The sequence below is a fragment of the Pleurodeles waltl genome, chromosome 12 (assembly GCF_031143425.1).
Source record: "Pleurodeles waltl isolate 20211129_DDA chromosome 12, aPleWal1.hap1.20221129, whole genome shotgun sequence".
Lineage (NCBI taxonomy): Eukaryota > Metazoa > Chordata > Amphibia > Caudata > Salamandridae > Pleurodeles > Pleurodeles waltl.
In genome coordinates, this window is record NC_090451.1 from 110892660 (window position 1) to 110964748 (window position 72089).

Here is a 72089-nt window from a genome sequence, read left to right on the forward strand (position 1 = left end):
TCCGAGCCCCTCCTCGCCCTGGAGGAGTTTGGTCGGCCGTGGATTAAGTTTTTGCAGTGTTCACTTCCCCGACCCCAGCACTCATAGAACACTTGAGACTTGCAGGGCAGAGTGGTGGATCTTGTTAAGCAGTCTGGGCTTCTTGGTTTATGGGGAGTCTTGTCACTGAAAGCAGAGAGGTAAATATTCACTTTGAGCTGCTACCCAAAGAAAAGACCCTGATCTAACTTGAAAAGAATGGGTTTTAAACAAACACTAAGGGGGTCATTTTGACCCCGCGGAGGCCATTCTGGCTTTCCCGCTGGGCTGGCGGGCGACCGCCAGAAGGCCGCCCGCCAGCCCAGCGGGAAACCCCTCCCGACGAGGAAGCTGGCTCCGAATGGAGCCGGCGGAGTGGGCATGTGCGACGGGTGCAGTTTGCACCCGTCGCGTATTTCAGTGTCTGCTAGGCAGACACTGAAATACACAGTGGGGCCCTCTTACGGGGGCCCCTGCCGTGCCCATGCCATTGACATGGGCACGGCAGGGGCCCCCAGGGGCCCCGCAGCACCCCCTACCGCCATCCTGTTCCTGGCGGGCGAACCGCCAGGAACAGGATGGCGGTAGGGGGTGTCAGAATCCCCCATGGCGGCGCAGCAAGCTGCGCCGCCATGGGGGATTCCAAGGGCAGCGGTAAACCGGCGGGAGACCGCCGGTTTACCCTTTCTGGCCGCGGCAGAACCGCCGCGGTCAGAATGCCCTTCGGAGCACCGCCGGTCTGTCGGCGGTGCTCCCGTGGCCGGTGACCCTGGCGGTCACCGGCCGCCAGGGTCAGAATCAGGCCCTAAATCTAATTGTGGCCTCTTTGAAGCCTATCAGAGCCACACCAAGATTGTCTTTTCAGAGCCCAAGTAGCTCTCCGTGATCGTATAGTGGTTAGTACTCTGCGTTGTGGCCACAGCAATCTCGGTTCGAATCCGAGTCACGGCATTGCGGGTGGCAATGTCACGGCAGTTGGGCAGAATTTTTATTCTCACTTCTTAAAATTTACATGAGTTAAGAGCTTGAACCTAATTTCAACGGTGAAATTAAATGTCTTTGAAGAACTCGTTAACAATGTTATTATTTATTTCACCTTTCTGCGCTTTTACGTTTGTGGCGGTCCTGATGTGAAAAGTATGAGCTACAGTTTGGTTTCACGGGACCCGGTCACCAAGAGGGATGGATGTCTGTGTCACCTGTAACTGCAACGCCGAGGCTCCTGTACTGACGCGGAGTAGCTTTCAATGTTGAAAGGGATCCTGCTAGTCAAATATCAGTTTTTGCAGCAATTCAGGCCGCGAAGAAAAAAGGTCTAAAAATAAATATTTGTATAGAAAGTAAGACTGAGCTCCCAAGGGTCTGAAAGAAAGAGGCGACGGAGAAGGACACTGAGAGGCGCACTCACCCAATCAGCGTTTGGCTTCATCTCCCCGCACCCGACGGATCACCGGGCAGCTAGAGGGAAAGTTTTAAAACGTAAGCCAAGTTTATTACTTTGCCTAGTCTTGGTCGAATCGTGAATTACACAATTACGCTCCTTTGTGGGATTTGGAGTAATGTGGGGAAAGACATCTACCGAAGAGCAGAGTAAAAGAGCGCGAGCAGCGGCTGTTGTGCCTGTTCTGTGGCATGTAGAGCGATTTTCTTGTGCAAAGTGTATATCAGGTTATTTTTGGATCTGAGCGTGTATTTTGCACCAGGAAAATAGCCTTGTGTAATTCTGTACAACCTCGCATAATGTTGCTGTAATTTCGCGTAATTACACTGCAGTGAGTTACACTGGTTACGCCCATCCCTACATTTGACTCATGTTTAACAGAGAGGTCCGTCCATCCATTGATCCATTCATCTGTCCATCCATCTTTTTGCCTGTGTGCCTGCTGATCTATCTGCTCACCTACCTGTGCGTGACTGTGAACCTGTCTAACAGAGTGTTGATGCCTGGCTGTATGCTTTGTTAACACTATAACGCTCATAGGGACATTGAGGAGGACATCTTGGCGCTATGTTTTTTTTTGGTATGAAGCAACCGTTTCCAAATCCTGACAGTTCACACAAAGTTGATCATATGTGATCCCATTTTCGTACCAACAGCTGCTTCTCTATATACTCATCGGTCCACGTCTATTACTACATGTGCTTTCTATTTACCTTTCTATTTCAATCTGGGTATCTGCCTTACTGCCTATTTCTGCCCATCTCTGTTTATGTTAACACTTTAAAGCCTACATGCTGACTATCAAGGTCTTTGTGGCGTGGTTATTTCTAAAGCTTGTGATTTACAGCGGTTTCTGTGAAGCTGATTATATCTCATCCATGGTTTACTAACAGCTACATACCTGCCTTTCTGTCTACAAACCTGTACAGATGCATCGGAGCATGTGGCTTATTTATGACGATCTGTTTAACCTTCTATCTGTCCTTCTATCTGTGCAACTGTCTTACTGTTCCCCCCACTTTTATGTTGTTACAACACTATTTGTTAAACAAACCTTCACAGTCAGAAGAGCTTCCAGGCGCTGTTATTTATAAAACAAAAACTACAAAGAACACCAGTTTATGCAATGTGGATGACATTTACTTCAACCCTTTATTGTTGCATTAATGGGTTTTGAAGTCACAAAACGGGCCCCTGATGAAGCCTAAGTGGACTTCTGAGCTGCTGTAGCTCTGGAGGGTCTCCAAGTCTCCTAGGTCGTCAGATCTACCACTACAGCAGCAACCTTACCCTAAGTTGTGCAGTTGATTTATAGCACCGTGACCTACTTTTGTAGTGTTTTCCAGGCACTTCGCCCACTTCACATTTAGCCAAATGATTTAGCGCTGGGAGATCACGTGTCTGCTAAATGTCTGACCTCCACCTTTGGGGATATAAAAAGTGTACTTTAAATATGTTGTAAAGTACTGTATAGTGCTAAATGGGGTGGGTTTGTGAATTACTGTCAAGCTCCAAATCTCAGAATTCTCTAAGCAACACGTTGTTATGTCTTGTCTACAAAGTGAATGTGCTGTGCAGTGAGACGTATTGTTTACAATTCAGTGGGCTTACCACGAGCCCATAGTTTACACTTAATTGTTTTCAATGTCACTCACATTTGCAATATTTCGATTGCTTAGCTCCCATAGGATTATCTACTTTTCCTGTGTTAATTCCTCCCTGGAGCATGGACCAAGTACATGTATTATTCCTCGTCTTTCTAATGTACACTACTTTTTATATTTTATAAGTGCTTTAGTGTTATTCCTGGATGTGCAATGTGCTTTCCAACTTTTATGACAAGCATACAGCTACTTATTTATGTTAAGTTCACCTTAAATGCTTTCTCTATTGACACTTTAGTTACTTATACTCACAACTGTACTCTTCCACATGATTATACTCTATTCCCCTCAGTGCCACTCTTCTCTACACTATGCAACTCTATACCACTCCACTCTACTCTATGCCACTCCACTCTACTCTACACCATTCCACTCTGTGCCATTCTAATTTATGCCACTCCACTCTATGCCACTCCACTCTACTTTATGCTATTCCACTCTATGCCACTCCACTTTGTCACTCTCTGCTATGCCACTCTACTCTACGCCAATCCACTCTGCTCTATGCACTCCCCTCCATTCTACTCTATGCCACCATACACCATGGAATGGCACTCTATGGCAGTCTATGCCACTCTATTCTACATCACCCTAGACTACTCAACTGAACCCTAAACTATGCTGCTCCACTCTACTCTACGCTTCTCCACTCTATGCCTCTCTACTCCACGTAACCCTACTCCACTCTACTGTACTCAACTTTATTTTTCTGCCAATCCACTCTACCCACTCTACACCCCTCAACTCTATGCCACTCTACTCCACTCCACTCTTCGCTACTCTACTCCATTCCACCCCTCTCCACTCTACGCTACTCTACTCCACTCCATGCCACTCTACTCCACTCTAAGCCACTCTACTCTACACCACTCACCTCTACTCCACTCTACTGTATGTCACTCCATGCCACTCCACTCCACCCCACAGAATGCCACTCTGAGGCACTCTATACAACTCCATTCTACACTACTCTACACCACTTCACTCCACTTCACTCCACTCCACACCACTCTACTCTACACCACTTCATAATGCTCTGTGTCACTCTACTATATGGCACTCCACTCTACTCCATACCACTCCACTCTATGGCACTCTACCCCACTCTATGCCTCTCCACTCTATGTCACTCCACTCTATGCCACTCCATTCTAGCTTACTCAATGCCACTCCACTTTACTCTATGCCACTGTACTCTACACTACTTCACTCCATGCCACTCCACTGTACTCCACTCCACCTCACACAATCTCTTTCTATGGTACTAAGTGCACTCTACTCTATGCCACTCTACTGTACGCCACTCTATGCTATGCCACTCTACTCTACACTACTCTCTTGTAGGCCTCTGTACCCTATGCCGCTCTACTCTGCTACTCTCTACACCATGTCACTCCATGCCACTCAACTGTATGCTTCTCAGCTCCATAACACTCTGCTTCATGCAGCTGTAATCCACTCCAGCTCATTCTTTGCCACCCCACTCCATGCCATTCTGCTCTATGACACTCTATGCCATTCCATCTCACTTCACTCTACCCCACTCTATGCCACTCAAGCCACTCTACACCAATCTACTCCACTATATGCTACTCTATGCCATGCTATGCCATTTCACTCTTATCTACCCAACTCTGCTCTATGCCACTCCATTCCTGACAATGCTATTCAACAAAATGCCACTGCACACCACTTCACTGTATGCCGCTGTTATCTATGCCACTTTACGTCACTCTACTCTTTGCACTTCAATATACACCCCTCTTTGCCATTCCATTCGTTACCACTCCATTGTATGCTAGTCCAGTTTATGCCACTTCATTCCACACAGTGTGACTCTAAGGCAGTCTGCACCACTCAGGTGCACTCCAGTCTACTCTACGCCACTCTACACCACTTTACACTACTACACTCTACTCCATTCCATGTCACTCTACATCACCCCACTCCAAACCACTCTGCTCCTTGCCTCTCTACTCCACTCTACTTCAGTCTTTGCCACCCCACTCTACTCCACTGTACTCTATGCCACTCTGTACCAAACCATTCTATGCCACTCTACTCTACACCACACCACACCACTCCACTCTATGCTACTATTCTCCATGCCACTTCACACCTCCCTACGCTAATCTACTCCACTCTATACCACTCTGATCCACAGTATACCACTGTATGTAACTCTACTCTATTCTGTGCCCCTCTACTCTGTTACACTCTACTCCACCTCATTCCACACAATGCCACACTCTACACCACTGCACCCCACTGTACGACACACCACTGTAGTCTATACCACTTTACACCACTCCACTCTCTGCCACTCCACTTTAGGCCACTTCAATCAACGCTAGTCCACTTTAAAACTCTCCACTCCACACAATGGCACTTTATGCCACTGTACTCTACACCACTTTACTCTATGGCACTCTACTATTAGCCAATCTTCGCTATGCCTCTACTCAAAGCTGCTCTATCCTACATTACTCTACTCTACTCTATGCCATTCCACCTTATGCTGCTCCACACTACACTACTCCAGTCTACCCCACTCTATGCCACTCTACTCGATGTCACTCCTCTGTATGCCACTCTACTGTACACCACTCCACTCTATGCCACTCCACCCTACTCTATCACTATACTCTATGCCACTCTGCTCTATGCTGCTCTACACCATCACATGCCACTCCACTCTACACCACTCTACTCTCCTCAATGCCACTCTCCTTTCTGCCACTTTATTCTGTGGCACACAACCAACCTTTAGCTAAGATGAATAGCAGTCATGTTTCTGACCAGTATGGCTCAAAGACATTTGCAAAGCCAATAGCTCTAACATAGGTGTGACGTTTTGGCTCTGCCAGTACTAGTTTAACCTTGTGGTTCCCTTTTCTTTCCATTCTGAGACTCAGCCTGGTCTAGGCTTGCCTGTATGATCATAGCACGGTGGGACCCTATTTTAAACCAACAACGTCCGGTTACTTAAACATTTAAAATTTTGAAAGCGGTCTAGTTAACTTGTTTAATACATATATTTATATGGGTGCAGTATGGGCTTGTGAACTCTGCTTCATAAAGACTTGATTCACTGTGTGAACCCTAGAGAACAGCACAAATAAGACACATGTGCAGTTGATGTTACATTTGAAGGGCTGCAAGATGAAGAATTGCACATTTTCAGGTACCCTGAGTTTATCAAAGTGATGCTTCTCATAAGAGGTAGCACTGGGACTGACTCTAGGCAGGAATATCAATACTATGGGCACAATAAAGTGTGAGATCTCCACAGCTGATTATCATTAACCTTTCTAAAGAAGCAATTATGTACAGAAGGCATCTTTGAAGACAGACAGAGGGCAGGCCTGGCCTAAAACCTCCCTCATCTTGAGCAATAGAAAGTACAGTTGCTTCCTTCCATCTAGCAAATAGCAATGCTGGGAAGCACTAATCAGTGCCCCTTGCTAGCAAAGATAATGGAAATGTAAAATGTACCCATGTCTACATTCTCCTCACTTCATTGTCTGAGTCTCCACCCTCCAGCCATGGGATTTCAGAAATCTTGGCAATGCACTTCCACTGTCTGGAAAGTTACTCCCTTCTTGTTCCATACCACAACCAGAGGCATCAACAAATGCATTCCACATCTCTTACATATTTAATACTGTGGCTCAAATGTTAAGAGTGGACATCAGAAGACATCAGATCCAGCATTTGATGAATATCCTTTCTAATGTTTGCATTGTTTAAACGGTACACACCCTCATGTTACTCTGTTGCTCTGATCGTGAAGTCACTGCTTCCTTTGAGTGTAGCCTAAACTTCTCAATAGTTCCTTATATATGTGTCCAGCCATTATTTTATACTCTCAACCCTTGATCTGATCAGCTCTTCTTGTTCATATGGCCCAGCTGCAGCCTTTCAGGGGATAGATTGTTCAACTGATCCTAGTGCTTATCAAATTTATCTAGTAAAGCACTATCTCAATGCAAATAATGTGGTTTCTTCCTGCAGTTTTGCATCCTAAAATCTCATGCAATTTTAAAAGCCTCCTCTGTGTTCCTATGAAATATGACCTTTACTTAAAACTTCAGATTGTTGTGGCTTCTTTTTATGTTACAATGAACCTCACCTTACTTTCTCTCCTCTACATAACTCTTCTCTCTGAGCAGTCTACTTTAAGTTACATGCATGTTCTCCTTTACACCTAATATCGTATTTCTGGAAATGGATAACACCTCATCTAAAAAAATCACAACATGTCCTTTAAAAGTCATACACCTGCAAACTAAAAATATCTAATCTCCTGTAGCTCATTTAGTAATATCACCAACCATTTGCATGAATCTACACACCACCTCCAACAAAATATAACACTTAATCTATATTAGTTTAAGTGTACCATATAGAAGTTAACATAAATGCATGGATTGCATTTCATAGTTGCACAAGTCTTTTCCAAATAATCAACAATAACCATTAGAAAAACAATAACCATGGGTTTGTAAAGCACTTCATTGTCTCATCAGTGGTAGGAAGCATGATAGAAATTCAGCTACTATATAATATAGTATATAGCCCTCCTGGCCCACGATAATAATAATATGGCCTAACAGTCAAAAGCAGTTCATATACTGAGTGCATAATAATTTATTTGTACTGTTTTACACCCTCCCACTCACATGAGATAATTACTGGCTATGTCCATCATCCAGGGCTGTAAAAGTCCACGGCATTAACCACACATCACCAGCTGGACGGGCATGGAATAAATGAAGACATCTGTACATGATGCTCACCAATGGAGAACTTAACTTTATTCCACCACTGCATGTCCCTACAAACTAGATATTATGACCACATCTTGATATCTCGCAATGACATTCAGATTTGAAATGATATTACCAAACTCCATCACAGCAGAGCTCTTCACCGTGCCTTCCTCCAACCAGAGCCTGCTCAGGGGTGTACACTTTAAACAAACCTCCTCAGAATAGACACCCTGGTACAAGGCAACAGATTAAAGTGATTAAAAGTGCAGGAGACCTTACATTAGCTAGCAAATACTCTTTCAATGATTGTGTTCAGTGTAGTTTATTGTTATACATCCAGCACTAGAAGACGTGGTGGAAAGTATATATAAATACATTTATGACATTAAAGAGGCAAATACGAATGCCTTATACAAACACGTGACATGAACCTCTGGGACCTTCCTCTGAGCTCCCTCCACAGCCAATGGGATACTCATATTCAGTCCTTCTTCATACATAGCTGCCAGGTTTTCAGACTGCATATGTGTGACATTTCTATGGTTTCAGCTGATATACGAGTGACAGTCTACTGACAACTTTGTGAGACTTCTCCTAAGGAAATAATGGCAATGACTAGTGTTGGAGTGCTGCTCTGTGAGTCCTTTACTACTGCATCCAGCTATATCAGTGCCTTAACAAAGGCCCCCCACAACACCTGTGGTGCGGGGGGCCCTGAGCGCCAGAGGGCCCCATCAGCACACTACCCGAGCCTGAGAGCTCCTGCATAAATCCAGAGGGGGACCCAACCATGTACTTTGCAGGGGGCCCCCCTCAAGGCTCGTTATGCCACTGAACTAGCACAGAAAGAATATAAGCCTAAAACAAGCCAAAACTATTGATATTGCCAATGTTATGTTATGTTATGTTAAGGATATGTGTAAAACCACATGACATGTTCACCAGAAGGTTTCTTGGTGCTAGGTAACAGAACCTGCCAGTACAACGTCTTCAGCCTAGTCATATGCTTCTTAAAACAGCCACGTTTTCAGAAGCGCTCTGAATCTGGTGTAACGTGGGCTCAGCCGGATTTCTAGTGACAGGGAATTCTATATACAAGGGCCCAAAACAGAGAATCTGGAAACCCTGAGTCTCTGGTTTTTGAAGCGAGTAATGGCAAGAGGATTCAAGTGAGAAGATCCTAAGTTGCGACTTGTAAGTATTTTTTAAAGTGAACCGAAATGAATGCAGGACAGTTATCATATAGACCTTTAGAGATGATGCAGCCAGCCTTAAATACCATACGCTGTTCCACTGGTAGCAAATGCGCTTCCTCAGCAAAGAGTGATATGGCATCGCCGAGGTTTATACAGATTCAGCCTAGCGGCCTGGTTTTGTACCAATTGTAATCGGCAGTTAAGGCCCTCTGGGAGGCCCAAGTAAAGTAGAAATCACTAACAAAATAATTACCTGAGCAAGGGCATCAGGAGTCAGGAATCTACCTATTTTACTATTTGTCAATGTGTGTTACAGTATCAGATCCATGAGCAAGAACAAAGATTTTGTTGTGAATAAATACAATTAAAATGTCTAAATTCTGAGAATAGTAGACTGAGTTGAACATTACTAGATCTGTGTAAGGGATAGTGGCCTTCGGGGTGCCTCAATCACTCATTTTCTCACCTTCATCAGTAGTCTTTCATTCTGACACTTTTCTCCCGCATCTCTGGCATGTCATCTCCTTTCTCTTCAACACTGTTGTTTCAATATCTCTTTCTGCATGTACTTCGGTGCATCGCCGCTTCATGTTCTCTCTCTCTCCCTCTCTAACCCTTCTCTCCACACCAGTAAATACCGGCCCCTGAGTTCAGTGTTATCGTTATTATTTTTGTTATTTTTTGTGCACTTTAGTTTGTCACCTTAAGTGGAATGGGAGTTCCCAAACATGGGTCCCATGTAAACTATGTCACTGGAATTAAGCTATACCCGGCAGATGAGCCCATGGAAAGGGAAACACCTGCCCTGGATTGCTTGGGTTCTGATTCAGGGAGGACCTGGCTTTTTAGTTTAGGATGGACTGTTCCCATTGGAGCAAGGTCAAGACTAATTTCATATACCTGGGTCCAAACCGACGTTGCATGGTGTGCAATATAATGATGGATTTCGATGCTGCCCAAGTAACTACGAATGACTGTGATTAATTCAAGCATTCCATCCATGACTTTTTGCATACTTTATTATTTCCCCCTAAGTGGGACGGGTAAGCCCAGACATGGTCCCATGTACACCATGTCTCTGGAATGAAGATTTACTCAACTGATGAGCCCTTAACAAGGGCAAAAACAGGTCTGGGTTGCTTTTGTTCTGGTTCAGGGAGGACCTGCTTGGCAGTTCGGGCTGTTCAGTTGCCATGGGAGTAGGGTAAACACTAATTTGCAAAATAGCTGGGTTCAAACTGAGGTAGTATGGTGTGCAAAATAACAATAGAAGGAGACATGGCCTCCAGTAATTATCAGTGGCTGAGAATAACTTAAGTATATTATCCATCACTTTCTGTATACTTTAGTATGTTGTGAAGTGGGATGGATAAGCCAAGACATGGGTCTCGTGCATACTGTAACTGGAACCAAGCTTTACCCTGCTGATGAGCCTATAACAAGGGTGAAATCTGTCCTAGGTTGCTTGTGTTCCAGTTCAGAGAGGATCTGGCTTTTCAGTTCAGGCTGGACTGTTCCTATTGGAGTAGGGTCAAGACTGATTTCCATATAGCTCGGTCCAAACTGAGATGCCATGGTGTGCTATTAAAGATGGATTTGGATTCACCCTGAGCAGTTATCAGTGACTGAGATTAATTGAAGCAATCCATCCATCACTTTTTGTATACTTTAATATGTCGCCCTAATTGGGTCTGGTGTACCCAGGCTGCTTTACTCAGCTGATGAGCAGATTACAAAGGTAAAAACGACCCTGTGTTGCTTGTGTTTTGCTTCGGGGAGGACCTAGTTTTGCAGTTTGGGCCAGGCTGTTCCCATTAGAGTAGGGTCAAAACATATTTGCATATAGCTGAGTCCAAACTCAGGTGGCATGGTATGCAAAATAACAGTGGATTGGGATGTGGCCCCAAGTAATTACCAGTGGCTGATAATAATTCAAGCATTTCATCCACCACTTTTTGGATACTTTACTGTGTCATCCTAAGTGGGATGGGTATGCCCACATGTGGGTCCTGTGCACACCATGTCACTGCAACCAAGCTATACCTGTCTGCTGAGCCTATAATAAAGGCAAAACCGGTTCTGGGTTGCTTGTGTTCCTTTTCAGAGAGGACCTGGCTTAGCAGTTTCGCTGGACTGTTTCTATTTGAGCAGGGTGAAGACTGTTTCCATGTGGCTGGGTCCATACTGAGGGGGCATGGTGTGCAAAATAATGATGGATTGGGATGTGACCCTGATTAATTACCATTGGTTGGGATTAATTCAAGCATTGGAAACATCAATTGTTGTATACTTTAGTATGTCACCCTAAGTAGGACGGATATCCCCAGACATGGCTCCTATGCACACTAATTGCACTCTAATTTACTGTATCAAAGCTCTACCCGGGTGATAAGATAGTAAGGGCTAAACAGGTCCTGGGTTGCTTGTGTTATGGTTCAGGGAAGACCTGGCTTGGCATTTCGGGCTTGACTGTCTCCATTGAAGCAGGGTCAAGATTGATTTGCATATAGCTAGGACCAAACTGAATTGGCATGGTTTGGAAAATAGCAATGGATTGGGGATGAGGTACAGAGTAATTGCTAGTGGCTGATATTAATTCAAGCATTCCATCCACCACTTTTTGAATTCTTTACTGTGTCACCCTAAGTGGGATGGGTATGCCCACACGTGGGTCCTGTGCACACTAAGGTGGTCATTATGACCCTGGCGGTATTACTACCGCAGGGCCAAAACGACGGGAGCACCGCCAACAGGCTGGCGGTGCCTCCCGGCGTATTATGACCGCGACGGTTGCGCCGTGGTCGCACCGCCGGGGCCGGCGGTTTAACGGCACAATGGCCCCGGCGGATGTAACCCGCCAGGGCAGCGCTGCTTGCAGCGCTGCCCAGGGGATTACGACTCCCCGACCGCCAGCTTTTTTCTGGCGGTCTGAACCGCCAGGAAAAGGCAGGCGGTAAGGGGAGTCGTGGGGCCCCTGGGGCCCCCTGCACTGCCCATGCCACTGGCATGGGCAGTGCAGGGGCCCCCTGACAGGGCCCCATGCGGCTTTTTACCGTCTGCTGTGCAGACAGTGAAAAGTGCGACGGGTGCAACTGCACCTGTCGCACGGCCGCAACACCGCCGGCTCCATTTGGAGCCGGCTCCTATGTTGCGGCCGTGAGCCCCGCTGGGCCGGCGGGCGGAAACCAGGTTTCCGCCCGCCGGCCCAGCGGGGATCTCCAAATGGCCGCGGCGGGGGTGCGGCCGCATTGGCGGCTGCATGGCGGTCAGATCTTGGCAGGCGGCTGATGCCGCCCGCCAAGGTCGTAATGACCCCCTATGTCACTGCAACCAAACTAAACCTGACTGATGAGCCTATAATGAAGGCAAAACCGTTCCTGGGTTGCTTGTGTTTCGGTTCAGGGAGGACCTGGCATAGCAGTTTGGGCTGGACTGTTTCTATTTGAGCAGTGTCAATACTGTTTCCATATAGCTGGGTCCATACTGAGGGTGCATGTGTGAAACAAAATGATGGATTGGGATGTGGCCCTGAGTAATTACCAGTGGCTGAGATTAATTCAAGCATTGCAAACATCAATTGTTGTATACTTTCGTATGTTACCCTAAGTGGGATAAATATCCCCAGACATGGTTTACGTTTACGGTTTAAGGAAGACCTGGCTTGGCTTTTCGGGCTGGACTGTCTCCATTGAAGCAGGGTCAAGACTGATTTGCATATAGCTAGGACCAAACTGAATTAGCATGGTTTGAAAAATAACAATGGATTGGGGATGAGGTACCGAGTAATTGCCAGTGGCTGATATTAATTCATGCATTTTGTCCGTCACTTCTTGCATATTTTCGCAATTTTTCTGACAGCATGTACCTCCTTCACACATGATGATAATTGCAATTGGGACATGTGTGACTATTGTTCTATGCACTGTGCCAAGAGGCTACAATTTGAATGAACATGTAGGTAAACAACATTATGACCCACTGACATTTAATCTGAGAAACTACTACTGACTGCAGGGGGAGTAAAGCAAACTCTTTGATGTAGTCTTTTCTCAAATGTGAAACATGATCAGTATACCTCCTTCTTTTCAGTGTCATGAGACAATGTAAATGGAATGAGTCTAGTTGCACTGTCTGTTGCTAGATGTATTGTTTTACAGTGGGCTTAAATCCCAACCATTGCTTACCATTGGTTAGCTTTATCGTGACTGTCATTGCTCCCTTTTTATTTGTTAATTTGTGTGGGCTTTCCTTCCTCTTCTTTTGTTTGCCCTTCTTCTGGGACATGGATGTATAACCTGTGTTCTTCCACTGGTCAATTTTCTGGTGCTACTTTTTTCATGTTTAAGCACACCATGTGTGTGTGTGTTTTCCATCTGCCTCGGCCCTGGACTTCTTACCCTCAACCCTCTGTGTGCTCTAGATTTCCCCTCTTTTGCTTTTGTGGTTCTCAACAACTCCCCTGTGTTGCTTTCTTGTCGGTGTGTTTTTTCTCACCAACTCCACGTGGCTCTCTTTCACCCATTTGCTCCCCCTCGCTGCTCTTCTTTGCTTGCTTTCACCATTCTTCCCCTGATCTGAGCCCTCCATGTTTCTTTCCTCCACTCGCGCCCCTGCCCCTCTGTGTGATGCTCCCACCCCGGCCCGTTACCTCTGCATCCCCCAGAAATCCCAAGATGATTGCACCCCCTGTTATTTCACCCCAACCACTTAAAACAGATCTTTTGTACTTTTTTATTTGAGTTACTGATCCATCTTTGCTCTGTGGAGTTGCTGGGGGTAGCTGCGATATTGGAGAAATACAATCTTCACAAAGTTGGGGATTGGATGGTGAATGTGGTGCTGATTCCATGGGAAAACATTCACCTTCTTTCTCCAATAGTCTGGAGGCAGAATAAGTGGTATATTATCAGATTACGTCCATTTTAAAGAAACGCCAACCATTGCAAACTGGAAAAACTCAGGAGGTAGTTGGGGCTCTGTTTTTTAATCAAGTATAGGTTTATACAAAATAGACCCAATGGGTAAAATGAATGACTTTTGAGGGGGAGCCAACTTGCAGGCCCAGTTCTGAATAAAGCAAACCACATGGTCATGAGAGAATTTAACTCAGGCCGAGTAGCTGGAAGCTTTTGCCCCTAACTCCTACGTTTTATGTGGCCCTAATATTCATAAAATGCATTTATATGTCCTATGTATGGTATATGATACTCCAGCTTTGTTACATAAACAAAACATTAATATATTTGACCACTGTTACAGATGCCCTGAATCGGGCACACGGATGCATTTAATTTGGGAATGTAGTGATGTTCAATGGATGTGAGCGCTGCTTTGCTGGGCGGCTCAAAGCACTTGGGCATTTGCCCAGTTCCAGCTCGGTGTTGTAATATATTGCAATGTTGTTGGCAAGGTCGACTATTATGGCACTATGGAAATCTGCTGATCCACCTAGGTTACAAGCGTGGGTAGAAAAGATTAATAATGTGTATTTAAAGGAGTAGCTCTAAGTAAAACAAGTTAGGAAAGTTAGAAGCTTTGCAAGAATTTAGAAATACTCTTCCCTATTTATACAGACTTAAAGAACAATGTTAATAAGTGTAAAGGAGCTGGGAAAGGATTGGCTTCTGCTGCCCCCAGCATGGGTTAGTAAAAATGAGCACTTTGAGATGTATATGTAAGTTATTTTTGCACTTGGTGCTCTGCACTTTCGACCTATACATTGGGCGCTTTAGAGAAGGAATGTTGCACTTGACACTTTGAAATTGGATATTAGCTCTCTTAATATTGATAATGCTGGAACTGACTTTTGCACTTAGCACTCAGCCCTTTGGGCATGTGCCCTGGGCACTTTAAAGAAGGAATATTTGCACTTGACACTTTCTAATTGTATGCTAGCTCTGTTTATGAAATAATAACAGTGCTGAGATTGATTTATTTGTCAATTGAAAGTATATATGTGCCTATTTACACTTTCCCCTGTTTGCACTTCACACTTGCACTTTATGTTCTGAAGATTGTACTGATGGTGAACTGAATATTATGATATTAGAATGTATGTAGTAAGATGTATTCTTGAAAATGTGTGTCCCCACAAGAAACCAAAATGAAGAAAATTAAAAAATAAAACATGGATCAGAAACCTAAAAGAAATTAAAAAACAGTTGTCTCACTTGTAGGTGTGTGCACTCCATGCCTATAAAATTATATGTCTGCTTGAATGTTTTCAATTTGCCTGTTTTTATCGTGTTGTCTATTGCACATTGAGTTTTTAATTTTTGTGAGTAGTAATCAGGGATACCTTTCCTCATCATTCATAAAGTGACAGCTGTCCCGCCCTGGAAATGACGCCACATCCGTTACTGGGACTTCCAGTGACACCTGGGAGCCCGTCCCCGAAATTGACATAGGTGTAGGTGAGTAACATGTGTTTTGACACGGTGTGATGATGTGTTAGTCATGTGCCCTGTTGCTGTCCCTAGTGTTTAGGTGTGTGTGTTGTATAAAGTGGCGACTGTGCAGGTGTGCGCCGTGTTTCTGCCCCTGAAAGGACAAGTCTGGGTATGTTCATGCCGTCAGGCTGGTTGGGCTGCAGTGTGGCTCCTCAGAGGGAGATGTGGTGCAGATCCTCCACCCACCTTCCCCACGCCTTGCATAACCTAGAGGGAATGTATGATGGTGACCCTTTTGAAAAAAAATGAATCTTGAAGTCCACAGGCACAGAAAGGGCCCAGCATGGTGTATATGGACATAGAGCACGACCTTTAAAAAACACAAGTCATAGTTACTTAAGGAGGGTAGCTGTGTAAAGAGAAGATAAGTGAGGCCTTGTAAGCCACGTGGAGGGTGTTCAGGCCGTTACATATTTTCTAGAGGAACTGGTGCCCACCACCTCTATCATCTTATCCGGCCTTCTTGTTACTGTCTACGTAAAGCAATGAACTTTCAACCTATGTTTTTTGCTAGTCAGAGTGACCCGTACAAGCTTAGCAGATGTCCATGGAGAAAGAGGTAGCCCCCCAGATGAAGTGTTATGAAATTCTAACATAACCTTAAAACATATAATATTTCAGAGCCGCCCCCTTCACAATGCCTATGCATAATTAGCCTGGCGTAGCAAGTATAAAAGCACCCCTTAGGTATCATACATGCAGACATCTCACAAGACTGATTTTGTGAGCAGCAAATTGAATCTTTCGGAGAACAGGGCTACCCTAGACCATTAAGGAGAAAAATATGAAGGGCAGAGCGCAAACTGGTAATGCAAACCTGCTTCTATTGAAGGTAAATATCCAGGACCTGCTTGTATATTTTTTGTAATGTGATTCCAACTTGCTGTTGTCTCTAGCCCCTTTCCCTAGGACACACAGAGCATATGTGCCACGTACTTCTGTTTTAATTATGATAAAAGGGGCTAGGGGTACCCATCATGAATACTTGCACCCTCAGCAGCCCCAGGGGCTAGGCTTACAGTGGGTGGGCGCACAGAACCAGGGGCCAGATGTAGCAACCCTTTTGCGAGTCGCAAACGGCGAAAATCGCCGTTTGCGACTCGCAAACGTGGGTTTGCAATTCACAAATGCATATTGCGAGTCGTTACCGACTCGGAATATGCATTTGCGACTCGCAAATAGGAAGGGGTGTTCCCTTCCTATTTGCGAGTCGGAGTGGTATGCAACTCCATTTGCGACTGCGTACGCGGTCGCAAATGGAGTCGCAGTTACCATCCACTTGAAGTGGATGGTAACCCACTCGCAAACGGGAAGGGGTCCCCATGGGACCCCTTCCCCTTTGTGACTGGACCCCATATTATTTTTTCAGGGCAGGGAGTGGTCCAAGGGACCACTCCCTGCCCTGAAAAATCCGAAACTAAAGGTTTCGGTATTTTTTGTAGTGCAGCTCGTTTTCCCTTAGGGAAAACGGGCTACACTTCAAAAAAAAAAAAACCTGCTTTATTGAAAAGCAGGTCGCTAACATGGAGGCCTGCTGACGTCAGCAGGCCTCCATGTTAGCGAGTGCCTATACTCGCAATGGGGCCGCAATTTGCGACCCACCTCATGAATATTCATGAGGTGGGTCATTGCGACCCCATTGCGAGTTGCAGTCGGTGTCTGAGACACCGTACTGCATAGCAATTTGCGACTTGCAAATTGCGAGTCGCAGGGACTCGCAATTTGCAAGTCGCAAATTACATTTTTGCTACATCTGGCCCCAGGTGCTGTCACCCCAACTGATCATTACCTTTAAGGTGTGGTATAGGTGCGTCCTGCATTTTTGAGCGCTTTGGGGGTCACCACAGACCTCAGCACCCCAAAGGACTGGGGAAGCCTATGTGGTGGTTCGGGGGGCTAACTCAGGAAGTTTATTATTGAAAAGCACATGCTGAAAAGTTCCTTGTGCATGCAGCCTAATGGAAATAATAAAAATTCTCAAGATACCTCTTATAATTAATATGCCTACTGAGAGCTGAATTTTTGACTTTCCATAAAGTAGTGCAGAGGGTTAAGACGCTTGCTGCAAAGAACAGAACTATGTGCGAATAGCTGAGCGGATAGGTAAAGCCAGCCTTTACAAATGCTTTTTAAAATGATATTAATGTATGTGCAAGGAGGACTGTGGCGAGATATGGGTGTACAATGCTTTTATTGGTAGGGTGGGAGTGCCAAAAGGACTGTTGAACAGGCCCACAGGCTTTGAGCCCAGGGCCCCCTGATAGAACGCATGCAAAGTTACGTGATGGAGGATGGAGGCAATGCTTAGTTTGTGCTTGTTGGTTCCGGTGCTGAGCATCTGCACCTATTTTTTTAGGGTTGGCAGTTATTCTTCTGCCTCAAGAATTTGCTGTGCGCCAAAAGATACAATTGGGAAAGATTGTGGAAGAGAAAAAGGAAAAAAGCACCACAATGGGAGAAAGCAGCAACCTGTAGAGTGAGCTGAAAGGTCAGGGAGTGGCTTTAATGTAATGAAGAGACCTTAGATGGCCTCAGGATTACGATGCCTCAGTATCCTATGTTCCTACATTTAATTGCAGCAGCTGTGTGTTTAATAGAAGGGCTTTGGCCACTGAGATGTATTTTTATTTTATTTACAAATTAAGCACAGGGTGGCGAGCAGTTGAGGTTAGCCACCCTTCATTATTAATTAAGAAAAACTGCTCTCAGGGGGACGATGGCTGTGAGCCAATGCCCCCCTGAGAGCAGGTGTTGATAGTAAAAGTTGGTGTGTCCCTGAGCACTATGTGGCTCAGCAACCCCGTTATTAACTTACGAGCCCGGCTCTCAGAGACCACGTAGTCTCTGAGAGCAGGTCTGTTAAGTTAATAACAGAGATCCCCAAGCGTTTTGCAGCTCGGCTATCTCTGTTATTAACCTAACAGACTTCCTCTCAGAAGCCGCGTGGTGTACAGTGTGGCCTATGAGAGCAGGCTGTCTAAGTTAGTGGCAGGAGGCCTCGCAAAAAAAAAGTAATTACTGGGTGGCTACAGGGCAGAGGACACAGAGCACACTGTATTTGTGTCCTCGTGTTCTCTGCGTCCTCTGCCCTGTAGCCCACCAGCCCAACTACAGAACTTATCAATGGTGGGGGCATTGAGCAGCAGGCTCAAGCCCCACAAACCCCTATCCACTCACCTTAGGTCGGGGTCCTGTTGTCCTGGGGAGGTGTTGAGAAAGATGCAGGGACCACCATGCAGCCTGCAATTTTTCAAAAAGACTGTGTCTAGGGTGTTGAAGCTAGCTCTGCCTATCTGCTCCACCCTCTAGGCTGGAGTTTAGATTGAGCTCCGCCCCCACACATGGTTTAGAGCATTGGAGAGCTAGGGCGAAAACTTGGAGTGGATCCTAGAATTCGGCTTCTATTCTATTGTACATGTATATATTCAATGAACTGTAATGGTTTTAATTTGTGTTGAGTTATATATTTTTATAAATAGTGTAGTTATGTGACATTATAAAGACTAGACGTGGTATTGTATATGAGTAAAATAAAGCTGCAGAGCCCCTGGAACTATATAAATAATGCCTTATTGAGAGATTCCAAGATATTATGTTGCGCAGTAGCGCTGCCCTGTAGACTTTTTTAAATAAACAGTGTATGGTTTTTGAGAAATGTGAACAATAGGCTTTGTGTATTGTATCTTCAAAATAATGTAAGGGGATGATAGTGTACTTATTAGCTAACACTCTGAGTGAGCTAACTTAATTGTGTATCTAATTATTCGAGTAAATGTTTTTACAGGCTCATAGTATATTTATGGATGTGTTATGACATCCATCTACTTAGGATCCCTAAGAGCAAGCGTCAACCCATGAGGAAATGGATGCCTTTCAGCAAGGTACAGCTATCTGTAGTTTTATAGTGAGAGAACCGTGTCAACGACCTACTCTTATTACTTATTTTGCTTTTATTTCTAACAATGTTTTCTGATACTTTTCTTTCTTTATACAGGATATGACGACGAAGTACAGACGGCTGCCAAAGCTCTACAGCTGATCCTAGAGGCTTAAGACTTAAAGTCTTCAGCGAAACAAGATACAGCTCTTACAGGTAAATAACATTATCCTATGCCTCAGAGAACGGTAATAGTCATGGGTTTATATTGTAAGTGTGAAATTTATTTACTTTTTCCCTCTTCTATACAGAGCCCCTGGGGGCACGCACGAGCGCCGCGTCATCGGTGAAAAATGTGGGAGACGCCGTAAGAAAGGCCGTCAGGAAAAGGAAGTTTACATCGCCTAAACATGGTACATCTATAAAGAAACGCCCAAACCACAGGAGCACATTAGGTGTGTTTTAAAAATGCAGAGCCTAAAGAATCCTAACCTCCTTCTATCTTTCTCACTGTCTCTCTCTCTATTTTTTTTTCTCATTCTAGGATATAGCGGTTCCAGCAATACCTAAAACAAAATGTTTATCTTTCACATCACAGAACCATCAAAAAAGATCTCAGAAGGTGTCTGCGTAAAGCCAAGCAACCTGCGTCGCCTTTAAAGGATGTCACAGGAGTCTTACAAAACACAAAGTCATCAACAGCAGCGGAGTTCAGCGCAGGGCGTCAGACAAACAAGGACCAGGGTCTACAGATAATCGCCATTGCAAATAAACGCCACTACCGGTACTACGACCTCTTCTTCAGAAAGTACATTTCTGCAAGGGTTGGGACACACAGACGATGGAGGCATTACACCCGCAGACATACAACATGAAGTACTGTAAAACAGCTGAGGGGGATCCCAAACAGTGCAACAAGTCTAAAATAAACTGTCTTTCCTTAAAGAATCGTAAGAAGAAGCAACCTGTCCCAGAGCTACAAACGGAACCTCTAGATCGCTCAGTTAAAAACACAGTTACGCCTCTGATAGGACCCCATAGTCCACATAGGTCTAAGGTTTGAAATTGATCACCCTGTAGAGGACCCTTATGACGCCTGTACAGGACATCCCAGGGCAGTGGCGGGTAGGGTTGAGGGTTCTGAAACAATAGCAGCTAGTGAACGCAATGGACCTTCAAGCGTAGACCCACAGCCCCAGCAATCTTCAGGCCAGCAATTACCTGATCCTAGCCACTGCGCGTCCCACGCATCCGTGGCCCTAAGCTATTGCGATCACCATTTAAGTTCCCCATATCTAATGTCCCCAATCACACCACCGGGAGTGTACAATATCACCACTCCCCCATCCATTGTATACGTTCCCCAGTCTTCTCCCTCTTCAACATACTCTGATAGTAGTACTGGCGGTAGCGGGTCACAGAATCTAATTTCTGGAACCCTGTCTAGCGAGGAACAGTCCTCCGAAACACCTGGGTGTTCACACTGGGTCCCTGCTCTTTTGACCCATTCTGGTCTGTCCATCCAGAAAGGTGGTATTGCTGTTAACAAAGAAACTGCAGATGGTATGGCTCAGGGAAATATAAACCACACATCTAATGCCTCAAGTAATGACTCAGAACATGGCACATTGGATCGTACTAGAGTCCTGGACACATATATAAAAGAAATACAACAATCTGATAGACAGATAAATTCAGACTACGCCTGAAGACTTTAAAACTTGGGCAGGGGGTTACAATACTGCGTCCTCCAGAGCCAGTCTGAGGACTTTAAGCCAGAGTTTGGCGTTGTGTAGGAGGGAGGTGGTCCAACGTGTGAATCATAAGTAATATACAGACGTGACTAGGTGTGCGAAGTCGCCTAAGGAGCATAAGACACGCATTTATTAATACTAGTGTACACAGGTCTAAGTATATAAAAAGAGGACCCAGGATATACCCACTAAAGCTCTAAGGTTCTTACAAGCACTCAAAATAAAAAAAACACAAGAGCCACTCAACAAATGTGTAAAACCCCAAAAATCAACACCTGTCACATATAAAACGACCCCAACTAGACCTCACAACATAAAGTTTGGAGACAACATCACGAACATAGGGGTTTTTAAGTCCTCATGGGCCAGGGTCCAGAGCATGGTTAACCCCAAACAACCTGCAAAACCCCAGCCCGTGGTAGGTGGAATGGCAAGGACACAGCTCGTAAATACATCGACTATTGTTCAAACAGGCTTCGGTCGGTTACCTAAAAACAATTGGGCTTATAAGAAACAGAAGTGGGCCAGTAGCACTAGAAACTGTGAGCTCTTAATAAGGAAATAAGAAAAAGCCAAACTAAGGCCCTCATTATGAACTCAGCGGGATTTCCCGCCGAGTTCTGAGCTGGCGGTGTAAACACAGACCTCCAGCCCTTTGAGGACCCCACTAGGCCAATAAACAACATTTCTCTGGGCATGGACATTGCGGACGGACCACATGGAGCCGTCGGCAATGTAGCAGTGTGGCGGGTGCAGCAGCACCCGTCGGGCATATCACTGCCTGTAAATCGGGCAGTGACATGCGTGACAGGGCTGTGCACTGGGGCCCCTGCACTGCCCATTCTAACTGCATGGGCAATGCAGGGACCCCCAGGGGGGCCCCAGGGCACCCATTCCACCAGCCTTTCCCTTGCGGGGGAAACTGCCAGGGAAAGGCTGGGGGAACACAGGTTCTTTATCCAGCTGGCAGCGGTCCGGACCGCTTGTGTTCATAATGACCGCCCAAGTGTTACAGGGAGGTATAAAAATACAGCAGCACCGAGCCTTAGTCAGCTATCAGTGAATGATACATCCATGAACCCCCATCTTGTGACGATCCTCAACCTGAGGATTCAGAGCAGGTGTTTTTAGAAATTGTTAGACGGTACATTCGTACTGTACAGAGGTTTAACGCCACAGAGCATTATGAGGAATTCATTTTATTAACCTCGATCGTATAAATTCCTCTGATCACGGCATTATAGCTATCCATCAAGCCGTACACACGCTCATAAAAAGGCTGTTACAAGATGTGGGCCCCAACGATTTCTTTCAACTACGCTTCCAGGGGCAGGGCATTGATAGTCCCATGTTCACATGTCGAACACCCTGTGACGTATTTGACGCTGTAGAATTTCTAGAAAACCTCTCTACCTGCTACAGAGTAAGGCTGAAATAGTTGCCTATGGCACCTCTAGAGTCGTCGCCCTTGTTGTCGGGGATCACAAAGGTGGTGTTTCCAGACCTTTAAAGAGCATCTTGAATAGTAAGATTATTGGAATGAAACAAAGATGGTTGCTCAACTTTAATACACGGTCAACCAACATGTGTCTGGCTGCTAGCATAGCAGGGCTACTGATTGATCACTCTACACCCGATGCTCACTTTCTGTCTAAAGTTGCTGAATCCCATAGGGTGTTTGAAATGCTACATGACCGGATGGTCGGTTTTGGGGACATAGGTCTTTTTGAGAACTATTTTGCTGTTACGGTGAAACTTCTTTACCACAACAGTTCCTGGAACTACTTCATGACCAGGGAGCGGACGAAAAACAATACTGTGTATGTTCTCCATCATGAAGATCACTTTTACGGTATTTTGAACCTGAGGGGTTTTCTAGGAGCCAAGTACTTGTGCACCAATTCCGACCATATGTCCAACACACAAACCGCTCACCAATGTGAAGTGCACTGTAAAATGTGCCAGAGAGACTGGTGTATTGAGATCACGGGGCAGACGGTACGGTGCTGAATGTGTATTATGTTTTGTCGCTCACAAAACTGCTTGAGAATACATATCAGACTTGTTTGTTGTGTCTCTAAAGTATACTGCAGGAGATGCGGGTGCTATGTCGCATATGAGCATAAATGCAAAGGTCTGAAATGTCCTGATGTAAAGTATATTGTCACACTTTGGTAGAACACAAGTGTTACATGTTTAAAGGGTTCCCTCAGACCAAATCCGAAGACTACATAGTGTTTTATATAAAGTGTACACAGGAGACGGGTGTACATCAGCCTAATTATATTTATGCTCATCATCTAACTTGCGATGACAACTGGGAGTTTGAAGGGCATACGTGCGTGAACAATTTCCTCACCACTATCATGCAAACAAAATTCTGTGGTACACTATGCTGGCTCATAACTCGAAAGCGTACAACTCCTTCTTTATGATGCAGACTATGATTGGTAAAAAGATGGCTGTCGAATTCATCACCCAGGGCTCCAAACTGATGTTGTTCAAGGCAATGCCTTTTCAAATAAGGTTCATCGAGTAGCCCACAACATGTAACAATATAATTATTTTCATAGCCTGTTTCACAACGGCTTACGCTCGTTTAGAGCTTTACAGGTTGTTGGATAAACTTCAGGAGTGGTGGCTGTATCACAATACCAACTCTGTTATTTTTGTGAGTAAGGACGGTGATGAAAACCCACCCATAGGTGATTATCTTGGAGATTTGACCAGCGAATTAGATAAGGATGGCTACATAGTAGAATTCACTTCATTGAGACCCAAGGCCTATTCCTACAAAACTGCTAACAACGCTGTGCGTATCAAAGTGAAAGGTATCACCTTAAATGTTAATAACACAGTTAAAATCAATTTTGACAGTTTAAAGGATTTGGTGAACGAATACGCTATATCGAAGGATGGCGATAATAATAAAACCATTGTTGTACAACAGCCCGGCATAGTATGGTACAAAAAGCAGTGGGAAATTACAACCCAGCCTTTACATAAAACCTTACGGGTAGTGTTTGACAAAAGGGTCCTTACTGAAGACTACAAAACCCTGCCATACGGTTATTAAAGTTGCATTAAAATACCGAATCCCAATGACTATGGACACAAGATTGCCACATTCATTCTCCTGCGTTTTTAGCAGGCCCCTCAAATTGTGGTAAAAGTTATTTTATAAAGAAGTTGTGAGGAAATGCCCCGGGGGGGGGGGGGGAGTTTATCCTGCACCCTGAACAATAATGTATGGCTTTATTTATGCTGGCAAAATCTTTATACTGAAGTATCCCTAAGGTTCCCTCACATTAAATTTATAGAAGGCGTACCTGACACTCTCAACGACGATGCAAGTTACCTGAACACCGTATGAACATGGTGATTGTAGATGATCTTATGCACAAGGGCAGGGACCATCCATAAATAGAAAAAGCTTTTACCCAATATTCACACCATTGTAATCTAAGCATATGTTACATCGTGGAGAACTTGTTTTACAAGGGTAAGAGCAGTCGTTCTATAGCTCTAAACGCCTCATACCTCGACCTATTTAAAAAAAAACGTGATCATCGCTAAACAGATGTACCCCGGAAACACCCAGTTTTTCTTCAAAGCTTTTAACAACACTACCACTAAACCTCACAGCTATCTCCTGGTAGACTTGAAACCCAACACTCTAGAAGACTACAGACTAGGTGCTGATATTTTCCCACCCGACCTTTGCGTCGCTTACATACCTAACACACAACCTAAATCATATAAAAAGAATAATTAAAAAGACTTTTGCAACATTTACTCTCTAAGACGTTTCCCAATTTTCGACCCTTGGCTCCCTTGACCTATGGGCTGTGGGCAGTGACTCCCCATTATATTACTTTTTTTTCATGGGTGGTGGGATGTGAGCCCGGAAATAATTAGGATGAATCCGATGAAGAGATTATAATCATAGAATATGAGGCAGAGGCAATTTAAAGGGAATAGTCCTATTTTTGCTGCAAAAATAGGAAGCCCTCCCTCCTGAACCGGATCTATTGGCATGCATGGTTTGGGGAAGGTCAACAGCTGGCCCTTGACCTCCAGCTCAACGAGCCTACTGACCGCAAAATGCAGAGAAATACAAAATTTCATTTTACTAATGTCTAATATCAAACATCACTTTATGTTAGGTGAGTCGTAATCACAAAGGGCGAGATGTTCCAAACTTTCTTTTTCCTTTAAGGAAAACGGGCTGCATTACAAAAAAAAAAAACTGCTTTATTTAAAAGCAGTCACAGACATGGTGGTCTGCTGTCTCCAGCAGGCCACCATCCCTGTGAGTGCCGCCACTCGCAAGGGGGTCGCATATTGTGACCCACCCCATTATTATTAATGAGGTGGGCCTTTGCTACCCCCTTGCGAGTCGCAGATGGTGTCATGGACACCATCCTACATTCTGGATCGCGACTCGCAATTTGCGAGTCGCAATCCAGATTTTTACTGCATCTGGCCCAAGTGCTTACCACCTTCTGCTTCTCTATGCACCAGGCGTTGTACGTATGCATACTGGATATTTGTTTGTACTGTCATGTCTGTGTTAAATAGAGAACACTAATCACCTGATATAGCCTGCTCTATATGTTCCCACCAGCATCATAATTGCTTATGTACCGTCTTACTGTTAATATTTACAGCATTTCTTGTGCCTTCTTGTTGCAATAGTTGCAATAAATAGCTAAAAAAACCAAATACAAATAATCTTGGAAAAACGATTGATCTGAGTAGCAAACACGATGATATCATGACATACAGGTACCTGGTACTTTTCACCTTTTATCCTAGTGAAATCAGTCATATGACAGAACTGATGCCAGAATCGAATCATTGGAAAAATTACTGGTATTAAAGCCTCCTTCAAACCTCCTAGGCCGCTGAGGTGTTAAAATGACTTCCTAAAGCGCATTCAGGTTGAATATTTTTAATGACTAATATCAGCTGCTATAACTCAGTGGCATAGCTATCCAGCCTGCAGCGGGTTCAGGAGCCGCAGGGTTGTGAGGAACCCCCTCACTGGTAACAGTTTATTTAATTAAATTCTATCATGTTTTTACGAGTCCCTTTTTAGGGCTTCGTCTGTGTTTGCTTTCCCTGCTAAAGTGTTGTTGTGTGGAGCAGCGGAGAAAGAGAAACTGAGAGACATGGTGAAAGGCTAAAAGCTGGAGACTGCAGTTGCGTGTCCGTCTCTGATGGTGGAGGAGAGAGAAAAATATACAGCAGACATGGGGAGTGCAGAAAGAGAAGAGAGAGGTGGGCTACTGAGATGAAAGAAAGGGGGAAATAAGAAAAGAGGAGAAGAGTACAAGTGTGAAATAGAGAACAGAGAAGAAAGGGGGTAAACAAAAAGGAAAACATTGGCGGTAGCAGGGAAAGGAGCCATGAGAAGTCGATAAGATGGAAGCGAGAGAAAGGAGATATCAAGAATCTTCATGGCCAAGGGGATCATGAACGGGGGTAAGATAAGGATGTGAAAGAGAAGAAAAAAAGATGGCAGTAAGACCAAAAGAGAAAGGACAAGATATAAATGGAAGAATGGAATGCAGGGCATAGATGCGGCTATACATTGGCTCCCAAACTGTGTGCGGCGCCCCTGGCTAGTTTTGACTGCGCACCGGGGAGCACTGGTGCACCAATTGGGAACCACTGCTCTAAGCCTTACAATATAGGGTGCTGACCATGTCCGCGCGTCTACGCCGCAATTTAGCCCTTATCAAAATGTTGGTCACAGCTAGCCCCCAACAAAGAAAGGCCATCCTTTGCATGGCTTCGGACAACTTAGTGGCAGCTATTTCAGAAACTGCCCTAAACACCCTAAAAGGAAACGTCCCTATATCAGAGAGTCAGTTCCGTACGCTGAAGAAGAGACGTAACCTTATCAAAAAGCTTAGTAATAGAAGGGCTTCCCTCGTTTCTAAGAAAAAACATGTGAAACAGTTGGGCGGCTTTATAAGAGTGCTTCTAGGCAGAGCGAGTCTTTAATTACAAACCTCTTAGCTGGGAACTAATGGATTACGCCCAAAAGATGTACTTGGTACAGCGTCATCAGCTGGAACAGTTGGGCCCTTCTACGAAAGACGCTTGGGATATACAAAAAAATGAAACACTGCACCTAGATGCGGAAATTGAATTTTTTTTAAATTGTACTGATTTAAAACCTTACGACAAAGCCGATCTTTACTCCAAAGTCCTTCAAACCTTTCTACATTATTACAAGCAGTGGCAGTCAGAAACAAACGCACTGTCTGTATATACCCCCAACTCTGATATGTCATCACCAGCCCCCACCGTGCCTCAGGCTCAACAGCTCCAAATCCGGTGGCCACATCACCCCCGCCCCCAGACGTCTCTGTTGAAGAAAGTTTACAAACTATAAGTCCGAGGTACAGAGGTGCGGTGCAAATGTTACTAAGTAAAATAGCTGCTTCTAAAGATCTAACCTAGTGGAACGGTCGGGGTGAATTCCTCTATAAAGGACAGCCGATTGTTGGGTCTCAAATGTACGACCTCGTCAAAAGATTCACACACCCCAGAACCCTATCGCTTCAGAAAGGGCCTAGAGGCTGGGACGGGTTTCTACAGGCTGCTGCAGAACTCAACGTTTCTTTGACGATCATTGGTAATGCTGAACACAGACGGCTGTTTGAAAGTTTGAAAGGTCCTACTTACAGCCCTCCAAGTACTCCAATGCCTTTTGTTTCTGAATCCGGCCTAGAGTGCCCGCAGCCCCGCTTATCTCCCAGTTGTCCCCCTCATGGAGCACATCACCTCTGTCTTTGGAGCCTAAAAATACATTGTCCAAAAGGAACACATGGTTACACGTTTGATACTTCTACTTTTTTAACCTATGCACATGTTTTACACTGCCTTTGTATAGTTTTACACCTATTAATGTATTTATTGGTTTCTTTCAGCATTTACTTTCTTTAGTATGTTTGGTTCCTATATGCTTGTCCAAAAAGTATATGTAATAAACACTTTTTAATCGTTTCACCACTCTTCCGTCATCTTCTTTAGTGTATGGTCCCCGTCGTAATAATAAAATGTATAGTTTGATTTCGAGTTTAAATTCTTTTATTGTAGACAATTATAGTTGCATGTATATAAGCATGACACGGCCTTACACATTTGACGCACATCGTAATCTGTTTTAACAACAGTGGCTGTGGACCCCGCATTTTCTTTTACATACTTCACAGCCATACAGTAGTTATTTACTAGATCGCACTCATATAGATCTAGAAAATGTCTAAATGTCATACCCTCAGACATTTTACTAATAACATATATACAGTGTTCCCCGCAGGTAACTGATAAAGAACCCTGCACCCACATCTTGTTATACTCAACCCTACCAGCAGCTTTTTTTATATACTTAAAAATAGGGTTTTGTATAGATGGTATGCTAGGGGAACACCGCGGAAATGTCAAACACTGTAACCTTGTCAATATCCCAAAACATTCCCACCCAGTGTTTTCCACCCTTGTAATGCGGGTCTGTGTTAAAGACTAGCGATCATGGTCTTTCTACACCAACTTCCTGGGGTAGACTGTAGCTCAGAAAAACATCTAAAAAGAATTTCCTGGCATATTTATGCCTCCTCAAGAACTCACCTATCTGCACAGTGTCAATTGTACAATATTTGAAAGATAGTCAAACATGATTTGGTGGGCGTGGTTGACCTGTATGACGCTGTCGAACACCGCAAATACAATCATGTTCACATTGGTAGCCAAGGGTTGACTAAAACATATTTCAGCTTTTAGATTTCTGTTTTTTATCAGATTATATTGATCACTGTCTTCCATGTCTGGTGTCAAATCGAACGTGAACAGCATGTAGCCATCCCCATATCCTTGTCTTGATACGACGGCTCCGAGTCCTTAAGATGGTTTCCTTTTATCGACACCAGTCCAAGATATTACCTGATAAAATTCAAGGTTCCAAAACTTGGTGTGTACGGTTTCGCTGGAATCACTGACCCCTTGTGTACCAACGCCACGTAGTTGATGTCATAGTGTTTGAAATTGAAAGGGGTTGAGGTATACTGACCGATAAAAGCTGTATTGTCCACAAACCCTATAATAATAAGTTTCGGTAGCTGTCCAAGAAATACATTTTGCTGCTGTGTTAATCTGGTACCTGTTGGAATGCAATATATCTTCAGGGCTACTCTTTCCACTGCATACTTGCCGTTCGATACTTGTAAGGCCTCGGCGTGAGCCAGTCTGACGCTTGGTGACACTTTCACTCTCTTTACAAATAAAGTGGCGGAGGGTATTACTAGTTTATATTGTTCCACATTCCCACTGATGTGACAGAACGAGTCCTTGTGGGTTAGTTTGATCTTAAGATTGATACCATTGACAAGTAGGTTATCTTGGTAAAAAAGGTCCGAGTGTATGCGACCTAGGCAGTCGCACTGCCTACTGCTGGCGGTAAAGCTCGCTCTTTTTACAAAACCTTGATTGTGGCCGTCCAAAGCAGTAGCTTCAAAATGACCGTAAGTATCTTTGTAGAAGAGGCCCACTGAACGCTGTGTGTCCAAGGCATCACTGCTGTCATTAAGAATACTCTCAATATATGCCCTATATGCATACATGTTATCATTTTGCATGATAATGTGATCACCGAGGCTAATGTCCACCTGATTAAACATGGTTGCTATGGGGTAAGCGATCGTTGCCACTCTAGCGTTGTTCGCTATATTGGAGCCATCAGCTTTTACAATTTTACAGATGAGGTGCAACAGTGTATCGTTGAGGTCCAAACACATATCCTGGACCCTGACACATAAAACTCTATTGGCGCCAAAGGTGTTAAAGCGACTAGTGGCGATACCTCCATGAAAAAACTGTTTTTGATGCTATTCTGCGTCAGTTTTAGATACAACAGGTCTAACTCTGATTTAGCGCATTCACCCGATGCGCATTGTTTACAGGTTGATCGGCTTTCTAAAAAATATTTACGTTAGCGACCCTTCTCTTCTTCTTCTTCGAAGCTCTCTTCCAACTTACGGATCTTTGCTTGTGAGCGCTTTTTGAAGACAGCCGTCATTTTTAATAGGGGGCCAGCGGAACCCTGAACTTTGAAACACCATGCTTCCATTTAACAGATGTAGGAGACTTGTACACCAGCCCCGCTCCTTCTTGAGGTTGCTTATTCATACGTTCAACAACCGCAGATGTCACAGAACCCACCACGTCCTGCGTGATGTTCGTAGCAGCCACTTTAAAGTGTGGTTTTGCAATTAGCCTTCTTCTCAAGAAAGGCATAGCTCTTTTAAACAAACTACTGAAGAATCCCCCCCAACCTGGCCCTGTACATAGCTGGGGAACCTTGATACTATGGCGGCGGGGCTCCATATCCAGTCTGGTTTCTGTAATAATCCCTATACATAGAGGGGTCGCCGTATGTTTTCATAATCACCATGATGACTTGTTAATAGTCGCTCTCCCATCGAGGTCTTAAGTAAAGATTAACAATAACTTTCCCTTATTTAAGGGACACCGGCTCAGCTTGGTCGTCGCAGATCATGATCGTAACGGTGTCAAAATGTTTTTTACAAATTGATATGTAGTCTGGTTTGTTGTATTGTATGTTAACCATTGTGTTATTTTCACCCTTTACCTGGACCCATCACAGCAACGGTGAATAACTATCCCCTATCCTCTGCAACTCTACCATATTGCTATATACATTGAGTGTATAGAAGTCACCGTTAATATTGGGACACGACTGGTTCAGTTCTACATGACTTCTGATATGCTGCACTGTTCCTAAAACCCTTTTTAATTTACTGGAACAGTTATACTCCGAATAACGATTTGGAGCTTCAAGAAACACCTTCTGTCTAACGTTATCCTACACTAAATGGATATTCACACACGACTCAATGTTGGCTAGAGTTTTGTTGATGGCTCAGATCATCGATGCCACCGATGGGTAATATCCATATGGAAACCCGGTATGGATGGTCATAGCGTCCTGAGCACGCTTTATATTAAATATGGTGTCGTACATTGAAATCTTATTCCATGTTCTGGGGTATTGGATTTCTGTTAGGGCTTCCTCTCAATCCCCCTTCAGGTCTACAGGTTTAGCCAATTTCATTGTTTAATTAGAAATTCTGTTGTCAGGGAACATATCCTTTGAGGCATTGGAGTGATAGAAAATGGCGCTGTATCCATCTTCGCGTCTACAACGATTCCCCCATCGTACTCACACAACCTGCACGTAACTGCCTGGTATCCAACTGTTACATTTCTCAGGCCACCCCCGCCATTTGACAAAAACCTGACGGTTATCTCCGCTACTTTTCCTTTTCGGAATCTTTTCAACCCTGTTCAACCTGTGCGAATCATTAGGTACCTTCTGTAGCTCCTCCTTGTAAAAGCCACCCGAAACCTTTTCCCCATCATAGACCTTTAGCCTGTAAATATATACATCCTCTTTAGGCTCCACACTTTCCACTATGACTACCTCATCTGTAAAAGTCTGTTGGTAGCCCTTCCTAAAGACCCCCTTCAGTTTTGAAACCCTAACATGGTCACCTTCTTTTAAAACAGGATTCTTTACACCTGCACCGATCTGTCTCTCATACACAGTTCGCCACACCGTTACGAATTATCAGCTGTTACATCTATGGAGACCGTTTTGATGGTTCTGTGGTAAGTGGCGCTATAAACATCTATAAATGTCTTTAGAACATCCACATACCGGTAGGTGTTATAAGCCGTGAAATATCTCCACATCTTAAACTTTAGGGTACTGTTAAAACGCTCTATGACAGATGCTTTTACCTCCGTGTGCATTACAAAATATTTAACATTATGCTGTTTTAACAATTTCTGAGATGCTTTTAAAAAAAAGTATTTTCCTGCGTCTTTGTAGTATTTGAAGGGTTCGCCCTTTCTTGCAGATCGCTTTAAAGGCTTCAGTTACACCGGAAACCACTTTTATCGCTTAGCGCTTCTGTGTAAGCGTACTTGGACAATACATTTATAACCGTTTATATGTATCAAACACTGTTATTATGCTTTGCTAAATCTTGAAGACTGATTATGTCTGCCTGCCATTGATAATCTACTTGCTCATTAATGATGGTAGGTCTTCTCTTAAAACGTTTCCTGGTGGGTTTATAGAGTGAATACTCCTCTTCCCCAGACAACCACGTCTTCACAAGCCCGTGACTGGCTGTGTTTTTATTCGGAGGGTGAGTAATTCATATTTTAGAGGTGTTGTCCGGAAAGGAGGTTAAAAGCAGTCAGACTAGCGTGGATGTAATATTTTGCAATGTATATCCCTAAAACAAGGAATACTTAAATGGAGAATGTTTGCAAAGTTGGTATTCCTCCGCAGAGTGGTACATAAACAGGACCCGTAAGTACTGCTGACGCGAAACTGCGTGAAGATATTTTGTGTAGTTGCTTCGGGATGGGGCGACCTTCAAACGGTGCAGAGCAGAGGTCATGTCAAAGTCGGACCTATTACAGCATCACCTGATGGAAAGGTGTGGGCTGAGTGGGAATTCTGTGTCAGGACCAGAGGCTCCAATTATGCTTCTCAATCTTTACTACTCAGAAAAAGCAGCAGCCAATAAAAAACAGTAAACACTTAATTAGGCTTTGAACCTTGCCTCCCATAACCACCAGTAGCAGACCAACATAGTCTATAAACTGGTGAGGCACCATCTGACTTCCTCTTTCTTTGCTGCTCTGCAGTCAATTAAGTGCCTCCCCGCTTTTTACATTTTTTATTAGACATACAATGTGCGTTTAAATTACGATACCGTAGTGTTTTAGATTCGCTGTAAATTGCACGCTCGTTCTTGTTCCCCCTCACACCAGGGTGCGTGTTGCGCCTGTAATTTTTCTTTTCATGCAGGCAATTTGTAGTGTTACCGCCGCTTCTTTGACTTTTTTCATGTTTGTCAAGACGTGCTTTACCGATCCCGTCACTGTTTCTGTTTATGTGGCTTAAGTTATTGGCCTGATTGCCGCCGCCTCGCTGCTAATTTAACACCTGTCAGAGGCGCTTGTGTGACATATCGCGACCGGTGGGTCAGGCAAAGTTTTGCCTCTCTTCCAGGTCGCGTCTATTGCGCACCAGAAGACGTGGGTGTTTAGCCCAATTGGGCCATACGCGCATGTGCACACCCTACGAGAGGGGGAAGTGACGTCTTTTCAACTTCCTTTTCTCATACGATGATGGATGCCAGCCTCTGGCTGTATTAATGGGGGCAGTGAGCATTTAAGCCCAAAATTGCCTTACGTTTGTTCCCAAAACTATTGATCCTGATCCGGGGATAGTTGTATTGTGGCAATCTATTTCTGGTGCCGCTGACAATTGTTCTCAGACGCCCTTGACCAGTGTTGGCTAGAGCTGTAATAAATGAAGATTTTGCTATTTGAGCAATTGAGGTCACTTCACTTTGTGAAGTTAAAACAGTGATAGGATCATGTATGATGAAGAGTACTATGAACAGGGCTTGGAGATGTATGGTCCATATGAGGACGAAGATTATTATTTTGAACCCTGTTTTGAACATGTTACTGACTCTTCAATGCAAAAATCCTTGGATAAAGTGACTCTGCCCTACACCCCTTGTCTAAAAGGATTGACGACTTGGCTGAGCCTTCGTCTTCTCTTCCTTCTGGAAATACCTCATCTCCTTCTGTCCTTCTACTGAACAACTTTGGCCTCACACGAGCAAGTTGGCCAATATTTCCCTACCTTCTCCCTCTGAGCATACTTATGCTAACGCTTCAGATCCTCCTACCCCTATAGCTTTGCCTACTGCGGCTTCTGATTCTTCCTTTTCACATGAGTCCTTACAAACTAAAAAGCGCAATAAGAAGCTTAAACTTTCCTCTTCCTTTCTCCTTTTACTTTTGAACCTTCTGATATTATTCACCCCAGGTCTTCGGATTGAGCTCCAGCCCCTGCTGTGGCAGAATATATGCAGTTGCATATTCAGAAAGGGTTTGAAAAGGAGGTTAGGTCCAGATCACGATCTGAGTGCCCTCGCCCGAAGCAGGTCTTCTAGCGGAGGGACAGCTTTTTGGGGACAAATTTGTGTAAGACATTGCAAAATTTGTCAACACCTTCACGTCCTTAGACAAATCTCAGCATTCCCTTAAAAGAATGTTTATCACCCTGTCAACTTCAGTGGTGGCTCTCTCACATGGAGGCCTTGAAAGGCAGAGCCATTTTTGGAGAATCACCCAAGATGGTGATAGAGTCAGATGCCAGTCGCTGGGAATGGGGAGCGAGATGCGGTCCTTTTTTGACAGGGGGTCGTTGGTCCTTAGAGGAACCTCGACTCCCCATCAATTATCTGGAATTCTTAGCTGGTTCATTTGCCATCAGGCCACTCTCCCCTCTCAGGAGCAATTGTTGTATTCTCCTGAAAATGGACAATGTTGCTGTAGTCAGATACATCAACCGCTTGGGGGGATGAAGTTTCGCCTCTTGGAGAATATTGCCAGGGAGTTTTGCCATCTTTGTCTGGATCAAAAGATCATGGTCATAGCAAAATTTCTCCCAGGCAAAGACAACCTGGTGGTATATTGGAACTCCTGGTTTTTTAAGGATTCCAGCGATTGGAAATTTCTTCCTTCTGTGTTTCAGAAGGTCATGGTGTTGATGGGTCAGTGTCAGGTGGACCTGTTTGCATCTCGTCTCAATTATGAGATTCCAACATTTTTCAGCTGGAGACCGGATCCGTAGGCTCTTGCAACGGACGCTTTTCTTCAGGATTGGTCAACTCAGATTAATTATGCATTTCCCCCGTTTGCCATGATCCCACAGGTTGCGACGCTCTTGCTTTGTCAAGCAGCGTCTGCAATTCTCATCATCCCATTATGGAGGACTCAAACATGGTTCCCATCCCTGCTGGAACTCTTGATTGCTCTCCCTCTGCAGCTCCCGATTTTTTCTCAACTCCTTCTGTATCCAGTAAGATCCCTGCATCCTCTTCTACTATCGGGACAACTGCCTCTTATGGCCTGGAATGTATCGGGAGACATTCTCAAGTGCAAGGCCTTTCGACTTCAGCTTCCTCATTTATACGCCAAGCTTGGGCTCCATCCACCCACAAAAGATACTCTTTGGCATGGAAAAAGTGGGTGGGTTGGTGCCTTTGAAGAGAAGTGAATCCCATGGGATCCGAGGTCAAAGACATTATAAATTTTCTGTCTGAGTGTGCTGAAACAGGACTGTGTTACAGGTCAGTAAATAACTTTAGATCAGCCATTTCGGCTGAACACTCATGGATAAATAGTAAACCTGTTGGTCAACATCCATTGGTATGTAAATTGCTTAAAGGTATTAGGGTGGCAAATCCACCTAAACCACGTTATTTGCAAATGTGGGATGTGAATGTTGAGTTAACATTTTTGAAAAATTGGCCTGATAATCATTTGTTATCTATGAAACAATTATCGGCAAAATTGACCATGTTGCTTTGTTTAATATCTTGTTGCAGGGTTTCTGATGTGAAAGCCTTAGTTTTAGCAGGAAGACTGTTTTCTCCTTCTGCAATTTCGTTTCTTATTTCTAAACGTACAAAATGCATGTCTACTTCTGTGGATTATCTGGCTTTTCCGCATAATACAAATCTTTGTGTGGTCAAGTGTTTAAAAGTTTATGAAGAGCACACTGCGAGTTACAGAGCGGATCCGTTTGGACCTCTTCTCATCTCCATTCAAAAACCTTTCGGACCGCTGTCAGCGGCTACTTTCGCCCGCTGGGTTCGTTGGGTGATGTCAGAAGCAGGCATTGATATGTCTTTATTTGAGGCTCATTCCACCAAAGGAGCCATGGCATCAATGGCTTTTCTTTTGGGTTCTAGGTTAGAAGATATTCTGAAAGCTGCCGACTGGTCCAGTGACCCAAGTTTAAAATGTTTTATCATAAACCAGTAGTGCATGTTTCTAATTTGGTGGTGGATCAGCCTTGAACCAGAATAATCAGAGCCTCCGGTCCTGACATAGAATACAAAATTTTCTAGCTTTGCGTTAAGAATTTTAGATTCAATTAAGGACACGGAGATGAGGATTATCCCACCCAGTAAATAAATTGAATTAAAATGTTATTTACACAATTTGTTTTGTAATGAAAGTATTTTTCCCACCCTTGAAATTACTAGTTGTAATATACTTGTCTCATAATGTTTTTTTCTTTTTAGAACCTGATTCCAAACAAGGGTGAAGTTTTGGTGGAACATCCTTTTTTCGTTTTGGCAAGGATGAATCCTTGGTTGATGTTCCTTGCGGTCAGGAGACTGTTTCTGGACTCAGGCACTGAATGATATAGCTCGTAGACAAAGAAAGAGGAAGTCAGATGATGCCTCACCTGTTTATAGACTATGTTGGTCTGTTATTGGTGGTTATGGGAGGCGGGGTTCAAAGCCTCATTAAGTGTTTACTGTTTTTTTATTGGCCGCTATTCTTTTTAGTAGTAAAGATTGAGAAGCATAAACCTTGCCTCCGTGCCCTTAATAGAATCTAAAATTCTTAACGGAAAGCTAGAAAATGTTGTAATCTCCAGTTTCTACAAAATGTTACATTGCGGTGAGCCATCTTCAACTGACCCTAAGTTTTGCCGCTTTAAAAAACTGCATTCTGTAAATTGTGTCTTCTGTCTTTTAAAAGTATATGAATGTGCTGAAAACATGTCAATTCGAAAGACGCATATGGATAAAAAAACAGTAAGGCTGACTCAAGGTGTGCTAAGGCGCCACTTAACCACTGTACAATTTGTAATTCCGTAGTACACATTGACAAGAACTGCTTTCCAGTTGTGTGCAATAATATGACAACAAAAATAAATATAGAAATCATGTACTTCAGAGACTGGGATTCTTCTATAAACAGTCTCCCACCTCTCAGTACATGAAGCATTGCTGGCTCAGTGGCAGAATTCTCCCCTGCCATGCGCGGGGTCCGATTTCAATTCCTGGCCAATGCACATCTGTATTTGTACATTTATTTTTATTATATAAATTCTGAACTATTTTCAAAGATTACAAATGAGCCTAAACACACATTTGTGCAAACAGAGCCCGCTGCATCAATTGTTCATGCGTGAACTAGAACAGTTCACTGGGTCCTTCATTGGAAGCAGCTGCAGGGTCTCCTGCCCGCCCCTGGTGTTTCACGTGGAAATGTTCACCCATCATGCCACGTCTTTAACTCTTTGTATACAATCGGCTTTAATACACTGTCCTCCGGGCTTTAAATGCACCGGTGCTCGCAGGTACTGAGTACAGGCATGTTTTTCTCCTCCTGAGTACCGGTACTCATAGTGGCAGCCGAGCCAACCTTTAGAGATTAGGCATGCACTTGCATCAACCACGCCGGATCCAATTGCTTCACAATACACAGATAATCCAAATGTTTATTCTGTAGTTGGAACAGCCTTTATTGCCATCGAGAAAGAAAGAAAGAAAGCTTAGAGGGTCTGTGCGCCTGCTGCAGGTATTTGCAGTTAGCCATCTGGTGATAGTTCTGAGAGGGCAGCTCTCCTTTGTCAGAATTTGATAACATTTTTATCATGAAGGTTGTTTGTAGTAAACTGTAAGCCCGTTTACAGCGCTGCGAAGCTGCAGGAAGCTGTTTTGTACCTCAGTGGTTGTCAGATACTCTGCATGGTGTGGTTTGCTGTAACTGAGAAAAATGTGTTTCTAAGAAGAGAAGGAATTCTATAAAATACAAATGAAAATTGGCAATGTCTTTCTCTCCAATCACAGGGCGTGGACCGCCACTCTCGCGGGGTGTGTTGTTCCACCCCGGTTGTCCTCTAGAACAATACATGTGGTTTTACTGTGTTTACTAAAACACATGAAGATGCTTTATTTAAAAACAGTGTGATCCAGGTCTTCAAGGACATTAATGGGAACACTTGCATATGCTGTGTAGGACTCTGGATTACCTCTACTTCTGTCAGTAATGAACCAGAAAGGGGTGTGGAGATATATCTTAGAATGAAAGAAACAAATATCAATCATGCAGCATCAGAAAATACAAACAAAATAATAAAAACCTCTAAAGTGCAACAGTCAAGATACAATGTAAGCACATGAATAAGCGGCCTCCTCTCATAAAGCAGTGGCACAGAGCAGGTGGGTGTAGAGAGAGACTGATGTGCCATAAACCATGCGACTCAGTACTTCATTCATTTTGTTGTGCTATAAAGTGTTTATTTGCATGGGTGGCTCCTCTGCTAAGGTTTAGGAGCGTCACCCCACTGCTTTTAGCAGAAGAAAAATAAAATCATTAATAAGGAGTTTTATTATCATTTTATTTTTCAATCAGCTGAGCCAAGTTAGGGCAGGGTGGGGCTGGAGGGAGGAGTGGTTCATGCACCAAACGTGTGCACGTGTGTTTGCCTGGCCATGTTGGGGGGGCCAAACACACATGAGCACTTTGCATTTCTCCTCCCGGCTGTATTGCCCAGCCAGGAGGAGAACGTGCACAGGCCTTTGCCCCCTCTGTGAGTGCTGAAGCAGGCCTCTCACACCAATCACAACGCTGCTGTCATGCTGGTGACAGCTCCTTCGTCATTGGCTGAGGGGAGTCTGGGAGCCTGTGTGTTTCCGGGACGAGGAGGATGGAGGAGACAAATTCGCTTCTGGAGGAAACAGCTACGTTTTTTTATCCCACCACCCCTCCACCCCGTTCAGTTGCAGCCACCACTGTTTACATGATGCCCTTTCAGGACCTGTGGTTTCCTTGCAAATTTATGAGAAGATTATGTTGGAAACTGCACTATGTAATTTAAATACCACCTGTTTCTAATGCACAGCAATACAATTCTGATGTGAATAGATGCCAACTTAGTAAACACAAACAAGGCACCACCCCTAGCCACCGCCTACTACTCAACTTAGTGAGTACCAGCACTTCTTTTTCCCTTTTAAAGCACTGACTGTCCTGACTGACTGCCAGAGTCTGGGTGCACTGTTCACAGATCCCTTTAAAGTTTGATAGAGTCTGAGGTTAGAAGCAAAGCTCCCCATGTGCGGATTGCATAAACACTGCTCTTACAATGCAATCTGAAAGCCACACGAGAGAAAGGCCTTAATGAAGTGAGGCGATGTGCAGGCCCGTTTACCAAGATGTGTTCCTGTTTTGTGATGGGCCTGAGATGTGAGCCCTCACACCAATAAAGGTCATTTATACAACAAACAGTATAATAAGAGTTTAATAAGTGATTATTACAACTTCTTAAATCACTGCCAGCACATTATTAATGATAGAATGGAAGGCTGGGTTACAATCGGATAGGATTAAAATGCATGCTTTTTTGTCACATGAAAAGTTTTCTGTGAGCACAAACCCTCTGAGCTTTTCTTACAATGGTTAGAACGTGTGATCTCTGCGCTTAACAAGGATACCTGCAGTACTTAATTTGTGAAACAAATATCCCCAGAGCCCGAATCTGTGCTCAGAAGCTGCAGCTGTTGCAATGAAACATTGGCACGCAGAATACCGAAGCTGACAGTTTAAAAACCGCCTCTCATACCTCTTTAATCCAGTCCCAGAGACTCCCATCCCCTTTATCTCACTCCTGCAAGTTCTTGCTTTCTCCTTTTATGGCAGGTTTGCCCTCTTTTGGTTCCTTTGTTTAGTTTTCCTTTCTTGTACTTGGTGAATAAATGATGTGGGAAAAATAAGTGCTGGTCCCCAAAGATAAGTGCCAAAGCCCCACAACAGCAACCACTGTCTCAAATTAAGCGCTGCCTGCAGTAAATGGTTTATAATATGTATGATTCTGCACTCCCTTTATATAAACCTGTCTCTAATGTCTTTATAGTCAGAGACTTGTGACACATGCAGTAGTCTATTGTAAAGCATTGACGTAGCTGCTCAACTCTAATAACTTTCTGTCACAATGCCTGCTGCACATCCTGCAGCTGAGGGGAGAGACAGGTCAGACCGTGCAGCATCATTAAAGCAGCTGTTTAGGGAGCAAACATAGTTGCTTTTTTCTTCTACTGTTTTTCTAGCTGTTCAGGGACAAGCAGAAAGGAGATATGCATTGCAGCATGTTTATTTTTTGTACTCTGAGGATAATCATAGAAAAGTTAGAATCTTTCTTGATGTTTCTACTCATTCTGAGTTATTGTGCCTTTTTCTTTCGAAGATATTACTTATATTTAACTAATTATAATATATTTTGTGCAATAAATATCTCACAGCTTTGTTTATGTGTTTAATTTTACACTAAATATTCTATTTTAATTCTTTATGTTTAAAATATTCTCTCTCCGATATGAACGAGCTATGCACCAACGATTCAAGTGTTTGTGGGAAAGGTGATGGTGTGACAATATACTATAAGAAATAAAGTACCCCCTGCTCTACATGATAAGGATATTCCAAGTCACCTCGGCGTTCCACAACCTTATAAAGGAACTCCGCCTTCAGCCTTGCTTCTCTATATGGTAATTGAGCTCCTCAGTGACTTGCAATATCATAATAATATATTGCTCGGGGACTTTATCCCATATATCTTGTTGAGCTGTCAAACATGGATTACAAGCCTGCGACATGCTGGTTGCAGGTAACGCAATTAATAAAGCAAGTTAATCTTTTAAGCTATTTTATTATTCACCCATATGACTACTGATTACAGATGTATCTCTATGATTATTGCAATAACTAATAGAGATCAATTAACATTATTGTGGACCACATGCCTTAGCCCGTTAAGCTATCTTAAAACAGAGTCTGTTTGGATCAATAAAGTAAGCCAGTACAACTTACAATGTTACTTTGTCTTGATGTCAAGTTCTTTAGAGACATACTGTGTAAAAACCCATGAACATGTATTTGTAATTTGCTGGGTAAATTGTCATTAACTTTGCTCCTCGTGGCCTCGCCTATCATGAGTGCAGTGTTTGCTCACTGGGCTATAGGACATAAACTGCACCTCACTGATGTGGTCCAACCTGAAGGAAACTGGTATGTATATTGTAAGGAAATGCCTCCTTGGCATGGTTACCCCCTAACATTTTGCCTTTGCTGATGCTAAGTTGTGATTTGAAAGTGTGCTGGGACCCTGCTAACCAGGCCCCAGCACCAGTGTTCTTTCCCTTAACTGTACCTTTGTCTCCACAATTGGCACAACCCTGGCACTCAGGTAAGTTCCTTGTAACTGGTACCCCTGGTACCAAGGGCCCTGATGCCAGGGAAGGTCTCTAAGGGCTGCAGCATGTCTTATGCTAGGGCAGCAGCATGTCTTATGCCACCCTGGGGACCCCTCACTCAGCACATGCACACTGCCACACAGCTTGTGTGTGCTGGTGGGGAGAAAATGACTAAGTCGACATGGCACTCCCCTCAGAGTGCCATGCCAACCTCACACTGCCTGTGGCATAGGTAAGTCACCCCTCTAGCAGGCCTTACAGCCCTAAGGCAGGGTGCACTATACCACAGGTGAGGGCATATGTGCATGAGCACTATGCCACTACAGTGTCTAAGCAAAACCTTAGACATTGTAAGTGCAGGGTAGCCATAAGAGTATATGGTCTGGGAGTTTGTCAAACACGAACTCCACAGTTCCATAATGGCTACACTGAAAACTGGGAAGTTTGGTATCAAACTTCTCAGCACAATAAATGCACACTGATGCCAGTGTGCAATTTATTGTAACATACACCCAGAGGGCATCTTAGAGATGCCCCCTGAATTCATACCCGACTTCTAGTGTAGGCTGACCAGTTTCTGCCAGCCTGCCACACACCAGACATGTTGCTGGCCACATGGGGAGAGTGCCTTTGTCACTCTATGGCCAGGAACAAAGCATGTCCTGGGTGGGGGTGCTTCTCACCTCCCCCTGCAGGAACTGTAAAACCTGGCGGTGAGCCTCAAAGGCTCACCCCTTTTGTTACAGCGCCCCAGGGCATCCCAGCTAGTGGAGATGCCCGCCCCTCTGGCCACTGCCCCCACGTTTGGCGGCAAGGCTGGAGGAGATAATGAGAAAAACAAGGAGGAGTCACCCACCAGTCAGGACAGCCCCTAAGGTGGCTGAGGTGACCCCTATCTTGAGTTTGTAGGATTCACCCAATAGGATTAGGGATGTGCCACCCTCCCCAAAGGGAGAAGTCACAAAGAGGGTGTAGCCACCCTCAAGGACAGTAGCCATTGGCTACTGCCCTCTCAGACCTAAACACAACCCTAAATTCAGTATTTAGGGGCTCCCCATATCCCAGGAAATCATATTCCTGCAACTTGAAGAAAGAAGAAGGACTGCTGACCTACAAGCCTGCAGGGAAGGAGGAAGACGACAACTGATTTGGCCCCAGCCCTTCCGGCCTGTCTTCAGCTTCGAAAACCTGCTCCAGCTACGCATCCGACAGGTACCAGCGACCTCTGAAGCCTCAGAGGACTGCCCTGGACTACAGGACCAAGAAACTCCTGTGAACAGCTGCCCTGTTCAATACCAGCTACTTCTTTGCAACAAAGAAGCAACTTACAAAGACTTCACGTTTCCCGCCGGAAGCGTGAGACTCTACACTCTGCACCCGACGCCCCTGGCTTGACTTGCAGAAAACCAACACCTCAGGGAGGACTCCTTGGTGACTGCAAGCCCGTGAGTAACCAGAGATGACCTCCCTGAGCCTCCACAGCGACGCCTGCAGAGAGAATCCAGAGGCTCCCCCTGACCGCGACTGCCTGTAACAAGGGACCTGACACCTGGAACCAACACTGCACCAGCAGCCCCCAGGACCTGAAGGAACCGAACTTTGATGCAGCAGTGACCCCCAGGTGACCCTCTGCTGGGCCCAGGTGGAGGCTGTCCCCAAAAGCACCCCCTATGGCTGCACCGCTAGAGTGACCTCCAGGTCTCTCCTTTGAAACCTATACAAAACCCGACACCTGCTTTGCACACTGCACCCGGCCGCCCCTGTGCCGCTGAGGGTGTGTTTTGTGTGCCTACTTGTGTCCCCCCCAGTGCTCTACAAAACCCCCCTGGTCTGCCCCCGAGGACGCAGGTACTTACCTGCTGGCAGACTGGAACCGGAGCTCCCCTGTTCTCTATAGGTGCCTATGTGTTTTGGGCACCTCTTTGACCTCTGCACCTGACCGGCCCTGAGCTGCCGGTGTGGTAACTTTGGGGTTGCCTTGAACTCCCAACAGTGGGCTGCCTATGCCCCAGAACTGAGACTTGTAAGTGTTTTACTTACCTCCTAATCTAACCTTTACTTACCTCCCCCAGGAACTGTTGATTTTTGCAGTGTCCACTTTGAAAGTAGCTTATTGCCATTTTTACACAGACTGTACATGATATAGTTTTTATTCAAAGTTCCTGAAGTATCTAAGTGAAGTACCTTACATTTAGAGTATTAACTGTAAATCTTGAACCTGTGGCTCTTAATATAAACTATATAAAAACGTATTGGCCTGGAGTAAGTCTTTGAGTGTGTGTTCCTCATTTATTGCCTATGTGTGTACAACAAATGCTTAACACTACCCTCTGATAAGCCTACTGCTCGACCACACTACCACAAAATAGAGCATTAGGATCATGTACTTTGCCACTATCTTACCTCTAAGGGGAACCCTTGGACTCGGTGCACACTATTTCTTACATTGAAACAGTATATAAAGAGCCAACTTCCTACATATATCCAGACACAATTCCTATGCTTGCTGTTTCAAAGTGCAATAGGAGCACCTCACTAATAAGTTGTTGTGTGATCGCGTTCATAGCAGATGTGGGCTGCTGATTTGACCTGGACTGTTCTTATTTTATCAGAACCAAGGCTATTTGCATTGTGTTGGTCAGTGGTTGGAGTGGTGCAGTGAGAAAAAACAGATGTGTTGGATTGCAGCCCAGAGTACCAGTGGCTGAGATTAATTCACACATTGAACACTTCACTTTTTGATTTTTCTCAACGAAACACACCAAGTGTGATGGGTATGCCCAGACTAAAGCTGCACCTCACCGATAGGGTACAACAGGGCTGCACCCAGTCTGGGGTTGTTATTGAACATTTCAGAAGGTCAAGACTTAGTCCTTTGGTCTGGACTATTCATAATGGAGCTGGACCAAAGCTGGTTTACAAAGCTGGTTCTAGCTTTGGAGGGACACCATGAGTGAGAAAATGAAACTGGAGAGACTCGAGGCAATTACTAGAGGCTGACATCAATTCAACCATTCGAGTCATCATTTTGTATTCTTCTTTGTTATTATCTGACATTATTGTTGCCTCTGATTGTTAGCAGTGTTGGCTAAGGTGCTGTGTCCTATCCTTGGATCTAGGCAATAGCTTGCAATAGTAATGGTACTGGCCATTTAACCAGTCAGCTATTAGTGTATGGAGATGATTAGGGCTCAGCACACCTGGAAAAACTACTACAGAGCTTCATTCGTTAATGCTCGTGGCGAGAGGGACATCGGGTTCCGGGAGGAGCGCACTGCGTTGCCCGGACGGGCGTACATCCCTGCAAGACATACCTCCCCTCCATTGCTAATGGAGAGGGGGCCCCGTGGTTTGGATTGCTCTGGGCTCCCTCCTGCTGCCTCGGGGCCGTGCGGAGCCGGGAGAGATAACAGCTGGAAGACACCTGACTGGGCTTTGAGCCTCAGACTGCGACGCCGGACAACAGCCTAAGGAGGTGAGCTATACCTAGTGGATATCGGCTGGGGTGGTCAGCTGTGCTGAGCCGGGGCTGATGACCCCCTTTCCCACAGGATGGGCAAACAGTGGAAGAAAAAGGACACAATGGGTGACGCCGGTGCGCAGTGGGGCTGCCCCACGTCCCCCCTACCAAGGCAACACGAACGGGGCTTGAGAACTAGTCTGAAGGAACCTCGCTGGGAGACATAATGCAGGCAATTACGTTCTCCAGGGAAAGCCTTGAAACAAAGATTGACTCGCTGGCGGTAGACTTGGGGCTGCGCCGAGAGGATCAATGTCGCCTTGCGGAGCGGGTGACGACGACGGAGCGAACTCCGGAAGCCCTTAACCCTGGGCTGACAGTATCCGAGGAATGGATAACTAAATTGGAAAAGAAAACAGAGATCTTAATGGCCCGCGCTGAAGATGCTGAAAAACAGATCCAGAAGGAACAATATGGAATAATAGGTATTCCCGAACAAATCGAGCACCACAACCTACCTGAATACCTGGAGTGATGGATCTCGGAGAGCGTTGCACCGGAGGGTCTCTCACGCTTCATTGCCCTTGAGAGGGCGCCTAGGATACTCACGCGCCCCCCCCTCCGGGAGCCATGCCACGACCGGTGATAGCCCGCCTACTGCATTACAGAGATCGGGACCATATCCTCGCACAGGCCAGAAAGGCTGGAGAAATAAGGATAGAAAACACTTTGATCGTATCTTCCCCAATTTCTCACAAGAGGTGCAGAGACAGAGAACAATGTACTTAGAAATCAAGAAACACCTACGGCAATTAAACATACTATACGCTATGCTATTCCCTTCCACACTGAGAATGGCAGATGGTCGGGGAGCACAATTCTTTCAGACACCTCAGGAGGCGAGAGACTGGCTGGAGGAACGGGGAGGCCCAGCGGTGACGGGGACACCCCGAGACACCAGACCCCGCAGCAGATGCCGGGGCACGAAGGGATCTAGGTGGAAGAGCGCGGCGCCCACATCAGAGGAGGCACATGCAGAAAGGCAACGAGCCGCAGTGGCCTCCTTCAGTCAGAGAAACAGCAGCCCATGCTCGGCGGGCACGACAAGGGAGACGGAGGGTCGGACTCAGAGGTGGAGTGTGCAAGTTCGGTGACTACGAGCCTGGAACTGCTGGTGGTGACGCCAGGGACGTTGGAGAGCATCATCTGATGGGCTGCCCCAGTATCGGAACTTTTACCAGACTCAAGGCATCTAGGATACGCAAGTTATGAGGCCCACAGCAAGATATGAAAGTTAACCCCGGGCCGTGAGCTCTGCACCTTATCTGGCTTGAGCGTCTCTTTTTGCCCGCTCACCTAGAATTAACTTAAGTTTGTAAAAGTTTAGATGGGGGATCGTTCAGTCTCCTGTCCTGGGGAAGGGGTGTTGAGGGAGTTCTGGTTGTTTAAAGAGGGAACTGTTAAATGGCTTTCCTGTAAAAGATCTGTGTCCGGAGGGTGTTACGGTCTGGGTCATCGGATGGCAGCTGTGCGGAGAGGAGCGGCTGGTGGATATTCCTAATGGGTGATCCGCAGGGGTACAAAGTGATTTCTTGGAATATAAGGGGAATGCACAATATGACTAAACGGTACAAGGTATATTCCCAACTGTGTAGAAGAGGGGTACATGTAGCAATGTTGCAGGATACTCACCTGACGGCGGCGGAGGGCGCAGCACTACAGAGGAGATGGAGGGGCCAATTATTTTACACAACTTACTCAGCATACGCAAGAGGTGCCTTGATATGGGTTAAGGCGGGAGTCCCATTCCAGGTTACTATTACACTGACAGACCCCAGTGGGCACTTTGTCGTGGCCTCCGGCCGCTTGGGAGGACGAGATATAACGCTGATAAATGTGTATACTCCTAACATAGAGCAAGGTGCGTTCCTCTGTCAACTATCAAATACTTTAGCACCTCACATGCTACACACGGTATATTTGGGGTAGATTTCAACTGCAAGCACAACCCTGGTATAGATAAGTCCCACCCACCACTGCGGGACTCCACTGTGAACGCGCTAGCTAAAAATGTCTCAGAGTGGCAGACAGAGTGGCAATGGCTAGATACTTGGAGAACTCTTTATCCAATGGCCAGAGAATATTCTCAATATTCTGCAGCCCATGACCTGCATGTGCGGCTCAATACCTTTCTTTGTACCCCGGAGGTGCATGTGCGGTCGCGGCGGCGGAGTACCTGGGGAAAACTATTTCTGATCACAATCCGATCCTGTTGCACTTATCATGGACACAAGTCATTACACGAATACCCACTTGGCGACTCAAACTGGGTTCACTAGAGGGCCCTGCATTCCGAAAACAGATTCAGGAGCACATCACTCACTACTTTGAAGACACCGAACCCACTGCCCCTTCACCACACACACTATGGGAAGCATTCAAAGTGGTAGGTAGTGCACGGCCGCTGCATAGCAACTTCCACGGGGATCAGAGGGTCCTTATTGCGGGACATTGTTGTAGGAGAGAGGGAAGTTAGGTCGCTGGAGAAACTGTCTCCGGACCACCTGGAGCTGCAGGGAGAGGAGCGGAAGGCCAGGGACAGAGTTGCCGATCACACTGAGACACTAAGGTGCTTCGACTATGAACAATATGTGGCGAGGTCTCATTCCAAAAGAGATAAATCAGGGGCGCTATTGGCATGGTTGGCCAATCCCGCTAAACGAGGAACTCCCATCTTGGAGATCACTACCCCTTCGGGGAATAAGCTTTACCACCAAACCGATATAAACTCTTACTTTTGCAAATATTATGCCACCCTCCACACCAGCTCATCCTGCGGGACGAGGTCTGAGCTACAAGATCTCCTGTTGGAACTGCCGCCCCATACGCTAACTGATGAAGTGCTCAGCACTCTGGGAGGGAACATCGAGTTGTCAGAGATTGGGTCTGCCATTGTAGGGCTGGCTTGTGGGAAAAGCCCAGGCACGGATGGCCTACCCATCGAGCTCTATGCCACTTATGCACGGGTGCTTGACTCCAAGCTAATGCAATTGTATAATAAGGCACGCATAGCGGGACACCTCCCGGGCTCGAAGAGAGAGGCTCTAATAGTGCCGCTGCTCAAACCGGGCAAACCAGCTGATGATAGCAGGGCTTGCAAGCCCCTCTCTATGCTTAACTCGGACTATAAAATACTGAGCCGAGTGCTAGCGATGAGATTGCTGCCCTATATGACAAAGTTAGTACACCCAGCTCAGGCGGGATTCATTCCTACTAGGAGCACTGCCCAGAATATACGTCGGCTGCTTTACCTTAAGGATACTGTGGCCTCTTCGGAACCTGGGTCTGAAGTCCTTCCAATAGACATAGAGAAGGCATTTGACAGCTTTGAGTGGAATTAACTGTATGCGGTCCTCACACATATGGGTTTTGGGGAGAGTTTTATCAAATGGACAATGCTGCTCTATACAGCCCCCAAAGCAAGGGTTAGGACGGGAGCAGGCGTCTCAGAGCAATACTCGGTTGGCAGTAGCACCAGACAGGGTTGCCCCCTGTCACCACTGCTGTTTACCTTGGCAATGGAACCCTTGGCAGCCCAGGCTAGGGCTGCCACCTGGTATCGGGGTTTGACCCGAGGCGACCGGCACCATGCGATTGCACTATACGCAGACGATGTACTCCTATTCTTACGGGACACTGGCCCGGAGAGGGAGGGGGCACAGCCCTTGGTGGCGATGTTCGGTCAGCTGCCGGGATTGGGGGTCAGTTGGAAAAATCATTCTTGTTTCCATTGATGGCGGGATGTGAACCGCCGACGGAGCTGGGTGGAGTGACATGGGAGCCCTGTTGCATTTCGTATCTAGGTGTGCAAGTGTACCACTCTCATTCAGATATTCTGGACGTTAACATCGGAAGGGCAGTCAGGACTCTGAGGTCAAGCTTCGGATTCTGGGGCTCGCTTCCGCTCTCAGTAGCTGGACGGGTTGAGCTTCTCAAAATGGTGGTGCTGCCCCGGCTGTTGTACTATTTTGTGGCGCTGCTGCTTTGGGTGCCGCACGCACTGTTCAGAGAACTGGATACGGCGATCACCGCGTCCATATGGGGAGGGGGTAGACGCAGGGTTGCGCTGACTACCTTGAAGAGACCTCGGATGGAGGGGGGGGGGGCTGGCGGTAACTGACTTTGACGCCTATTACCTTGCCGCACAGCTGCAATGGCTGGTGCGCTGGATGGCGGATGGTGGCACTGGGGAGAAAAATGAGGGCCTGGCAGTTCCCCCCCATAACTTTATTGGCGGGAATCTTCTTTAACATTTATTATAGCTAAGAGAGAGCTGACGAGGAATTGGTAAAGCCCGGGAGGCCCCAACCTCCGGGACTAGAGAAGGGAACTCAAGAAATAGGCTGATAGTGAAGGATCGGCACTGCATAACGAACTGAAAAAGGGAAGGGAATTCCCCGAGTTGAAGGAGGCCTGGGAACAGATAACTATAGCGCTGCAAAGGGAACAGCTAGCCTCTAGCCGGAGGGTAGTCGCACAGATCGACACATCTAATGGCTGACATCCACACAGCTCCAGAATTGCAGTCAGAACAAACAGAGCGGAACCCTGAGACACAAGACTAGGATACCTTACACGGCTCGTGCGACCTCAGACGCGTGGACACCACATATCACACCTACAAGAGGCAAGTTTGAAGGTGGCAGTAGTTACACATAAGTCAAGTTTCACGTCTCTTAAATTAGAAGGGCACAGTGATCATGATTAGCCATATTAAGATCTCTACCCCATACTACATGTACATATCTACTAACACTGTGGGGAGGGGAGAGGTTGTTTCAGAATAAACACCAACGGAAGGGATAGCAATATTGACTGTATGCACAATAGCAAGCGGGAATTGATGTGGAATTGTGGCATAACTGGCTGTTGTACTTCATGCTATGTAACATAGACCTGCTGGTGCTAACCTTCCCATTTCTGTATGCATGACTAAGACTTATTTTATTCAGCATTTTTTTTCAATAAATTCTGTTTACAAAACAAAAGCTTCATTCATTTAAAGCTTCGTTTTGTTCCAGAGACAGGAAAAAGAAAGATAGTTTCCTGCGAGAGCCAGAACGACGAGAACCGTTGAGAAATGTAAATTCAGCGGGCATACACTCTTGTTTGTTCTACCAAAAAGATGGACTCATCACTTCTTGACAATCTTATGGGCTTGCGGCAACGCTTAGTGCCCATCTCTAACTGTTTATCATTCCTGAGCCACCTGCACATCTGAGAAAATCGATCCTGCACCATATATGCCCAAGAAATAGATACCATGGATAACCTTGGATTTGCTCAAATGACACGTCAGCATCATCCATGGTGCTGGACACAGGCTTGGATTTTAATTTCTTCAGGTTCTGGACTTTCACACCTCCAATTAACTGTCTGTCTCCTGGTTGCATCAAACCCACCAAAACGTCACCATCCTCAATATATTTAGCAGTGACTTGAAGTGCCTTGTGGAAAGTTCCTATTACAGCAGCATGATCTCACATTATTTCCACCATTTCACGTTATGCTTACTTCATGAAATGTCTGAACCTATGCCATCAGGCCACTGTGTGTAATGTCCAGCCTGTTCGGTTAATAACTCTATCACTAGAGCAAGGGAACAAACTAAAAGAACAGAATGTAAGTGACTGCTGTTTGCTGCTCTTGAGTTTTTTTACACTATTGTATAGAGTGAGATGTATACTTGTATCCAAAAGCAAGCTAGGATGCATCATGCACTTATATATTGCTACAAATGCAGCTTTTTATTGCCCATAATTTTCCATACTTCCTAATTTTCGCATTATTTGTGTTAAAGACATGTAAACGAGCTTCACACACCCCTAGAATTGAATCCACTGGCTAAGAAACTAGTCGGAATGCGGACCCCAACCTGTCCAAGGTTGGTGCTGCCATCTATGCTCTGGCACTTCTGTGCAGTCTGTACACCTTCTGATGCCTTGGTCTCATAAAAACCAACTAACTATACACTAGTCTAGATTGGTAAACAATAAACCTTGCACGGATAAACTTCTCCTGGAATGTAGAGGAGCCCCGGTGCTTAAGGAAATCAAACCTCCCCTTGACCTCACCACTTGCTAGATTTACGGTTAGAAGGCAGGAGTGTCCTCCATCAGTCCCTTTCCGACTTGTCCTGTATAATCAGTCTTCCTCGCCCAAGGACTAGTCAAGGGACCACCAACAAGCTGCCTTCACTCCAAGCTCATCACTGCGGCCATTTGTAATGATTGTGTGAAGACTGCATGATATCTCTGAGATAACAGAGGCGGGCTTCGGCCTAAGCTCTCAGCATCTGACATTCAGTAGAGCCCACCTGGGAGAGGTTGAGCCACCTTCATAAAATTCAATGAAGTCCAACTACCCCTGGAATTGAAACCTGCAATGACAAAGCCACCAAACGGTGCCAACCCTGTGTCACTGGCAAAGAACCTAGTTTAACAATAAGTCAGTGAAATCCAAAACGCTCCCCAGCACCCACTGAAAAACACTTTGACATTCCCCTTGTGAAGAACTCCAGAGCTGAAGTTGAAGAGTAGGCGATCTAGATAGCATTTGTGGTGTAGCTTAGATAACCACTGCAAGGCTGAGTGCGCTGTCGCGTCATTTCACACTTTTGTGCCCTACATGTAACATGACCAGGCAAGTGCTGTACATGGTCTCTGTGGCGCAATCGGTTAGATCGTTTGGCTGTTAACCAAAAGGTTGGTGGTTTGAGCCCACCCAGGGATCTCTGATTCCCCAGTTTCAGATACAAATGTATTCCAAGACTCCCCTGCTTACAGTAAGATTTCATGTGATCACATCTAATGCAAAGGAAGAAGTCTCAGACTTTTGACGCAGGGTCACAGCTCCGGTTTGCATCATGAATCTTATGGTGACACCACCCAGTAAATTCAGCTAGCCTGTAACTGTATGTTTCTCTGCTGCTGTTTCTTCGAGCTGCATGTGGTGTGCACTTCACCTGCCGCACCAGGGCGGGGGCGTTTAGGAGATTGGATACTGGGTGTAGATAGCGACATCTCCAGGCCATTTATGGAATTGCCACTGGTTAGAAGGACTCGTGAGTGCACACAGCACACTAAGAATAAGATGAACAAGTAGAAAATCAGTAAAATATATGAGTGGTAATAAAGCTGATCCTCGGTACAACAGGGAATGGAGCACTTTAGTGCGGTGAATGGATTGATTTTCTACAGGAAGCGAAAGCAGGTTGGTGTCTCGGCCTGGACTCACCATACTGTGAGTCCGAGAAAATCACGTGATTTCCCTGTTGCTAAAATTAACCTTCCTATGGTAATGGAACTGGTGCTCATGTAAAACGCTGCCATACCTTCGGCCACGGTTCGCGCTATGTGCAGTTTTTTATACATAGCTCGAACTAAAACTGCAAGATCATGTCCAGCGCAAACTCAGTCCAAGGACATCGGTTCTTTTTACAGGAGCATCAGATGACACTACAGGGTTTTACTGTTGTTGTTTTAGGCACAGTTTGAGTGATTAGGCCAGAATCACAGCATAGAGCAAGGAGGTGTTTGCACCACTTTAAAGAGGGGCTGGGGGTTAGATTAGAGAAGCCTTGATTGTTGGCTTTGAGGAGTGAAAAGAATGACTTTTGGTCTTTTTTCAGGCACATGGAAAGTTGTTATTCATAAATATTTAAAGTAAACTAAAGCAAAAGATACGAGGAAGATGGGATTCGAGCACGCTGGATTAGCAGTCCATTGCCTTCACCACTCGGCCACCTCGTCTGTCCCTCTTCCCGTTCCATCTGTGGATTTGTTGTACTACTACTGGGCTGGGAGTATGACGGATACCAGTGATATGGGTCTGGTGTTTATGACGCCATAGTTTGATCCCCACAGTGGTGGAAATACCTCTTTATGCCCTCCCTCTAAAATGTCTTATTTCAAATGACTGTGCCTGCAGCTTGCGAATACCCTTCCTGCTTCCAGCCAAAACAGGTAGATAACTGGTGAAAAGAATCAGAAAAAGTGTTCTAGCCAGGAGGTGCATGTTAGCTCAGTTGGGTGGCAGGCAGGGCTGATAAGTTCAAGGTCATGAGTTTCATACCTCCACATCACCATCACGTTTTGTTTACTTTTTGTTTGTTTTCATTTTTGTTTGATCTACACTCTCTGCAATCTACACTCTCTGCAAGTAGACCAATTTAATTACTGTTCCTTGCTAGGCAGTGTTGTATCTGTATCGTATGCCTGGCCACTGAGTTATGCAGCAGGAGAGGGCCAAATTATGCGACAGGGTTCAATAAATTATGCAACAAGAAAAGGCAAATTATGCAGCATAATGCGGCATGTTTTATAATAGTATTGCTCCATTATTTCGTCATTTTTTAACGTAGTAATACTGTCTGTTCATTGGCTGCACCTCAATAGGCCCATTTTAACACCCAAATATAGCAATAAGTAACAGAAAGGTGATCAGAGCAGTTTTGCAAAGGGCCTTCCACTGCGCTGCAACACATGTCGCTGCATTTGTAGTAACTTTTGAACTGTTTAAGCAAGAAAGATTTTTTTTTAGTAAGATCTATAGACTGTGCACCAGACGAATGATTAAGTGGAAAATGCAACAAATCTATAATTATGCTAAAATTGTAGCAGCCACACAAGAACTGAGGTGCTCTGTTAGAAACGATGTATGGGGCTCCAGGCACTGGCAGGGCTGAGGGCTTAGAGTGTGTGAACTGAGGTGCAGTGCTGGAGCTGCACGCAAGTTGCCATTACTGTAACAGCAGTGTGTACTGACTGCAAAAACTGAGATGCTCTGGCAGACATCATGTGTGGGGTTCAGGTACTGGCAGAGCTGAGGGCTTGCAGTGTGTGAACTGAGGTGCACTGACTGAACTGCAAGTGGGATCTCAGTATGGAGCAGAAGTGAACGCTATATCTGAGAATAGCGGAGCCCTGGTAGAGCTGGGTGCCTAGGCTGTAAGCTATTACAAGTGATTCTCTGCCCTTGCTCTCAACACCAGGGACCACAGGCAGGCACACTTGGTAAGGAAAATCCAGGCCAAGGAAGGGCGGGAGCCAGGCAGCTGAGAGAGGGTGCAGAGAGCCCACAAAGACCAAAAGTGACCAAGACATCAGCCTTATTTAAGCCTTGTTTACAGCTAATCTCAGAGCAAGAATGCTCAGCATATGAAAAGGGAAGCTTCCCTGGACAGGAGCAGAAAACAAAGTTAAAAAAATGCACCCTGCAGACCAGATAAACAGGGCCAAGCATAAATATACCGTAGTTGGTCCCTGCTCCCACACAGAAGGAGGGACAAAGAGGCATGACTGAGGACTAGCAAGGAAGGATTTTTAAATGACACTGAAACTAACAAATGAAATAGCTGGAAGCTTACAGAAGAGGTATACTTAAAACTATACAAGAGGTCGTACGTTTACATTCCGCCTAAAAACAAGGGCATTTTCACATAGTATGCAAAATTGGGAAAATGCAATGAGAGCAAACTGTGTAACTGCAACAAATGTGAGCAGTGTTGAGGTTTTGGATGGGGAAATACATTTTTATTATAGTAACTTGGTATTGAATGTTGAAGTTAGTTTGCTGGTATCAGAGAAGGTTAAGGACCATATGTTCCAAGTAACTTTAGGGCACATGCTTACAACTGACATGATGTGCAACTCTGGGACCCCAAAAAAAACATTATTTCGGATGTGCTGTTTAATGCACAATGGAGAGAATTTGTAGTTTTAAATAAACCTGACGTTCACCCAAAAGGATATGTAGATCAGGACATCGATATGGTAGGGTAATTTGAGGACTTTGTCATGTGTCTCGGAAGGAAGGTGTTCACCAAGGTCTATGTGGCAATCAAGGGCAGAACATTGTGGAATAGCCAGATCTATCCAAGTTCGGTCTTATGTTAGTGCCTGTGGCTGATACACCTGGGTGAATTTTGAATGTGCCTGTGTCTTTTGTTCAAGTTTTTATTTAGCAATCATCAGAAGAAATTGTCAAATATTTCCCTTAGATTTTCAAGAATGCTTTTGTTTGGGTAAAGAACTATGTGCATTCCGTTAAGTTAAAAAAATGCTCTGCCAATCGCTCACAAGGTGCTGTCAGTACCGTTGAGTGTAAGAAGGGAGTTGAAAGTACCTCTTGAAAAGATGATTAAAGATGGCAATATCAAACATGCTATCTGAGTGGGTGAGTCAATTAGTCAATAGTACGCAAGAGGGATGGTGATATCAGAATTTGTGCTGATATGCACAGTCAGAACAAAAATATTGTGGTAGAATGGCACCCATGTCTAAAATTCAGGATTTGTTAGCGAACATTGGTGAGGCAAAGTTCTTTTCATTTTTAGATCTCAAATCTACGTATCATCAGATTCCCTCGGATGATCTGTCAAAAGAGCTCACAACTCTTGTAACCCCTTTTGGTGTGTATAAATTTACAATATTACTTTTTGAGTTCGATTCAACAGCCAGCATCATTTAAGGATTGATTGACACCATCTTGGGGGACGTTGTAGGTGTGCAGGCCTTCCAGGGTGATTTTCTCATCTTTGTAACGACACTGGCTGAGCACAATCAAATTTTGTGCACAGTTTTTACGAAGTTTAAGGAATTTGACATCACTTCGTGCATTGACAAGTGCAACTTACTTGCACAGAATTTTTGACTATCTGGGGAATCCCATTGGTCCCAAAGGAATTTCTTCAACTTTTTCACTTATAAAAGCTATTAAAGAAGCTCCATCAACCAGGGACAAATACAGGCTTCAGTCCTTCCTGGGTTTGAGTGAGTACTACTCATGCTTTGATAAAGGTTATGCATTTGTGATAAAAACCATTAGGAAATCTTCTCAAGAAATGTCTTAAATACATTTGGTTGGATGAGTTTCAGCAGGTGTTTCAAAGTGTAACGAAACTGGTTATCTCAGTTCCTGTGCTATCTCTCTTTGAGGCTGGAAGAATACGTGTGATAACTGTGGACGCCAGCCAGATTGGTATTGGAGCTGTGTTATCCCAATTTGCCGAGGATAAGTAATACACTATTGCCTTTACCTCATGCACCCTTACCTCTGCTGAAACAAATGATAGCACAATTGACCGTGATGCATTGACTTCCCCATGGGCTGTTGAAAGGTTTAAATGTTACATTTGGGGTGCTCATTTTAATAAGCATAGAGACAACACTCCTTTTTTTAATTTACTCAATGTTAATGGTTCGGGAAAAGCTTCTGCATGACTTGTTAGGCTACTTTCCAAGCTGCAAGAGTTTGTCTTTACTTTAAAATATATTCTTGACGGAAAGAAACGTATGGGTAGAGTGTTTATCTAGATTTCCTGTGTCTGATGGGTTTGTAAACAGTACTGCTGAGGACGAGTGTGTGATTGTATTAGTGCATAATATTTTGTGTGATTCCAGGACCATTACATGCAATGATTGGAAACTGCAAGTAAAGATCCTATACTGTGAACTGTGTGTTTGTACATACAAAATGGTTGGCCGAAGGAAAGAAATGTTGAGCCCGCTTTAAGGCCTTATGCCCAAGTATGAGAGGACCTTTCCTTAGTCGATGGCATGTTGTTGCATGTTGATGTCTGTGAACCACCTGCATCATTGAGAGAGGTTCTCATTGAAGGGGCACATAGGGGTCACTTGGGCATCAGCAGTATGTGTAAAGCTCTTAAACAATTTTATTGTTGGCCAGCCATGGAGTTCCAAGTCACCAAATATGCGAACAACTGTGCTATGTGTCTGGTGTTGGATAAACACTGGAAATTGCATGAATCACCTCTTCACACTGTGCCATATCCTGAAGAAACTTTGCAGAATGTAGCTTTAAATCTTGCTGGACCAATGAAGTTACTAGCAATGTTACAATACATGATGGCACGTGTGGACTATTTTTCTAAATGGGTCTATTTTTATTTCACAGCTATTCCTAATACTGATTCCATCATCAAGTTCTTGTGAGATATTCTTGCTATTGAAGAGGCTCCAAAGGAAATTGTGACAGACACTGGTACTCATTTCCCGTCCTGGTGTGTGAGGAATTTTGTAACTGAGTTTCAAATCACACACATCAAAGTGGCACTTTATTCTCCTTCATCTAACATTCTTGTGGAGGACTTGAACACATTTATGATGGAAGGTGTGCAAACAGCATTGATTATGAACCAAGATGTGAAAAGGTTTCTGAAAAAAGAAGGTTTGGTCATATTTAGTAACACCTCATAGCGCCACTGGTGTTTGCCCATTTGTGTTATTACGCAAAAGATGTCACAGATGTTCCATTTGGCCTGACTGCATTAGAGAGGTGAGGAAAGGCAAGTCTGTATATTTATCTTCTGTCTGTTCCAGCTACAGTAGCTGCCAAACAAATTCAAACTGAGGAATTTTTCGATGAGAAACATAAAGTGAGAAGTGTGGATTTGTCTAGAGGTGATTGGGTTCTGGGGAGGGTGCCCATGAAGAGAAAAAGGGGACTCCAAATGTTCTGCTCCAGTGGGTGAGGGGAAAGCTTCGAAAGGTTCTGTTCTGCTGCAGAAGAAAGGATGGTGGAGCGAGAGAGATGTTCTCAAGGTCACAGTTGATCAGGAGAGAATAATCAAATATGTGAGGGGTTTGAAGGAGGAGCACAGTAACAGTTTTGTGGGTAGAATTTATGATTCTAGCTCACAGTGTTGTTGCTCTGCAAAGTAATGCTGTTTTTGTGCAGTGTGAATCTCATGATGATCCTATTCTGTGTGATATTATCCTCAACAATCCTCCAGACAATGTGGTGTGTACAGAGAATGAATGTCACCAACTCAATCAGCCATCTCCTTCTGGGAGGGTGGCTGGTAATGCAGGTCTGCCTGCCAAATCTAAGGATTTTAAGTCTATTGGTGCCTGTATTTATTTTTATTCTCTTCCCCTCTCCTATGCTTTGTTTTTCTTTAAAAGGGGGAGCTGTTGTATCTGTATTATCTGTTTATTGTTGCTGGCAGCCTCGCGTGGCGCGCTGTATTCTTGTTATAATGTCTTTGCTTGTGTTATTCTCTGGTGCTTTGCACACTCGTGTTATTACTTGAGTTGTACCGAGTTCTGCTGGCGCTGCCTGTGCCTCGGGTGAGTCAGTTCTCCAAGGTTGGCCGAGGTGCGAGAAGCCTTGGTTGTGGGCTCCTTTCATTTCTTTTTCCAGGAATAAATAGTTTTATTTTTTTAAAGAAAAACCTACAACAGCGGTTCCTGGCCTTTCATTGTCCCGCGCGACAGGCAGCAACATAGATGACAAAAAAAGAATGGAGAAAAAAAACCATGGTAAAACACCAAGAAAATAGGTGCTCTGCAACGTGTGTACCATGGAGAAAAACAGGTGAGTAACAAATGGGGGGTGGGAGGGTTGGGGGGTGTAGCAGTGGACAACGCAGAACAATCAATCGGAGGGGACAAGAAGCATGACACACGTGTGTTAATAGACATGCAAACGGAAGCAATAAAAGAGAGCAGAGTGTGTGTATAGTCTGAGAAACTACTGACTGACGAGTCCGCTGCAGCGCCTATGTATCTCACAGCTGAGGTTTCATAACCAGGAGCTATACCTGAATGCTACATGTTAGTTCCCGTGTCCGCATCACGGTGCTACAATGTCAATGGACACATAATTATAGCTCCTCTAGGGGCCCTAGGCCTACATGCTGGGTAATGCAGGGGAGTAAAGTGAGTGAGTCACTTTGAAGGCAACTACCTCTTCCACACACCTGGGAATGATGACCACACGGTCTCATATTCTCAGAATTGAAGCATCTCAGTTCTATTTACTCACAACAGTGTCATTTTTATTACTCAGGGGTCTCCTACTCCCAACAAGCATCAGTAACACCATTACTTCTGGATGATGCTACGGCATATGGTCATTGGGTGCATGTCCGGATGCAGTAATATACAACTCACAAAGTGGCACTCAAGTACTGCTTGTGGGTTTGATTTATTGTGAGAAAGTGTCACTCAAAGTGTCACACATTTGACAACAGAACTTCATTAACATGCAAACTGAAACCATAGAAATGTCAGATCTAAGGCATCCGGAAGCTTGGCAGCTATGTTTAAAGGAGGTGTGTACCAGCAGCACGCTGGCTATGGATGGACTGCTGAGAATGACAATCCCTGCAGGTCCTTGCCACGTTTTTCTATCAGACATCTGCCTCTGCCTCCTTATCACCATACACTTATTTGCATATAACGCTCAACACACAAATTTCACCAGGTCTTCTAGCGCTGGATGTATAACTACAAACTGCACAGAACACAATGGGTGAAAGTATTCACTGGCTAATTTAAGGCCTTGTGCAGTTGTAATCACTTTGGCCCATTGTCTTCACTTCAGCAATTACCCATGACGCCCTTGCCTTAATATAGGAGGGTAAGCTCCGGATCATGTGCTTAACATTTCTAACTATCTTAAGGGGACTTTTGATGGTTGTATTTAACATCGTATGTATTCGCCACTTTCAGCATGTTAACATGCCATCACTTACGGTGTAATTTACATTTTTTTCATGTAGTTTACTGTGGTCTGTTTCTTTTTCTTTTTCAGGTCTACGCCGATTGTGTTTTTTTTTTTGCGTAACTGTTCATGTAAGTTTTTCGTTTTGCACACGTTTATTTTTTGTTTTTTGAGTAGCTTAGATTTTTGTCTCTTGGTCCTGAGGAAACACCATCCGATCCTTAGGGACGCCTGAGGCGTGAAACATGTCAACCTAATAGTTAGGGCTAGAGTCAATGTCCTTTGCCCTATGTGTGATTGGTTAGAGTAGAGGAACATTATTTTCCTTATGCTCCCCTTGTTTTTAAACTTGACCGCAACTCATCATTCACAATAAATTGGTTGCAGGGGGGTTTCCGAGCCAATTTTAACATTTCTAGCTTTCTGTCCTTCACAGTAGTTCTGAATTTGTTCCTACTTATCTTTGTGGCACGCACTCTCAAAAGATCTCTGGCATAGAGCCCCCATACAGGGGCCCGTTGGGCATTGCAGCGCCAGCCCGACGAGGTACAGACCCGAGGATGAAGCATGACATCCAATGGATGTGTGAGGGTTTTAGCTTCTAAAATTTGAAGTGCCCCTGTATTTTCTTTCTACCTTTATCTTAGGAACAGTGTGCATACTTTGTTCCATACCGATTGTTTAGGGAGTTTGCACACTGGACCTATCCTAATCCTCTCTGTCCCTCATATATTGATATTCACTTCAGAGAGGACAGCTTGGGTGGAGCAGAGGGAGAGGCTGAGCAGGGCTCCTACACTGGACCTGGTAGCTCACTGGCTCTGGCTTCGAGCACCTGGTGAACATTGTTAAACACACATCGCACTGACCTCCACAAGGGCAGGAAATAACACAAACATCCGAGGCTCCTTGGGTTCCTAAAAGAAGGGAAACTGCTTTTAAAATAAATCAAAACTGTCAAACGATATGAGTGACTTTAAAGATGAGAGCATTTCTGAAGACAGCACAGAGAATGTGTTGCATCATTTATACAGCACTTACTACCCCACGGGGGAGCTGACGCGCTTGCCTACATGGGTAGCTTCACCATGTAGGGTATCTGGCTGAACCTGTGTTTTCTCTGTGTTGATCCTGGGAGGGAAGTGATTCCACGTTATGAGTGATGACCACTGAGATGCGCTGTTCTTGCCCCCCCATCAGTGCTCCCTGTCTTACTTCCGCAACCACCCGTTTCCGCTGTGCTGCTTATGCCTCGCTGAGTCTTACATGTTCCCCTACAGCATGGTCTTCAAACTGGGGGGGCGGACCCCCCTAGGGGGGCCTGACGTGATCCCAGGGGGGGGCGCAAAGCTCTGCCCAAAAGACGCATTATACAGATAGCAGTGTTTTGTTTTTAGAAGAAACATATTATTGCACTTTTAAAAAGGTAACAGTACTTAACTGCAATATTTAAATATGTCTAGACATATTTAAACATTGCCATCTTTATAAAATAATTGTGAAAAATTCTGAGGGGGGCCCAATGTTTTTTATTTTTCAACTGGAGCGGCGCTGCATAAAAACGTTTTTTAGACCACTGCCCTGCAGGGTCCTCTGAGTGGCTTAAGACCCCCAGTTGCTTTTCCCGCCCCCTCCAGGTCACCTCTGGGAACTGGGGGACTGTCAAAGGCACGAGGCGTGGTCCTGGGATTCTCAAGCTGGAATCCCAGGGCTCTGGCCCAAGGGGGTTTAGTAAATACTCCGGGGAATAAAAGACCTGTCCAGTCCTACCCAGAATAATGACAGCATCAGCAGCTGAATGTGTCTGAAGAGACACCCAGAAAAGAAAAAAACAACTATATGTGGGGGCCTCTTCCGAGCCCCTCCTTGGCCTGGAGGAGTTTGGTCGGCCGTGGATTAAGTTTTTGCAGTGTTCACTTCCCCGACCCCAGCACTCATGGAACACTTGAGACTTGCAGGGCAGAGTGGTGGATCTTGTTAAGCAGTCTGGGCTTCTTGGTTTATGGGGAGTCTTGTCACTGGAAGCAGAGAGGTAAATATTTGCTTTGAGCTGCTACCCAAAGAAAAGACCCTGATCTAACTTGAAAAGAATGGGTTTTAAACAAACGCTAAATCTATCCACTCCACGGACATTGTGGCCTCTTCGAAGCCTATCAGAGCCACACCAGGGTCCTCCTTTCAGAGTCCAAGTAGCTCGCCGTGATCCTATAGTGGTTAGTACTCTGTGTTGTGGCCGCAGCAACCTCGGATCGAATCCGAGTCACGGCATTGCGGGTGGCAATGTCACGGCAGTTGGGCAGCATTTTTATTCTCACTTCTTAAAATGTACATGAGTTAGGAGCTTGAAACTAATTTCAACAGTGAAATTAAATGTCTTTGAAGAACGCGTTATCAATGTTATTATTTATTTCACCTTTCTGCGCTTTTACGTTTGTGGCGGTTCTGATGTGAAAACTATGAGCTACAGTTTGGTTTCATGGGACCCGGTCACCAAGAGGGATGGATGTCTGTGTCTCCTGTACCTGCAGCGCCGAGGCTCCTGTACTGACGCGGAGTAGCTTTCAATGTTGAAAGGGATCCTGCTAGTCAAATATCAGTTTTTGCAGCAATTCAGGCCGCGAAGAAAAAAGGTCTAAAAATAAAGATCTGTATAGGAAGTAACACTGAGCTCCCAGGGGTCCGAAAGAAAGAGGCGACAGAGAAGGACACTGAGTGGCGCACTCACCCAATCAGCGTTTGGCTTCATCATCCCGCACCCGACGAATCAGCGGGCAGTTAGAGGGAAAGTTTTAAAACTTAAGCCAAGTTTATTACTTTGCCTAGTCGTGGTCGAATCGTGGATTACACAATTACGCTCCTTTGTGGAATTTGGAGTAATGTGGCGAAAGACATCTACCCAAGAGCGGAGGAAAAGAGCGCGAGCAGCGGCTGTTGTGCCAGTTCTGTTGCATTTAGAGCGATTTTCTTGTGCAAAGTGTATATCAGGTTCCTTTCGGATCTGAGCGTGTATTTTGCACCAGGAAAATAGCCTTGTGTAATTCTGTACAACCTCGCATAATGTTGCTGTAATTTCGCGTAATTACACTGCAGTGAGTTACAGTGGTTACGCCCATCCCTACATTTGACTCATGTTTAACAGAGAGGTCCGTCCATCTATTGATCCATTCATCTGTCCATCCATCTTTTTGCCCGTGTGCCTGCTTATCTATCTGCTCACCTACCTGTGCGTGACTGTGAACCTGTCTAACAGAGTGTTGATGCCTGGCTGTATGCTTTGTTAACACTATAACGCTCATAGGGACATTGAGGAGGACATCTTGGCGCTATGGTTTTTTTTGGTATGAAGCAACCGTTCTCAAATCCTGACAGTCCACACAAAGTTGATCATATGTGATCCCATTTTCGTACCAACAGCTGCTTCTCTATGTACTTATCGGTCCACGTCTATTACTACATGTGCTTTCTATTTACTTTCTATTTCAATCTGGGTATCTGCCTTACTGCCTATTTCTGCCCATCCCTGTTTATGTTAACACTTTAAAGCCTACATGCTGACTACCAAGGTCTTTGTGGCGTGGTTCTTTCTAAAGCAGGCGCGTGTGATTAACAGCGGTTTCTGTGAAGCTGATTATATCTCATCCATGATTTACTAACAGCTACATACCTGCCTTTCTGCCTACAAACCTGTACAGATGCATCGGTGCATGTGGCTTATTTATGACGATCTGTTTAACCTTCTATCCGTCCTTCTATCTGTGCAACTGTCTTACAGTTCCCCCTCTTTTATGTTGTTACAACACTATTTGTTAAACAAACCTTCACAGTCAGAAGGGCTTCCAGGCGCTGTTATTTATTAAAAAAACTGCAAAGAACACCAGTTTATGCAATGTTGATGACATTTACTTCACCCCTTTATTGTTGCATTAATGGGTTTTCAAGTCACAAAACGGGTCCCTGATGAAGCCTAAGTGGACTTCTGAGCTGCTGTAGCTCTGTGGGGTCTCCAGCTCTCCTAGGGCCTCAGATCTACCACTACAACACCAGCCTTACCCTAAGTTGTGCAGCAGATGTTTTATTTTTTTTATTTATTGGTATTTCAGATGGTACATATTATTCACAGGATTGTAACAGGTTGCAGAGCTGTATGAATCTCCTTTCCATGACAACTTTTGAACAGTTACCCATTACTGCTATTATATTATGTTACCACCACGCTGAGGGCTGTTCCTTGCATAAATCTGTAAGCAGGCTTGTGATCTGTGGTGTGGGCCTCCTGTGGGTCTCCGGTTCAGCGCTGTATGCCCATGGAGCAGGGTGGTCGGTTGCCACCATTTCCAGCTCTGGCACGTCAGGTACTCATCATCTCTTATTACAACAAATAACAAGCAAGCCAAACAACTTGCCCAGAAACGAGACCTAACTACGCATCGTGTGAGTGTGTCTACAGCTGTATGGGGCCCAGCCGGGGGGGGGAAGGGACCCAGGGGAACCCTCCCCAGTGTATGATCTTCCAGGGAGGTCTAGGAGAGGTGTGTTTGTCGTGCTCCTAACTCCGCAAGTTAAGAGGCCCATCTGCATCGTCATAATAGTCATGTCAGGAGTGTTCCATGCTCCCGCCACCTCTGCCCATAGGGGAGCTATCTGTCTGTTCCTCAGCCCTCTCATTTCTTCCCTCTGAAGTGCCCTTTCTTCTGCCTTGCCAAGGAAGTGATGTCTGCTTATAGCACGTGTCCTACTTTTATAATGTTTTCAGGGCACTTCGCCCACTTCATATCTAGCCAAAATCCTTTAGCACTGGGAGACCACGTGTCTGCTGAATATCTTACCTCCACCATTGGGGGTATAAAAGGTGTACTTTGGCTCTGTTGTAAATTATTATATGGGGCTCAGTTTGGTTGGGTTGTGAATTGCTGTCAAGCTCTAAATCTCAGAATTCTCTTAGTCACACCTTTTTATGTCTTGCGTACACAGTGAATGTGCTGTGAGACATATTGTTTAGAATTCAGTGGGCTTACCACACGCCCATAGCTTACTTACCATTAATTGTTTTCTATGTCACTCACATTTGCAATATTTCGATTGCTTAGCTCCCATAGACTGAATCTTCCTTTCTTGTGTTCATTCCTCCATGGAGGATGGACCAAGTACATGTGTTCTTTTCGTCTTTCTACAGTACGCTATTTGTTATATTTTAAAAGTGTTTTCGTATCATTCTTGGATGTGCAATGTGCTTTCCAACATTCATGACAAGCATACAGCTTATTTTTCACCCTAAACGCCGTCTCTATTGACACTTTAGTTACTTTCTCACACTGTATTCCTCTGCATGACTATACTCTACTCCCCTCAGTGCCACTGTACTCTACACTGGCAAACTCTATACCACTCCACTCTACTCAGTTCTACTCCACTCTAATCTACATTGTTCCACTCTATCACTCCACTCTATGCCACTCTAATCTATGCCACTCCACTATACGCCACTTCACTCCACTTTATGCTACTCCATTCTATGCCACTCCACCCTGTCACTCTCTGCTATTCCCCTCTACTCCACTCCACTCCACTCTACTCTATGCCACTTCCCTTCATTCCTCTCTACGCCACCCTACTTCATAGAATGCCACTTTATGTGACTCTATGCCACTCTGCTCTACATCACTCTAGAATTCTCAACTGAACTCTACTCTATACAATTCCACTCTACTTTACTCCTCTCCACTCTATGCCTCTCCACTCTATGCTACTCTACTCCAGTCTACTGTACGCCACTTTATTTTATCCCATTCTACTCTACGCCACTGTACACCACTCAACTCTATGCCACTCTACTCCGTTGCACCCCTCTCTACTCTACGCTACTCTACTCCATGCTACTATACTCCACTCTAAGCCATTGTACTCTCCACCACTAAGCTCTATTCCACTCTACTATATGCCACTCCATGCCACTCTAATCCACCCCACAGAATGCCACTCTACTCTATGCCACTCCACTCAACTCCATGCCATTCCACACTTTTGCACTCTACCCTAGTCTGTGCCTCTCCATTCCACTCCATGCCACTCCACTCTATCCCACTATGCTCTACTCTAGTTCACTCTATGCCACTCCACTTTACTCTCTCTCACTCTACTCTATACTACTTAATTCCATGCCACTTCACTGTACTCCACTCCACTCCATCTCACACAATATCACTCAATGGCACTACATGCTGTTGAAGTAAGCCTCAGCAAGGCCTACTAGTGCAAGGGGTTCACCTTTCTCTGCACAAAGTCCTCAGACCATGTAGGAAGAAGTTGGCACAGAAACTGGAATAAAAGACAAAAGTTTATTAACCTCATGAGGTGGTACTACAGTTCAGACAGCACCCTAGGGTAATGTCTGAAGTAGCACACTGAACTGAGAGAGCATGGTCCTTTTATACCCACGCAGGGGCTAAAAGGAGGTGGTACAATTATGGAAACAAGACTTGTATACATGTAAGGTCATGTGGAAAATGCACAGTCGACAGATAGGAGGAGCTAACAGTTTCCAAGGACTAACAGCTGCAGACCTTACTGAGCATGTGCGAAAGTAAGAGATGCTAAATATAACTTGTCACTAGGCAGATTTCAAGAGCAGTTAACAGAAAGGTAGGACAGAGCACATGGTGAGCACATGGCAGCATGTAGCAAAGAAAATGGCTGCCATGAATACAAAATGGATTCCGCAAAATGTTTACAATAGTAACTAAATACAAGATGTCTTCTGCTAATGCTTAATCTAATCACTGCTAAATTACAACAATGCGCTCTACTCTATGCCACTCTACTGCACACTACTCTATGCTGTGCCACTCTACACTACTCTCCTGTAGGCCTTTCTACTCTATGCCACTTTTTACTCTGCTCCTCTCTACACCACAGTGTCACTCCATGCAACGCGACTGAATGCTACTCAACTCCACAACACTCTACTTCATGCAGTCCGACTCCACTCCTCCTAATTCTTTGCCACCCCTCTCCATGACACACTGTTCTCTGACTCTATGCCATTTCATGCCACTCTACTCTACACCACACTATGCCACTCTACACCACACTACTTTACTCTATGCTACTCTATGCCATTCTATGCAACCTCACTCCTCTCTACCCCACTCTGCTCTATGCCACTCCATTCCTCACAATGCTATTCAACGCCATGCCAAGGCACACCACTTCATTATATTCCACTGTATTCTATGACACATTACGTCACTCTACTCTTTGCACTTCAATCTACTCCCTTCTATGACCCTCCATTCATCACCACTCCATTGTTTGCTAGTCAAGTTTTAGCCACTTCATTCCACACAATGCAACTCTAAATCAGTATGCACCAAGCAGCTGAATGTGTCTGAAGAGACACCCAGAAAAGAAAAAAACAACAATATGTGGGGGCCTGTTCCGAGCCCCTCCTGGCCTGGAGGAGTTTGGTCGGCCGTGGATTAAGTTTTTGCAGTGTTCACTTCCCCGACCCCAGCACTCATAGAACACTTGAGACTTGCAGGGCAGAGTGGTGGATCTTGTTAAGAAGTCTGGGCTTCTTGGTTTATGGGGAGTCTTGTCACTGGAAGCAGAGAGGTAAATATTTGCTGTGATCTGCTACTCAAAGAAAAGACCCTGATCTAACTTGAAAAGATGGGTTTTAAACAAACGCTAAATCTATCCACTCCACGGACACTGTGACCTTTTTTAAGCCTATCAGAGCCACACCAGGATAGTCTTTTCAGAGCCCAAGTAGCTCGCCGTGATTGTATAGTGGTTAGTACTCTGCGTTGTGGCCGCAGCAACCTCGGTTCGAACCCGAGTCACGGCATTGCGGGTGGCAATGTCACGGCAGTTGGGCAGCATTTTTATTCTCACTTCTTAATATTTACATGAGTTAAGAGCTTGAACCTAATTTCAACGGTGAAATTAAATGTCTTTGAAGAACGCGTTAACAATGTTATTATTTATTTCACCTTTCTGCGCTTTTACGTTTGTGGCGGTCCTGATGTGAAAAGTATGAGCTACAGTTTGGTTTCACGGGACCCGGTCAGCAAGAGGGATGGATGTCTGTGTCTCCTGTACCTGCAGCACCGAGGCTCCTGTACTGACGCGGAGTAGCTTTCAATGTTGAAAGGGATCCTGCTAGTCAAATATCAGTTTTTGCAGCAATTCAGGCCGCGAAGAAAAAAGGTCTAAAAATAAATATTTGTATAGAAAGTAAGACTGAGCTCCCAAGGGTCTGAAAGAAAGAGGCGACGGAGAAGGACACTGAGAGGCACACTCACCCAATCAGCGTTTGGCTTCATCATCCCGCACCCGACGGATAACCGGGCAGCTAGAGGGAAAGTTTTAAAACTTAAGCCAAGTTTATTAGTGTAGGAGGCTGGACTGGCTTGTAGTGAGTACCAAGGGGTACTTGCACCTTGCACCAGGCCCAGTTATCCCTTATTAGTGTATAGGGTGTCTAGCAGCTTAGGCTGATAGATAATGGTAGCTTAGCAAAGCAGCTCAGGCTGAACTAGGAGACGTGTGAAGCTACTACAGTACCACTTAGTGTCATATGCACAATATCATAAGAAAACACAATACACAGTTATACTAAAAATAAAGGTACTTTATTTTTATGACAATATGCCAAAGTATCTTAGAGTGTACCCTCAGTGAGAGGATAGGAAATATACACAAGATATATATACACAATAGCAAAAATATGCAGTATAGTCTTAGAAAACAGTGCAAACGATGTATAGTTACAATAGGATGCAATGGGGAAACATAGGGATAGGGGCAACACAAACCATATACTCCAGAAGTGGAATGCGAACCACGAATGGACCCCAAACCTATGTGACCTTGTAGAGGGTCGCTGGGACTATTAGAAAATAGTGAGAGTTAGAAAAATAACCCTCCCCAAGACCCTGAAAAGTGAGTGCAAAGTGCACCAAAGTTCCCCTAAGGACAAAATAGTCGTGTTAGAGGGAGAATGCAAGGAAAACACAAATCAGCAATGCAACAACGATGGATTCCTGTCTGAAGGTACCTGTGGAACAAGGGGACCAAGTCCAAAAGTCACAAGCAGCTCGGAGATGGGCAGATGCCCAAGAAATGCCAGCGGTTGGTGCAAAGAAGCTCTTACTAGGCTGAAGAACTGTGAATACTGCAGGAACGACAAGGGCTAGAGACTTCCCCTTTGGAGGATGGATCCCCCACGCCTTGGAGAGTCGTGCAGAAGTGTTTTCCCGCCGGATGGACGCTAACAAGCCTTGCTACACGCAAATCGTGCGTTTGGCGTTTTTGGACGCTGCTGGGGCCCAGGAGGGACCAGAAGGTCGCAAATTGGACCTGCAGAGAGAGGGGACGTCGAGCAAGACAAAGAGCCCTCACTGAAGCAGGTAGCACCCGGAGAAGTGCCAGAAACAGGCACTACGATGATGCGTGAAACGGTGCTCGCCGAAGTTGCACAAAGGAGTCCCACGTCGCCGGAGACCAACTTAGAAAGTCGTGCAATGCAGGTTAGAGTGCCGTGGACCCAGGCTTGGCTGTGCACGAAGGATTTCCGCCGGAAGTGCACAGGGGCCGGAGAAGCTTGCAAAGTCGCGGTTCCCAGCAATGCAGCCCAGCGAGGTGAGGCAAGGACTTACCTCCACCAAACTTGGGCTGAAGAGTCACTGGACTGTGGGGGTCACTTGGACGGTGTCGCTGGATTCGAGGGACCTCGCTCGTCGTGCTGAGAGGAGACCCAAGGGACCGGAGATGCAGCTTTTTGGTGCCTGCGGTTGCAGGGGGAAGATTCCGTCGACCCACGGGAGATTTCTTCGGATCTTCTGGTGCAGAGAGGAGGCAGACTACCCCCACAGCATGCACAAGCAGGAAAACAGTCGAGAAGGCGGCAGGATCAGCGTTACAGAGTTGCAGTAGTCGTCTTTGCTACTATGTTGCAGGTTTGCAGGCTTCCAGCGCGGTCAGCGGTCGATTCCTTATCAGAAGGTGAAGAGGGAGATGCAGAGGAACTCGGCTGAGCTCATGCATTCGTTATCTCAAGTTTCCCCAGAGACAGAGACCCTAAATAGCCAGAAAAGAGGGTTTGGCTACCTAGGAGAGAGGAAAGGCTACTAACACCTGAAGGAGCCTATCAGCAGGAGTCTCTGACGTCACCTGGTGGCACTGGCCACTCAGAGCAGTCCAGTGTGCCAGCAGCACCTCTGTTTCCAAGATGGCAGAGGTCTGGAGCACACTGGAGGAGCTCTGGACACCTCCCAGGGGAGGTGCAGGTCAGGGGAGTGGTCACTCCCCTTTCCTTTGTCCAGTTTCGCGCCAGAGCAGGGGCTAAGGGGTCCCTGAACCGGTGTAGACTGGCTTATGCAGAATTGGGCACATCTGTGCCCAACAAAGCATTTCCAGAGGCTGGGGGAGGCTACTCCTCCCCTGCCTTCACACCATTTTCCAAAGGGAGAGGGTGTCACACCCTCTCTCAGAGGAAGTTCTTTGTTCTGCCATCCTGGGCCAGGCCTGGCTGGACCCCAGGAGGGCAGCTGCCTGTCTGAGGGGTTGGCAGCAGCAGCAGCTGCAGAGAAACCCCAGGAAGGGCAGTCTGGCAGTACCAGGGTCTGTGCTACAGACCACTGGGATCATGGAATTGTACCAACAATGCCAGGATGGCATAGAGGGGGCAATTCCATGATCATAGACATGTTACATGGCCATATTCGGAGTTACCATGGTGAAGCTACATATAGGTAGTGACCTATATGTAGTGCACGCGTGTAATGGTGTCCCCGCACTCACAAAGTTCAGGGAATTGGCTCTGAACAATGTGGGGGCACCTTGGCTAGTGCCAGGGTGCCCTCACACTAAGTAACTTTGCACCTAACCTTTACCAGGTAAAGGTTAGACATATAGGTGACTTATAAGTTACTTAAGTGCAGTGTAAAATGGCTGTGAAATAACGTGGACGTTATTTCACTCAGGCTGCAGTGGCAGGCCTGTGTAAGAATTGTCAGAGCTCCCTATGGGTGGCAAAAGAAATGCTGCAGCCCATAGGGATCTCCTGGAACCCCAATACCCTGGGTACCTCAGTACCATATACTAGGGAATTATAAGGGTGTTCCAGTAAGCCAATGTAAATTGGTAAAAATGGTCACTAGCCTGTTAGTGACAATTTGAAAGTAATGAGAGAGCATCACCACTGAGGTTCTGGTTAGCAGAGCCTCAGTGAGACAGTTAGGCACCACACAGGGAACATATACATGCACACCTATGAGCACTGGGGCCCTGTGTGACAGGGTCCCAGTGACACATACATATAGGCCACAAACCTATGAGCACTGGGGTCCTGACTAGCAGGATCCCAGTGACACATAACAACCATACTGAAAACATGGTGTTTTCACTATGAGCACTGAGGCCTGACTATCAGGTTCCCAGTGAGACAGTGAAAACAGTGACAAAACACCCTGACATACACTCACAAACAGGCCAAAAGTGGGGGTAACAAGGCTAGAAAGAGGCTACCTTCTCACACAACCCCCCCCCAAACGAAGGACAATAAGGCTAACCTTGGCCAGTTGAGACTTTATTGTCTAAGTGGTGATAAGTAGAGAGTAGCTCTGCAATAGACTGGTTACTCCCTTTATCATCCACTATATGGTTACTTCCTTGTGGGGATGTAAACCACCCTGTTTGAAGTTTTTTAGCTAAGCAACAATGTGAAGATATATTTTCAGAGTTTCTATCAGTAAGTTTTAGTTTAGAGCAGTGGGAATTGTCCACTGAACCTATTTGTAGTGATGGAAATGCCAGACAGGGATGCTGTCTCAGAAAAGCCATAGCTGGGCAAAAACTTTGTCCATCTGGCTGGAAGAGAGAACAGGGATGCTGTTTCTCTTGAGTTGGAGCAGGGCAGGGATGCTGTCCTATGAGCTCCACACTAGGGCAGGGATGCTGTCCTAAGTGTTGTGAGGTAGTGCAGGGTTTCTGCACTAAAGTTTCTCTGGGAGGGTTGGAGGGATGCTCCATGTTAACTAAAATGGTGCTCTTTTTCTCACCAATGTTAGTTATCCCACAGAGAGGTACTTCCACCTCAGGGAGTCCAGCTTTGCCAGCTGATGATTCCCTTGGAACAGGTGCCACCCCAGGAGAGGTTTCTCCCACCACAGGAATAGTATCCTGAATGGTAGGGTGGTTAGGGGATACTGTGATACCCTTTTTACCTGTTGATGGAGAGGGGTCCTGAGTTTTCAGGCCTTTTCTCCTTTGCTTTTTCATTTCACTTGAAATGAGAGGGAACAATTCCTCAGGGATGCCCAGCATGGCTGCATGGGCATAAAACTCTACATCAGCCCAACCTGAGGCCTCTAGGTCATTACCTAAGAGACAGTCTACAGGTAAGCTAGGTGATACCACCACCTGCTTAGGGCCAGTAACTCCACCCCAACTAAACTGAATTATAGCTAAGGGAAGAAACTTAGTGGAGTTATGGACATCAATAATCTTATACTGTTGTCCAATGATGTGTTGTTCAGGAGGCACTAGGTTTTCAGTCACCAAAGTGAAACTGGCACCTGTGTCCCTGTAGGCCAAGGCCTCAACACCATTTATTGAAACTGTATGCCTGTACTTATCCATTGTAAGGGGACAAGCAGCCAGTGTGGCAAGGCCAATGCCACTAGGTGTGACAGAAACTGTCTTGGGACTGATTACATCAGTTTCCACTATGGACCCATAAG

General features: G+C 45.2%; 1 protein-coding gene and 1 non-coding gene across 2 annotated transcripts; one reads left to right on the forward strand and one right to left on the reverse strand.

The window, feature by feature from the left end:
* Nucleotides 1-29123: 29123 nt before the first annotated feature.
* On the reverse strand, nt 29124-29978 carry LOC138267079 (uncharacterized protein F54H12.2-like). Its single transcript, XM_069215926.1, has one exon. The coding sequence runs from the start codon at nt 29976-29978 to the stop codon at nt 29124-29126; it is 855 nt and encodes a 284-aa protein (XP_069072027.1).
* Nucleotides 29979-67120: 37142 nt separating this feature from the next.
* Nucleotides 67121-67192, forward strand: TRNAH-GUG (transfer RNA histidin (anticodon GUG)). The gene has a single exon. It is a non-coding gene; the product is annotated as a tRNA-His (tRNA).
* The last annotated feature ends 4897 nt before the right edge of the window (nt 67193-72089 follow it).

Bases quoted from the DNA above. Each gene is read 5' to 3' on its own strand.
- LOC138267079 (XM_069215926.1), bottom strand. From the start codon at position 29,978: ATGTGTTTGGACCTCAACGATACACTGTTGCACCTCATCTGTAAAATT.